The 71,817-nt window shown below is 42.9% G+C and overlaps 10 protein-coding genes across 10 annotated transcripts; 1 reads left to right on the forward strand and 9 right to left on the reverse strand.

Annotated features, from left to right (window-relative positions):
• Window positions 1-10,207: 10,207 nt before the first annotated feature.
• On the forward strand, window positions 10,208-11,197 carry LOC310938385 (olfactory receptor 11A1-like; the record flags this gene model as incomplete). Its single annotated transcript, XM_083902878.1, has 1 exon — window positions 10,208-11,197. One exon carries the CDS (start codon window positions 10,208-10,210, stop codon window positions 11,195-11,197), a length of 990 nt encoding a protein of 329 aa, XP_083759004.1.
• Window positions 11,198-13,377: 2,180 nt separating this feature from the next.
• On the reverse strand, window positions 13,378-15,287 carry LOC310938386 (trace amine-associated receptor 13c-like; the record flags this gene model as incomplete). The annotated part of the gene is made up of 2 exons (XM_083902879.1): window positions 13,378-14,197; window positions 15,115-15,287. 2 exons carry the CDS (start codon window positions 15,285-15,287, stop codon window positions 13,378-13,380), a joined length of 993 nt encoding a protein of 330 aa, XP_083759005.1.
• Window positions 15,288-16,783: 1,496 nt separating this feature from the next.
• On the reverse strand, window positions 16,784-17,921 carry LOC310938387 (trace amine-associated receptor 13c-like; the record flags this gene model as incomplete). Its single annotated transcript, XM_083902880.1, has 2 exons — window positions 16,784-17,603; window positions 17,749-17,921. 2 exons carry the CDS (start codon window positions 17,919-17,921, stop codon window positions 16,784-16,786), a joined length of 993 nt encoding a protein of 330 aa, XP_083759006.1.
• A 6,794-nt stretch (window positions 17,922-24,715) lies between these two features.
• LOC310938388 (trace amine-associated receptor 13c-like) lies at window positions 24,716-25,812 on the reverse strand (the record flags this gene model as incomplete). The annotated part of the gene is made up of 2 exons (XM_083902881.1): window positions 24,716-25,532; window positions 25,640-25,812. The coding sequence occupies 2 exons, from the start codon at window positions 25,810-25,812 to the stop codon at window positions 24,716-24,718; spliced, it is 990 nt and encodes a 329-aa protein (XP_083759007.1).
• Window positions 25,813-27,698: 1,886 nt separating this feature from the next.
• LOC310938389 (trace amine-associated receptor 13c-like) lies at window positions 27,699-29,308 on the reverse strand (the record flags this gene model as incomplete). The annotated part of the gene is made up of 3 exons (XM_083902882.1): window positions 27,699-27,722; window positions 28,507-29,038; window positions 29,136-29,308. 3 exons carry the CDS (start codon window positions 29,306-29,308, stop codon window positions 27,699-27,701), a joined length of 729 nt encoding a protein of 242 aa, XP_083759008.1.
• Window positions 29,309-32,673: 3,365 nt separating this feature from the next.
• On the reverse strand, window positions 32,674-33,830 carry LOC310938391 (trace amine-associated receptor 13c-like; the record flags this gene model as incomplete). The annotated part of the gene is made up of 2 exons (XM_083902884.1): window positions 32,674-33,481; window positions 33,658-33,830. 2 exons carry the CDS (start codon window positions 33,828-33,830, stop codon window positions 32,674-32,676), a joined length of 981 nt encoding a protein of 326 aa, XP_083759010.1.
• A 2,509-nt stretch (window positions 33,831-36,339) lies between these two features.
• Window positions 36,340-44,439, reverse strand: LOC310938392 (uncharacterized protein; the record flags this gene model as incomplete). Its single annotated transcript, XM_083902885.1, has 9 exons — window positions 36,340-37,159; window positions 37,325-37,434; window positions 38,913-39,020; window positions 39,234-39,504; window positions 39,604-39,717; window positions 41,207-41,261; window positions 41,428-41,524; window positions 41,738-42,005; window positions 44,240-44,439. The coding sequence occupies 9 exons, from the start codon at window positions 44,437-44,439 to the stop codon at window positions 36,340-36,342; spliced, it is 2,043 nt and encodes a 680-aa protein (XP_083759011.1).
• A 2,236-nt stretch (window positions 44,440-46,675) lies between these two features.
• On the reverse strand, window positions 46,676-49,648 carry LOC310938393 (trace amine-associated receptor 13c-like; the record flags this gene model as incomplete). The annotated part of the gene is made up of 5 exons (XM_083902886.1): window positions 46,676-46,689; window positions 46,778-46,992; window positions 47,165-47,334; window positions 48,466-49,270; window positions 49,419-49,648. The coding sequence occupies 5 exons, from the start codon at window positions 49,646-49,648 to the stop codon at window positions 46,676-46,678; spliced, it is 1,434 nt and encodes a 477-aa protein (XP_083759012.1).
• An 11,445-nt stretch (window positions 49,649-61,093) lies between these two features.
• On the reverse strand, window positions 61,094-62,267 carry LOC310938394 (trace amine-associated receptor 8a-like; the record flags this gene model as incomplete). The annotated part of the gene is made up of 3 exons (XM_083902887.1): window positions 61,094-61,116; window positions 61,257-61,897; window positions 62,098-62,267. The coding sequence occupies 3 exons, from the start codon at window positions 62,265-62,267 to the stop codon at window positions 61,094-61,096; spliced, it is 834 nt and encodes a 277-aa protein (XP_083759013.1).
• Window positions 62,268-63,875: 1,608 nt separating this feature from the next.
• On the reverse strand, window positions 63,876-65,049 carry LOC310938395 (trace amine-associated receptor 13c-like; the record flags this gene model as incomplete). The annotated part of the gene is made up of 3 exons (XM_083902888.1): window positions 63,876-63,898; window positions 64,039-64,679; window positions 64,880-65,049. The coding sequence occupies 3 exons, from the start codon at window positions 65,047-65,049 to the stop codon at window positions 63,876-63,878; spliced, it is 834 nt and encodes a 277-aa protein (XP_083759014.1).
• Between the last annotated feature and the right edge of the window lie 6,768 nt (window positions 65,050-71,817).

Raw genomic sequence — 71,817 nt, forward strand, 5'->3', positions numbered from 1 at the left:
CTGATGGCTACTACATGGATTTCAGAGGTGGAAAAAAAGTACTAAAATATTGTACCCAATACTTTGATGAAATATTACTCAAGTAGAAGTAAAAAGTAGTTCATTTGAAATGTACTTTTAAGGCACACTGTGTAGTATTTATGGGTTTATATGACCCAAAATCCACTCTTTTATACATATTATGTGCTCCTGCATTGTCTAGTCGCTGTATAATATTCTTTGTTTCGTTTTCGTAGTGTTTCAAAAAGTCATGTAAAATAATAACACGGTCGCGGGCCCGCTACTGCGTTGCCACGACGCCATGTTCCTACGGGAGCCTGTAAGGACAAACGCGAGAAGACAAATCAAGCGTCGCTTTACTTGTAGCGGAAGCCCCGCCTCCACTCTCTCGCCTCACGAACCTCATCTGCTGACACGGAGAAAGACGACGAGGACGACGTTTGACCGGCCGAGGATACCGTGGCGCTCGGGGAAGGGAGGGGTTGAGCAGAGGAGCAGGTCTTTGTTGTAAATTTCAGCCTCTCCTCTAGATGGCACTATAAACTACTTACTTCACCTTTAAGTGAAAGTTACTTGGCTACTTTGCGTGGGGTGTGAGGGTAGTAGAAATATGACACGGGGTCAGAAATCCAAAACTATTGGCCTGCAATGGACTAAAAACCTGTCAAGAGTGAACTCTGTCGGCTGGGATTGGCTCCAGCAACCCTCATGTGAAGGTTGCTTCATGCCTCGTCTCATTTCTCCCCCGGTCATGCTCATTTTTCGTGCCTCACCGTCGGCGTCGTGACTCAGCTTCCCTTTCTTCTTCCTCCTCTTCCTCCCGTCAGACACGGTCTTCTGCCTCGCGGTTCCTCCTCCTCCTCCTCCTCTAACTTCTCTCTCCTCGTTCATCTTCTCTTCTTCTTCTTCTGTGTCTCTTGTTTCTTTTTCCTAAAAAAAAGTAGAGTGATTGCATATTTACATTTCACAGCTTTGGTTTAAAACGGCGAGAAAATCATGCGATCGGTCAGTTCTCACCGCAGAGGGTGGAGGAGCAGATTGGTCCCGAGCGCCTGCTGCCTCCCTATCGGTCCTCGCTCCTGGTTTGCGGCTCCCGATTGGTCGGGAGTTCTCGCCGCCTCCTTCTTTGCTCTCCTTCGGTTTCTTCTGTGCCTCGGACTCGGACGTTTTCGCCGGTTTCGGATCCCGTTTCCTAAGTAAAACGAGGAGCCTTTTTTTAATCTCGCACAAGACGCAAATTCGCACTTACTTAATTACAACGCCAAAAAAACAGCCAGATCGCTCATTTACCCAGAAGTCACTGCAGCTTCATCGGCGTCTTTCTTCTTCGTCTTCTTCTTCCTCCTCCTTCTGTCCACTGCGTCGTCACTTGTTGCCACACCTGTGCTGACGCGTCCGTATCCGCCATCTTTATTCTTCTTTCTGGGTAGACTAGTCAGGAAAACAAAAGAATCTTTATTTTGTGCATTTCTGGCTAATTCACACAGTTAACGGATAACAAACTAAAAGACCCTAACCCCATGTGCGGCTCTTCGTCTTCCTCTGCCTCGGTGTCTCCTTCTCCCGGCTCCTTGCTCCCTACCCGCTCCCTCGGCGGAGGCGTCCTGGCGCCGCTTCTCGCTTCCTTCTTTGTCTTCTTCGCCTGTGTTTCCGTCGCCGCCTCGCCAATCTTTGGAGTCACTGAAGTGACGAAGACACACGTAAATATTTAATTAAATGTGCACGTATAAGTAAGCCAAACTAAAAAATATGATTAAAAATAAGCGGTTTTTATTTACCAGCGTCTGAGCGGCTGTTGGGTGACCGTGCGTCACTCTCTGGAGAGATATGGAAATCTAAATGCTGGTTTGGAGAACAGAAATCACACAAAAACCTTTAACATCTGCATCACAATGCACAGTGAATAAATTAAAGACTATACATTATTAATGTGAAATTAGAGGTTAAACAGAACAATAGTGACGTTGAAACTCACCCGCTCGGTGCCGCCGCTCTGCTCCCCCGATGCAAACTGACCGACAGTCGCGTGGCTTCCTGTTCTCTAGCAGTGTCAAATAAACAAGGGACGTGAAAACATTTATGTTCATTCAGACCTTGACGGAGCTCTACGCCTATAAACGCACCTCGTGCAGTGGCTGACGACGCCGGATTTTCTCCTCAACGTCATCCGCGTCGAGCTCCGCATCCTCGTCTGCAAACACGAGCAAGGAAATGCGTTAGAAACTGTCTGTTATTGTTATTTATACACAATAATATGGTAACACTTTTGATAAGGGAACATATATTCACTATTAACTAGGTGCTTGCTATAATATAGCATACTAACCCTTTATTAGTAGTCATTAAGCACGTATTAACACCTTATTCTACTGTACCTCTAGTATGATATGAATTAAGATTTTTGCCGACATAAGTTGTTAATACGTGCTTAAAGGTGCATTATGTAATAAATCTAAAGCAACTGGGCGTAAAAAATCCTCCTAATATGTCACAGAGACTCAGGAATAATGTTCATATAACAAACTGAACTCACCAACAACAACAGTGCAGACAAAATATTTGCATTAAAAAATTTTTTTTTGCAGACTGCAAATCATCGTTTATGTTTTGAAATCGTGTTTTGGCATGTGGCGCCGCCTACCGCCGTCTACCAATCATTGCAGTCAGTAGAGTCTCAGCTGCCGAGCGACCAACTGGGTTGCCAGTTACGTCAGAAAACGAAACCTAAAAGACCGCGGTATTTTGAATTTGAATGTAGTAACCGTTTTTGGCCACATTCTTACATATGGCACCTTTAATATTATACTTATATGCATGTTAGTAAGCACCTAGTCAATGGTGAACATGTGTTTCCTAATTTTATTGAAAGAAATACATAAATACATAGTACACATAGAGTCCAATGCAAAGAGATGTTGATTGTTCAAGTGCTAAAATCCAAGATTTCCATACAATAATACATTAATACAATAATAATAATGATCTTAAAATAAAAGTACTAGTAAAATAGATTGTAAATAAGTGAACATAGAAAAACTTAGCAAATAGCAAATGACTTAGAAATTAGACCAGAAATTACAAATGAACAGCAACAAAAAGCTTCAACCTGGAACCTGTAATTACCATCAATTGTCTTGCTGTGTGTGTGTGTGTGTGTGTGTGTGTGTGTGTGTGTGTGTGTGTGTGTGTGTGCAGACCTGTATGTGAATTCTCAGACTGCAGCACAATGACCCACGGCAACTTCTCTCCCTCCGAAGACAAAACCTGTAGAGCTGAGAGACAAAAAAAATAAAAAAAACCCACGTACCATGCGATACTCATACAACGACAATCTCTTCTAGAAATCGGTCGATCCATCGATCCATCGTACCTCTCCGCTGCTGTGCGCCATCATCGCCCCGAGATGGCTCTCGATCGTTGTCGTACAGCGACAGCTGCATGATTTCCCCGTCGGGACCCAGGATCAGGCAGCCGACAGATTTGTCGTCCTGCAAATCTGACGGTTGAACAACGCGATGGATTTAGGTATGCATGGGATCATCTCTGAAGGCTCTTGAAGATGGTCCACAGCAGGTGGGTCAGGGTATGTTGCAATGTTTTTTTTTTGCTCCAGTTACCTCTCAGCTCCAGCGGCAGAACCCCCTTAACCGCACTTCTGTTGGCATCGCTGGGATCCTGGAGGTGAAGCAGTCGGTTCTGGAAACAGGCCAGCGAGCTCTGTTTGCTCGGGCCTTTCCGTCCTGGGACACAGCCCAGCGCGCCTGCCGGAGGAAGTGGATGAGGAGGAGGATGATGCATCACAATCTCGGTAGCTTCAGTGATAGTGGTGTGTAAGGACAAAGAAAGTTGTTGGACGTTTCATATATCTATATCTATCTGCATTGTGTGTGCTGTACCGTCTTCAGGCTCCAGCAGAATGGTAGAACCCTTCACAGAGGTCAACCTTCCTCCTCCTTCTTGACCTGTGGTCTGTTTTTTAAAGCACTGCCTCTTCCCACTTGTCTCCTCTGAAAACCAGCGTGAGATAATTAGTCACTGTAACACAGCATCTGTACATTGGAAATAAGTTGAAAAACAACATCGTCTAAAAGACATAACATGGAGAACGTACTTATCTGACATGACACAGATTGGTACGCCTTTAAATACCTTTGTCACTATCTAAAATAAAGGTATTTTAAAGTACTACGTGGGCAGTTCCCATTGTCTTTGTCTTGCATTTCTTACCCAAACGACACCAAAGTTTCAATTGAACTTATAGATATTATAGGTTCCTTCTTTTTACCCAACATACCATAGAGGCTAACAAAATGAACCCCGCATTTCAACCGATTCCAAGAATACGATCTCTACGCTACGGGAGTCTTTGTTTACCGTCCTTCTCAGGGAACAGCGGCGGTAGAGTCAAAGGCTGCTCGTGGAGTCTCTGCGGATTCTCTCCGGGATTCATCCCATGTCTTTCTGAGCGGAGTTGCCTGCACCCATCTTGGATCCGTCTCGCTGAGGCAACAACAGTGCAGTTCTCTGCTATCGGAGGCAGGTGCTCAGCGCTGTCGGGACTCTCCCATCTCACCTGCAACAGTTCAACAGAAAAGTCGAAATCGATCGGTCTTTAGCCAATGAGTCCTTTTGACTTTCACATTAGCAACTCTTGCCATGGAGTTGGCCATGACAGACAATGCTGCTATCTTCTGATAGCTGCCCTTCAGAACCAAAAGTCAGACTGTCTCACCCTGTCTGTCTTCTCACATGTCTTCTTATAGCAGGTTGACTGTCCCATTTTCAATGGAGGAAGGGACACTCCTGTGTATGGGCAGGCAATGAGAACATTGTGGGTAATCACGAGAGGATTAACTACAAAACTGCCATCTAACTACAATACCTGGAGTAGAGGTTTCATATGCTGTGTTTGACTGTTGATCTGCTCCACGCGGTCTTACTAAAGAGCGGGACGAGATTCAGGAAACAGCTCGAGTGCAGAAGTTGAATTGTGAACGTATCCATTCGTTACACATTCGCTTACACTTCTTTTACCTTTCGTCCCGTATCTTTTCCCGCTCAACGAGCCATGGTCTCCATCATCAACCACATCAGTATAAAGTGAATTCTCTCTCTGTGGTGAACGTATGTCAAAGTCGCCCTGCAATGGTCAGAAAAGACCAATCGTTTACATGTGAATATGTGAATTTGTACCCATTCATTCATTCATAGGTTAGGGTTCAGGGCTATGTGTGGGTCAGTCAAGATCTTCCACACAAGTCAAACCATGTCATTATAGTACTTCTTGGAATAGAAAAGGAAACCATACCTGGAAACCATGTCTTGGTATGGTGAAGGGTTTAGATTGTCCTTCATTGGTGATCGGGGGCCGAGAGCCAAAAAGGCCTAACAAGTACCTTTGTCCATATAGTGTATCTTGAAACAATTGTCTTAAACAAGTCACCTGAGTGTCCTCTGATTCTTCAGGTGTTGTTCCCACATAGTGCACCCAAGACTGGGATTCACTTTGTGGGGTTGGAGTCCTGGAAGTTCTCTGGAGGAACACATCCAACCTGATTATCTTCCTGGTATCCAGTTCATCTTCTTTTTCTGCAGACAAGGTTCATTTGGGATAATTCACCAAAGAACATCCTTCCACAACTTCTTCATCATCTACCGCTTCTACCTGGTTGACTCTCCGGTTGTTGAGTGTCGTCCTCTGCGAGAGGCCACTGTGCGTTCACAAACTCCGGACGAGGCTGTGCTCCTGTGGGGTGAACGGAGAGAGGACCTGGACCATGGAGGTCTTGGACAGGCGGGAGGCGAAGGGAAGGAAAAAGGGATTGAGCAGGTTGGGGAAAAGAACTCTGAAGAGAAGATTCACGTTAAAAACCTGATTTTTGCAGACCTCAAAAACAACGTACTAAACTTCAAGGATTTATTTTTCCATCTACAGTACCTGAGTGTTGCTGTAGTTCAGAATGGCTGCCGTCAGCTCCACTTGCTGAGTGCATCGCCGCACAAGCCGCTTCTTCCTCTGCCCGGCCTCTAACTCACCATTGGTTTTTGTGGTTACTAGGTCCTGGGAATATAGTATAAGTGGGCCACGACGAGTGCTGTAAGTCTTCGGAAGGGCCGGCTCGGAGGCTGCAAGCAGGCGGCCGCTGTTGGTCAAGCGTAGGACAGACTCCTGGGACTTCCAAATGTAGTAATCCTTTTTTGTAGAGACATTGAATACCAGTGGTAATGATTATGTAATGAATGAAATAACATTTAACTGCTGAAGTTCAAACCATCACTGAAAGACCATTTCTCAGACGTGAAGTAGATGGAGTACAGGTTCCACTCCCCTGCAACAATTTTTACAACCATTAATCTGGATTATTATGATACAGCCTTTGCGGTTGTACCTGTGGGGTAAAGCAAACATCCAGGCGTCCAACGTCGGTGTTTCCCTCTGATGACACCAACTGACCGCACCCCCGACTCAGCAAGGAGAGAGACAACTCCTTCATGATGTAATTCTGAATCAAAGAGATTGAGGATAGTGTATCAGGGGAAATGGATCATTTCATGATTTTCAAAAATTCATAAAAATTCTTCCTTACGAGATATGCAAATATTTTCAACGGATCCTTCTTCAGGGCGACACTGACTATTATTGTGTATAATTTCAAGTAATTCCGGGATACTTTTTGTTTTTGAGAATAAACTCAGCTCACTGTCAAAGTGTATCAGGACAAATGGATCATTTCATGATTTTCAAGAATTCATTAAAATTATTCCTTAAGAGTTATGCGAATATTTTCAACGGATCCTTGTTCAGGGCGACACTGACTATTACTGTGTATAATTTCAAGTAATTCCGGGATACTTTTTGTTTTTGAGATTAAACTCAGCTCACTGTCAAAGTGTATCAGGGCAAATGGATCATTTCATGATTTTCAAAAATTCATAAAAAATATTCCTTACGAGATATGCAAATATTTTCAACGGATCCTTGTTCAGGGCGACACCGACTATTACTGTGTACAATTTCAAGTAATTCTGGGATACTTTTTGTTTTTGAGATTAAACTCAGCTCACTGTCAAAGTGTATCAGGGCAAATGGATCATTTCATGATTTTCAAGAATTCATTAAAATTATTCCTTAAGAGTTATGTGAATATTTTCAACGGATCCTTGTTCAGGGCGACACTGACTATTACTGTGTATAATTTCAAGTAATTCCGGGATACTTTTTGTTTTTGAGATTAAACTCAGCTCACTGTCAAAGTGTATCAGGGAAAATGGATCATTTCATGATTTTCAAAAATTCATAAAAATTATTCCTTACGAGATATGCAAATATTTTCAACGGATCCTTGTTCAGGGCGACACTGACTATTACTGTGTATAATTTCAAGTAATTCCGGGATACTTTTTGTTTTTGAGATTAAACTCAGCTCACTGTCAAAGTGTATCAGGGCAAATGGATCATTTCATGATTTTCAAAAATTCATAAAAATTATTCCTTACGAGATATGCAAATATTTTCAATGGATCCTTGTTCAGGGCGACACCGACTATTACTATGTACAATTTCAAGTCATTCCGGGATACTTTTGTTTTTGAGATTAAACTCAGCTCACTGTCAAAGTGTATCAGGGCAAATGGATCATTTCATGATTTTCAAAAATTCATAAAAAATATTACTTACGAGATATGCAAATATTTTCAACGGATCCTTGTTCAGGGCGAAACCGACTATTACTGTGCATAATTTCAAGTCATTCCGGGATACTTTTTGTTTTTGAGATTAAACTCAGCTCACTGTCAAAGTATATCAGGGAAAATGGATCATTTCATGATTTTTCAAAAATTCATAAAAAATATTCCTTACGAGATATGCAAATATTTTCAACGGATCCTTGTTCAGGGCGACACTGACTATTACTGTGTATAATTTCAAGTAATTCCGGGATACTTTTTGTTTTTGAGATTAAACTCAGCTCACTGTCAAAGTGTATCAGGGCAAATGGATCATTTCATGATTTTCAAAAATTCATAAAAATTATTCCTTACGAGATATGCAAATATTTTCAACGGATCCTTCTTCAGGGCGACACCGACTATTACTGTGTATAATTTCAAGTGATTCCGGGATACTTTTAGTTTTTGAGATTAAACTCAGCTCACTGTCAAAGTGTATCAGGGAAAATGGATCATTTCATGATTTTCAAAAATTCATAAAAATTATTCCTTACGAGATATGCAAATATTTTCAACGGATCCTTCTTCAGGGCGACACCGACTATTACTGTGTATAATTTCAAGTGATTCCGGGATACTTTTAGTTTTTGAGATTAAACTCAGCTCACTGTCAAAGTGTATCAGGGAAAATGGATCATTTCATGATTTTCAAAAATTCTTTAAAATGATTCCTTAAGAGGTTTGCGGATATTTTCAACAGATCCTTGTTCAGGGCGACGCTGACTATTACTGTGTCATTTCAAGTCATTCCGAGATAGTTTTTTTTTGCTGATGAGCCACTGCCTGCCTGGTGCAGCATGATAAATCAGTGAAAATTAAAATTCCTCCAAAAAAAATTGAAAATCAAGGATGCACACCATCGGGTCATGCTCAACCCATATCCAAAGTCTTTGGGCAATCTGACTAACGGTCAGCAAGATATGCCTGTCACAGACAGACAGACACACAGACGCAACTTGCTTTATAGATAGATAGCATTAAAATAGTAATGGCTGGACATACCTGCGGTTTCCCCCTGCCCTCGTCCTCTCCCTCTCTCGTGTGTGTGTGTGTGTGTGTGTGTATGAGTGTCTATGTGTGTGTGTGTTTGGAAAATTTCTGTGGCCTTTTGTTCAGGCCCAGTTGCTAGGTTTTCCAGAGTTGTTCGTCTGTGTCTCTGTTTCTGTGGCTACATGGCATGGCATGTGACATATTTGGCACACACACACACACACACACACACACACGCACACACACGCACACACACGCACACACACACACAGACACACACACACACACACACACACACGCACACGCACGCACACCCACAGTGTCTTAAGACTCTGCATTGACTTCTCTTAATTTGAATTTCATTCAATACAGGATCATTTGGCAAGATGATCTCAAATTGAAATGATGAGATAAAAAGTCATAATTATGAGATAAAAAATCGAAATTATGAGTTAAAAAGTCATAATTATGAGATAAAAAGTTGAAATTATGAGACGAAAAGTCAATATTATTAGTTAAAAAGTCATAATTATGAGATAAAATGTTGAAATTATGAGAAAAAGTTATAATTATGAGAGAAAAAGTCATAATTATGAGATAAAAAGTTGAAAATATGAGATTAAAAATTTAAAATATGAGATAAAAAGTCACAATTATGAGATAAAAAGTTGAAATTGTGAGAAAAAGTCATAATTATGAGATACAAAGTTGAAAATATGAGATAAAAAGTCGAAATTATGAGATATAAAGTCGAATTTATGAGACAAAAAAAATGATCGAAATTTTGAGTTAAAAATCATAATTTCGATAAAAAGTCAAGATTATGTGATAAAACGGCAAAATTATGAGATACAAAGTTATAGTTATGAGATCAAAATGTCTACATTATGAGATAAAAAGTAATAATCATGAGATTTAAAGTGGATGCATAAATCTGAAAGAAAAAAACATATCGAAATAAAAAAACACATACTATATATATACTATTAAACACTGGCACAATACTAGGTATAGACCACAAGATGCTTGCCACGAAAACACATTATTATTATATTTTTAATATCTGGTGAAGTTCATCACGTCCCCTCGGACCTCAAACTGTTGACTTTCTTCATCTTGGCGTGGCTTTAGGAGGCGGCGTTACATTGTGCCCGTCACGCTTTTCTCTTCTCATGTGAGGATAAAAAAGCTGAGCAGCTGCAGCAGGTTGTCTCAGCGGGGGGGAGAGAGAGGGAGGTCACCGAGGTCTCCAGTCGTCCACTGCTTTGTGTCTCGCTGGTGAAGTTTTCATGCAATTATCACACACTGTATATCTTGCAAATGCCTATAGTGTCTTTTCAAGTGTTGTTTAATGTGCGTCGCTTTAATGAGATATTGACACACCGTGTTCTCTAAATGACAATGTTGATGCTTTTCCTACGTTTGCCTTCATCTGCCATAACCTCAACAATCTGAAATACTTCTTCCGTCTTTGACTGCTGCTCCGATGGAGAACGCAACAACGGAGACGTTCGTGTTGGCCATGTACGAAGAACTGGGCCACTTGAAGTACATGTATTTCACCCTGGCGCTGCTGTTTTACGTGTGCGTCGTGGTCGCAAACATGTCGCTCATCGCCATCATCTCGGCGGACAGCAGCCTGCACGAGCCCATGTACGTGTTCCTGTGCAGTTTGTTCGCCAACGAGATCTACGGCAGCACGTCCCTGTTGCCCTGCTTCCTGGTCCACATCCTGTCCGAGACGCACGAGATTTCCGCCGCTTTCTGCTTCCTCCAAATATTCAACATCCACACGTACGGCACCGTCGAGTTCGGGACGTTGACGGTCATGGCGTACGACCGGTACGTGTGCATATGTAAGCCTCTGCACTACAATATCATAATAACAAAGAGAAAGGTGCAAATCGTCATTCTCGTCATCTGGACGATTTGCTTTGTGGAGATCGGGGTTCTGCTGTCTTTTACGATTCATACCAAACGCTGCGGGACCGTGATCAACAAAGTGTTCTGCGCGCACCAGCTCGTCGTCGCGCTCTCTTGCTCGCCGGACAGAACCGCGTCGATCGTTCACGACCTGGTCGTGGGCCTCGTGTTCACGGTCGCCGCTCCCGTCAGTTTCATCTCCTACACGTACGCGAAGATCCTGGCCGTGTGCTTGAAAGGCTCCAAAGAAACCAAGATGAAGGCGCTGGAGACGTGCACGCCGCACGCCGTGTCGCTCGTCACCTTCGTCTTCGCCTGCTTTTACAGCCTGATATCGCAGAGGTACGACATGTCCTCGGTGCCCTATCCGCTGTGCGTGGTGTTGTCGGCCTACGCCATGGTCATTCAGCCTTTTCAGAGTCCGATCATCTACGGCCTAAAGCTGTCCAAAATCAGACACGCCTGTAAGAACATGCTGACATTAAAGACATCACAACTCTACATTTGTCACGGCGAGTTTTATGAATTCAGACCTGAAATGAACATTGAATGATTAATGTTTCCGAACGTGAACATCTATGTATTAACGTTTATTGTCATTGTTGCTTATGCGGTTATCATAACCCTAACCCTAACCCTAACCCTAACCCTAACCCTAACCCTAACCCTAACCTTGTACAACAAATAACTTCGCTTATAACACAATGAGTGCTTAAATTGTCACCTTTAAACATTATTATTAACGTTTAATGCCATTGTTGCTTATGCGTATATCATAACCCTAACCCTAACCCTAACCCTAACCTTGTGCAACAAATAACTTCGCTTATAACACAATGAGTGCTTAAATTGTCACTTTTAAACATTATTATTAACGTTTAATGTCATAATGTCATTGTTGCTTATGCGGATATCATAACCCTAACCCTAACCCTAACCCTAACCCTTACCCTAACCCTAACCTTGTACAACAAATAACTTCACTTATAACGCAATGAGTGCTTAAATTGCCACCTTTAAACATTGTTTGCAGAGTATATAATGTACATAGGGTGTAAATAAAGACAACAAAGTACCACGTACCATAAATAACCACTCTAATATTTAAGACGAGTTGCTTTTACCCATTTGGTCAAGAATATTTAAGTTTGCACCTTTGCATTTTACCCCTTAAGGGTGATTAATTAATGCCTTAAATTTGCAGACGCGTGTATTATACTACTTAAAACAAGATTAGGTGTTCATATCAACATTAACAGTGTAAGAGGTAGGATTTATAGGAGTGTTTGAGTGCAAATGCCTTTGCTCTCAGTTCCTTTTAACAAAAGCTTGTACGTACAATATTTCATGCACTATTAAATATTCTAAATCCACTTCAATCTTCAAACCATCAATAAGTATATTCGATCCGAGCATAAAATGGTCAACTTTGACGGTCAATGCTGATGGCATTATTTGCCACCCGAGTCGTTTGGAGGCCTTCAAACTGTAGCCACTGAAACAGTCCGTGTCAGTGGTCTGACACTAATGACGACAGTTTCGCTGTTGTCCCTGAAGGCCTCATTCGCGAGGAAACAATAAAATCTTATCCTGCCTGTAAATGCACGCCATTGTGTCAAGAAAATATCTTCATACACACTAAAACTCCCCGAAGCTCCAGTGTGTAACTTCTTTCGCCACCCCTGAGGAATTCCCGTATGATTACCCAACAACTCCCCTTGCCTTTAGATGACATATCGCAGGAATTTTGGTATAATTGCCTGACATGACTATAGTAAATGAGAAGTTTAAGATACTATTTGTGTCTTCCTCTCTCCACTTTTGTCTTATTTTGTTGTCAGACAGCCTCTTCTAGAGGTGGGAACAGAGAACCCAGACCAGATTCAGTCCAACTCTGGCCTGAATTTAGGCAAATCTGGTGCGTTTAATCCAGAATTTGAGAAATTAATTCATCATCCTTACAAAATAACATGCATACAATGAAGTAACACACGTCTCAGAAATTGATGGTTTAATGATGGTTTCACATAAATGCCAACAAAATTAAAAAAGAAAAGTAGTTATGAATTTGATATTGGGGACAAATGTGCACATTTTTCATGATGTGCAATATATAGCGATTTAAAACTTTGCATGATTATTATAGAAAACCACACGATAGATTGTGAAGCTCGTGGTAAATGTGAGTGAACGAGGAAACAAACAACTCCCCGGAGCCCCGAACCACTGAGTGAGTGCTGACAACACAGCACGTCCTCTCCACACTTTTGATAAAGGAAAGCGGTGACATCTGCTGGTTGATCACTGGTACTGCACATGACGTGTGTAATGTGTTGGTTAGACCTGAAGATGGCGGTCTAGACTCAGCGATCGTCACTGATTGGGAGGACGAGGGGGATGAACTCTCATCGAAGTGGTGCAGATGTTGTCACATATTGGTCACAAGATATTTAACCTTTATTTAACCAGGAAAATCCAATTGAGACTAAGAACTTCTTTTTCTACGGCATCCTGGCCAAGATAGGCAGCAGCAGATACCAAAAAACACGACAGTTACACTAAATTTACAAGCACATTATGCCAAACAAATGCATATATTGGAGTCAGCCTCAAGAATTCTCACTATACTACCTTAAACTTTACTTTTGTTCTGTTCAAGAAGGCCCAACTTTGTATCTGCTGCCAATAACGTCTTTAGACCATGCTCAACCATACAATGACGCTTCAGCATTTCTACATTATGTGTGCATCACAGGAGTGGGGCTGCAGTGTCTGAAGTGTCACAATGAGTTTAATCGATCTCCTAAACCAGGGATAGAAAGAAGCGTAGATGATGGGATTGATGCAGGAGTTACAATAAAGAAGCCAGACCCCTACAATAAAAAAGGTCAGACTTGGTGACGAGTCCTGGCCCGCGAGAGCGGGATAAAAATAAGGGCAGAAACATATGAGAAAGACAAACACAACAATGCCAAGAATCCTGGCTGCTTTTCTCTCGGATTTCTTAGCCGTGACAGTAACTGAGCCCCGGACTGTGACGGCAGGGATTTGAGACCTCATGGCTCGAGCCTGAGACACAGCCACCACAAACACCTTCGCATACAGAACTACGATGAGGGTAATCGGGCAAACAAAGGTCACAACGACATCAACAGCTCCAGTTGTGAAGTCGATCACAACTATGCACTCTCCGTAGCAGGAGTTATATGTGTCTGGATTCTTCAGGAACACGCGTAGTATCACGCCGTTATAGAACAGAGAACAGGCCCAACACAGACCAACACTTATTTGAACTCGTCTGTGCGTGACTATGGTGGAGTAAGACAACGGGTCGCAAATGGCCACGTATCTGTCGACCGATATGAGCACCATGGTTCCCACCGACGCAGACGTCAGGATAAAAGAGGCGTAGTAGTACAGACCACAAATCCCACTGCCCAAAATCCAGCAGCCGCTCAGGAGGACGACTCCAACCGGCATCAGCAGGAGGCCGACGAGGAGGTCTGCCACAGCCAGAGAGAGGAGGAGGAGGTTGGTGGAGGTGTGGAGCTGCCTGCACACAAAGAGGATCATCTCTGAAACACATTTTGTATGTTGCTGTAGGGCAAGTTTTCTCACTCCTGGTCCTGGGCAGCCACTGTCCTGCATGTTTTAGATGTTTCCCTGCGCCAACACACCTGATTCAGATAAATGGGTCATTCAGGCTTCAGCAGAGCTTAGTGACGAGCTGATCATTTGAATCAGGTGTGTTTGAGCAGAGAAACTCATCTTAAACATGCAGGACAATGGCTCGCCAGGACCAAGAGTGAGACATCGTATTAGAGAACTTATTATGCAACAGTATAAAAGGTCATGCAACCAAATACAAACATAATTAGGATTTGCTTGTTTGCAGCAGCTGTTGAAAACCCTAACACATACATTTCCGTGCAGACGTCTTAGGTCACTTCATTTGTCCCTAACCCTTACACTTGAACAATATTTGTCTCTTTTAAACCTGGGGTCTGAGCCTAATTAGACACATCATTCATCCATCCCATTCATTCATTTTCGCCTCCACAATGTTGCTGTAGCAAATCCCAGCTGTCATAGGATAAGAGGCGATGCACACCACCCTGGACAAATCGCCAGTCCACCGCAGGGCCCAACATATGGAGACAAAGAACCAATAGAGTGTCGACTTATCGACGTAACGTTTCTGAAAAGTTGTTGGACTGTTTAGGGGGTGGAGAAGCCAGAGTACTCGGAGAGAACCCAAGCACACATGGGAAGAACATGTCAACTCTACATAGGGCCCTCGGTCTGGTCGAGCTGGGATCCATACCGGTGACCTCCTTGCAGCAATGCTAGCCACACCACCATCAGTCCAGCACAAATGCCCTGAGACGATTACATAATACCGTACCTGCACACAAACAAACAATAACAAAAGATAAAGATAAGATGCCGTTTATGAGTTTATCTTCATGCCTGAAGTGGGAGATGGAGATGATGACGAGCAGATTGAGGGTCACAGTGAGCAAAGAGATGCAGGACAGGATGACGTACAGGAAGCCAGTCGGACCGCGATGCTGCAGTGCCCTTTTGCACGAGGTGTTCAGGAGCTGTGGGAAGCAGAGTTCATCTCCTTCCAGACTCTCCATACTCAGGGAGAGGAGAAGAGAAGAGAAGGTGCAGTGCAGCAGTAGCATCTATCTGCTCCATGATCTCCATAATAAAGTGGATTCATCGCGCTCCTCCTTCTGTTCCCATGACAGCAGCCACATCTGTCGAGTGATGTAATACATTCACCAGACCATTGCTTTGAATCAAAATAAGGATGTCAATCAAATATTCATATTAGAATTGACTAGAATGAGTTATTTTTGCACACACACTGTGTTAAAAACTGATTTGGGGATGTGTGTTTCGGTGTTGATGGCAGACTTTTCAGGATATAAAATTTAAAAAAAGAAATATTACAACCAAACATGTACTGTATTGCTAAGCGCAGTGTTGGGCAGGCTCTATATTATGTATTTATGTGTATATTACATACATATAGATATTATATATGTATACACACATATATATATATGTATATGTATATGTGCTTATTAGTGCACTGCTTTTATGGAATTATTAAAAATAAAAGGTCTGACAGTTGCAATAACATCCTAATTATGATAAGGAAAGTCTGTGTGAGATTATCATAGTAGGATTGATAATTAGAGATGCATCATCCCTGTTCTATTAAAAAAAAAACAACAACAACAACAAAGCAGCAACTTCAAAAAAATCCATTTATTTATTTATATTGATGTAATTTGTTCCCCACTTCAAAATACATACAAAGGTTTTTTTTTTGACGATGTTCACATTCATGAAGGTTTAAGAAACTATTCTATTCTACAAACATAAGACGTTTGTACAGTGTGTGTGTGAATCACAGGAGTCAGGAGGAGGTTGGTGAAGCTGCCCATACAGAAATAAATATCATCACAGACCATGGGGAAGCCACTGTCCTGCATGTTTGAGGTGTGTTTTCGCTGCTCCAACACACCTGATCATTTGAATCAGGTGTGTTGGAGCAGGGAAACGCACCTAAAACATGCAGGACAGTGGCTCCTCAGGACCAGGAATGAGAAACCCTGTCACAGACCTGAACTATTGGATATTCCAGAACTTTAGTATTGTTACTCTCAGCGACAGAAATGTATGAAAAGTCACATAACGAATAGAAAAATGAGGTAAAAATAACCAGGATTTGAGATTTCTGAGAGTTGACATTATACATGTAAATATACACGTTTCAACAGCATGTATTTGATTATTTATACACTTGAAAATAGCCACAGCTGCCAACAGTGCTTCTATAAAATACTGAATTACTGGGGATTTGAAGGATTTGACTTCATAGTTGTGCTGAAATTCTTATTTCTATGTGTTATATAGCCATTATATGTACAGTGTGCATTAACACAGGCTCTCAATACTTGAGTTATCTTTCCTGGTTTGATCTTTTTCCAGACAAACATGAATGTGAAGCCAGAAAAAAATCCAACATGAGTTTTGATTCAGTAGAACCAGGTAAAGGGATAATATTGTTTATATATTTCTTTACATTTTTCACCGCCTGAGTGTAAATAATGGATATGTGTTAACATTTCTGTAGTATGTGTGTATCACAGGAGTCAGGCTGCAATATCTTTAGCGTCACAATGAGTTTGATAGATCTCCTGAACCAGGGATAGAAAAAAGCATAGATGATCGGATTGATGCAGGAGTTACAGTACAGGATCAACACCCCGAAAAATGAAACATAAAACGTGATCGAGTTGCTCAGGAAGGGAGAAAAGTATGGACAGAAACACATCACAAACACGACCACAACGACGCCAAGAATCCTGGCTGCTTTTCGCTCAGATTTCTTAGCCGTGACAGTGACTGAGCCCTGGACTGTGACGGCAGCGATGTGAGACCTCATGGCTCGAGCCTGAGACACAGCCACCACAAACACCTTCATATACAGAACTACGATGACGGCAATCGGGCCAACAAAGGTCACGACGGTATCAACAACTCCTGTTATTTGGCCCATTAGAAATACACAGTCTCCATAGCAGGAGTTATGTACGTCCGGATCACCCAGGAAGACGTTCATTATCACACCGTTATAGAACAGAGAACAGGCCCAACACAGAGAGACGCTTATTTTGACTCGTTTCTCCGTGACTTTGGTGGGGTAAGACAAGGGGTCACAAATGGCCACATAGCGGTCAACTGATATGAGGACCACGGTTCCCACCGAGGCCGACGTCAGACTGAACCAGGCGAAGTAGAACGCGCCGCAAATGAAGGACCCCAAAAACCAGCAGCCGCTTATTATGACCATCTGACCCGGCACCAGCAGGAGGCCAACAAATAAGTCTGACACAGCCAGGGAGAGGAGGAGGAGGTTGGTGGAGGTGTGGAGCTGCCTGCACAGAAAGAACAGAGAAAATGATCACATGCTGGTTCTAAATAAATAGACATGCACATAAAATACATGCTACTGAACACATTTCGACAGTATTTCTGAGGTTCAAATGACAATAAGAGATAGATATGAGTTCATCTTCTTGCCTGAAGTGGGAGATGGAGATGATGACGAGCAGGTTGAGGATCACGGTGAGCGAAGCCATGCAGGACAGCGCGATGTACATGAATACAGTTGGACCGCTGTGGTTCAGCGTCCTTTTGCACGAGATGTTCGGGAGCTGTGGAAAGCAGAGTTCTTCTCCTACCAGCGTTTCCATTCTCGGAGAGAAGCTGTGAAGCAGCTCTGAGATCTTTCCGCTCCATGACCTCCATCATAAAACACATTCGTCTTGCTCCTCCCTTGGATACCATCATAATTAACAACAGCTGTGTGACATAATGATCAGACAGATTCACCCGACCATTAGAGATTTTTGAAACCAAAAATAGGAACAATATCGGAGTACAATAGTAATTCATTCATTCTTTAACATACCTCAATTTACAATTTGGTCACAAATCTGTATTTCACAAGGTTTTTCCTGTTGTTTGCGAATATTAAACTTGACCATTACGCCAATATGGCTTGATTTAAATTGCACATCTTCCCATGAAGTAATGTTTTCGGGTGTTATGTTTCTGTTTGTAAGCAGGGTTACTCAAAAAGATGCTGTACCGGCATTCAGTACATGCCATGAATGGGTATGACCCAAAAAAGAAGAAATTGAAAAAACTTTTACTACTATTTACGGCTAGCTGATAGTGAAGCTAGCTGCAGTTACGTTAGCATTTCATAAAGGTGCAGTACTAGCTAATCCTCTGTTCTATGTTCCCCAGGTCCTATGTTCCCCACTTTGTGGAAGCCTGGGTGTGGAGCTCCAGGATAAAGGGTTAGGGTTAGGGTAGGGTTAGGTTTAGGGCGGTGTTGGATTGAGTCCTAGGACAAGATCAGAAGGCACAGTCCATCATCCCTCCTCAGAGACACACTCACCAATCCCCAGAATCACACAACACTGGATAATCATTTTTTGCAGCAACAGACTTTGTGTAGATAAGGTAGGTCAAACTTATGGGGGTCCGCTGAGGGTAGGTTTAGGGCCAGATATCAATTTTGGGTAGGATTAGGATTAAGTTAAGGTCAGGGTTAGTGTGATCAATGGAATAAATTAAGTTTAGGGGTCCACTAAGGGTAGGTTCAGGGCCAGATGTTAATTATGGGTAGGATTAGAGGATAAAGATCAGGTCAGGGTTAGTGTAATAGATGGGATAAATTAGGCTTAGGGATCCACTGAGGGTAGGTTTAGGGCCGGATATCAATTTAGGGTAGGATTAGAATTAAGGTAAGGGTTAGGGTTAGTGTAATAGATGGGATAAATTAAGCTTAGGGATCCACTGAGGGTAGGTTTAGGGCCAGGTATACGTTTGAAGGTAGGGTTAGAATTAAGCTAAGGTCAGGGTTAGTGCAATAAATGGGATAATTAGGCTTAGGAGTCCACAAAGGGTTAGGGTTAGGGCCCGAAAGCAAGAATAAGGGGTCCCAAATAAAAGAAAATACAGCAAAAGAAAAAACAGAAAACTTAGGATCAACCAGCGATACAACAAGTGCAGTTTTAGGACTGGAATCCAACTGTGACCTAAAATGGCAGATAATAAGAAGAAACCCCGAGGACCATAGCAAAGGTATAAGTATAGACATGACATTTTGAACTTGTATTACATTTTTCATTTCTCATTCAGTCCCATTCAGACAGAAATGGGCTTAGTTTGTTTGAATGATTTGTATGCCTTCCTGAGGAAAGAGCGACAGTACCCTCTTGTGGACAAAGTTGTGAACAGCAGTTTTGTAGCACTTCTGAAATCCTCCTCTCTCGTGCACACTCGATGGATTCTAAGGAGTTTGGATTTAACAGTGCCAGAATACGTGTGTTTGGGATGATGACTGGTTTTAAATAAAAGAGCATGTGTGTCTGTTTTTTTGAAGAATATTTTAATGTCCAATTTACGTGTTTGCATGAAGTCCGGGGCCTTTATAGGTGGTCGTGTCCAGGAATTATTGCTTTTAGATTTATGGACGGGTTATGAGCATTGAGGACATTTAGGAAGGTGTTAAAATCCTCCAGACTGTACGTCCAGACGCCCCATATATCATCCAGAAATCTATAATAGTGTAAAGGTTTTTTCGGGGCGGTTTGTAATGCCGATTGTTCCCATTCTGCCATAAAAATGTTTGCATAGGCTGCCGCAATCAGACACTATCGGTCTGCCTGCCGGAATTGAATTGCTGAACTCGCTTCTTGGAAGCACAGGGATGAAGTTTGGCTGGTTCTTATAAACCGATTGAGGTCATGTAGATTGCGCTGCTCCTGATGCGGGAGAGCTCTGGAGAAGTTGATTAGTGGGGGATTATCTGGCATTTTGGCCAGGATAGTGCAAATATGCCTAAATGAAGCCCCTGGGAAGCTGTCGACCTGAAGGTCGCTGATGTTGAACGGCAGTAGACGTGAGGCATTAGAGTCTCCTATAACGACCCACTTGCGTTTGACTATGAGACTCCAGGGGAGTTAGGGTTAGGGTAAGGGTTGGGGTTGGGGTTAGGGTAAGGGTAAGGGTAAGGGTAAGGGTTTGGGTAAGGGTTAGGGTTAGGGTTAGGGTAAGGGGTAGGGTTAGGGTAAGGGGTAGGATCCTATGTTCCCCGGGTCCTTTTGGGTGAAAGCAGGGAACATAGGACCCTTTTTCTAAAAAAGGGTCCTATGTTCCCTGGACACATAGGACCCTTTTTCCCCGGTCACATATGACCCTTTTTCTAAAAAAGGGTCCTATGTTCCCCGGTCACATACAAAGCGGGGAACATAGGACCCGGGGAACATAGATACGGTCCCCAACACGGTCCCGCTGCGGGGAGGACGTGGACGTCGTACGTGTTCATTTACGGCTCACGTATTTAAAAAAAAAAATGTTTGTGTTTAAATCGGGCTTGGGCTCGTAATTACAGTTAATGTGTTGGGCTCGGTTCGGGTCAGGCTTTTTTTGGGCCCGATCTAAGCTCTGTTCTGAATAGCATAAGCATATGGTGCGACTATCATCCATCCTCTGAAAGGTTTGAAACCGATCGCACCCGCGACACCTAGACAGTTCGGTTACGATACTGAGCGGCAAGAGAGGTGTCCGAAACGTCAATGTTTTTATGGCCAGTTGTTTTAGATTTATTACATAATGCACCATTAAGGGTTGCTCTTTTGTCATTTGCCATATACATTCACACTTAAATTATTGTATCTCAACACATGGCTGCTGCTGGATTGCCATAAGGAAAAAAAAAACCCATACATTTATGTATGTATTGATTTTATTATGTATTAGTTGACCACCTCAAAATACATGAACAGGTCTTCACAATGTTAAGAAAACAGATGTGAAACGCATTTCTACAGTATGTGGGAATCACAGGAGTCAGGCCGCAATATCTGAAGTGTAACAATGAGTTTAATCGATTTCCTAAACCAGGGATAGAAAGAAGCATAAATCACTGGATTGATGCAGGAGTTACAATATAGAAGCCAGAGTCCAAAATTTGAAAAAGCGAAACTTGGCGACGTGTCTGTGAGAGAGGGATAAAAATATGGACAGAAACACATCACAAAGACGACCACAACAATACCAAGAATCCTGGCTGCTTTTCTCAAAGATTTGTTAGCCGTTACAGTCACTGAGCCCTGGACTGTGATAGCTGTGATACGAGACCTCATGACTCGAGCCTGAGACACAGCCACCACAAACACTTTGATGTATAGAACTACGATGACAGCAATCGGGCCAACAAAGGTCACGACTGTATCAACAGCACCTGTTATGAAGCCAAGTACAACGAAACACTCTCCATGGCAGGAGTTATGTACGTCTGGATTTTGCAGGAAGACGTGTAGTATCACACCGTTATAGAACAGAGAATAGGCCCAACACAGACCAACGCTTATTTGAACTCGTTGGATAGTGACTTTAGTGGAGTAAGACAACGGGTCACAAATGGCCACGTATCTGTCAACCGATATGAGCACCATGGTTCCCACTGATGCAGACGTCAGAATAAAAGCTAAATAGTTAAACAGACCACAAATCACACTCCCCAAAAACCAGCAGCCAGTCATGAGGATGATTTGACCAGGCATCAGCAGGAGGCCGACGAGCAAGTCTGCCACAGCCAGAGAGAGGAGGAGGAGGTTGGTGGAGGTGTGGAGCTGCCTGCAAAGAAAGAATCACCGCATCACTTCCATTCATCATTCCATTTTAAGATATGGATAAGATTATGAATTAGTCTTCATGCCTGAAGTAGGAGATGGAGATGATGACGAGCAGATTCAGCATCACAGTGAGCAAAGCGATGCAGGACAGTATGATGTAAACGAAGAGAGTTGGACCACGATCCTGCAATTGCCTTTTGCACGAGGTGTTCGGTAGATGTGAAAAGCAGAGTTCAGCTTCCTCCAGTGGCTCCATACTCAGAAGAGAAGAGAAGCTGCACAGGAATGCCTTCTCTCTGCTCCATGATCTCCATGATAAAGTGAATTCATCTCGCTCCTCCCTCTGTTTCCAACAGCTTTTGCTTGGGTTGTGTGATGTAATAATGATCAAATACATTGACCGCAACATAAGTTACTTCGGACCAAAAAAATAAGGGATTCAATCACATGTTCAAGAGACTTGGAAAGCACCAGGCAAAAAGGATCTCGGAGGCCCCTACATTGAAAATAACCTAGTACTGGTTGTCAATCCCTCTGTTTCTGCTTTAAGCTCATTTAGAAATACACTCTGTTAGGGTGCTTTCACAACTACAGCATTTGGTGCGTACCAAACTTGTTTGGTCCCTTGGTCAGTTCGTTTGCATGCGGTGGGAATGTAATCTCAGTACTTTGGTGCGCACCAAATCAACCAGTCCGAGACCTGCCTGAAGGGGTGGTCTTATCTGCCGCCTTATCTGCCCTACTTTTGTACGGTTCCTCAGGTGTGAAAGCAACCAAATTCCACTGGACATGTCAACGCCGCGGTTTTGCGCCGTCCTCTGCCCAGCGTCAATCCCCACAGAGCAGGTTACGGCAGCACGGGGCTGCCATGAACGCTGCCTTGCGAGCCGGGGGTTACCCGTAACGGGCCCGGTGAGGATTGGCACTGGGCAGAGGACGTCGCAAAGTCTGGTTTGCCTGGTTCCCGTGCCAATGGTCTTCGCGGTCTTTTTGCTTAATTTAGAACTATGCATATGACGTAATGAGCAAGACACAAGAATCAGGCCAAAGTGGAGTCGGGTGTGCAGGGTTCATTTCAGCAGCTGCAAACCATATTCATCGAGTTCAGTTTCAAATACCTGGATCGACACATGACTGCTCCCTCTCTAGGGTTTGCCGCAGCGGATGATCTGCACATTTGATTTGGCAGAAATATTTACGTTGGTTGCCCTTCCTGACCTACCGTCTATACGGGCTTGGGATCAGCACAAGGGGTACTCTTGATGTGGTCCCTCTGTGGTCAGTTTAGGGCAGGGTTTCTCAGTCCTGGTCCTGGGCAGCCACTGTCCTGCATGTTGTAGGAGTTTTCCCTGTTCCAACACACCTGATGGGTTGTTATCAGGCTTCAGCAGAGCTTACTGATGAGCTGACCATTTGAATCAGGTGTGTTGGAGCAGGGAAACATATAAAACATGCAGGACAGTGGCTCCCCAGGACCAGGAGTGAGAAACCCTGGTTTAGAAGGTCCAATTTGCAAGGTACCCTGGTTTAGGGGTGATCCGAGCCAGCAACCCTTTTGTTCACAAGCCAAGTTCAAAGAATCCTCAATTTTCCCCTTTTGACTTTTTGTTTTTGCCTTATATTGAATGATTTTTCCCTGGTCCTCCAGTTTTCCAGTCTGTCATCAAACCAGCTGACACTTGTGTGAAGAACACACAGTACTAAGAAGGCCTTGTGTATTTGCTGTCTCTGTGGAACCACAAGAATCAGACCTCACTGCTGAATCTACTGACTGTTTGAAGGGTTTAATAAAAACACTTATGTGTACCAACAGTATCAAGGGTACGTTTATTTACTGCGGTTGATTTTCTACTGATACTTAACCCATTGACGCCGGGAAAGCATTGCCACATTTCTACCATAGACGCCGGGAAAACGGATACGTCAATTTTCGGGGGGGTATAAGGGTTCCTCGCGACATTGTTTTGAAATTACTGTGCGCGAACATGGAGGACTTTGACAGCGGAGAGATTTCTGAAGGCAGTGATTTTGAGGAGTCTCTCGTCTTCCATGAACTTCGAACGCGCTGAACAAATCGACCGGGATTTACGGTTAAGGCATAATTATGTTTGAAGACGACGAGGTCGGCGATAACGACGATAAATAGCACCGTAATCGACGGAGTGTTTACAACCGCGCAGCAGGGGTGACAATGGATATACCTGCAGATGCCACAGCGCTGTAAGCTCTATCACCGTCACATGAGAAGCAGACTGTGATATTCTTGTTCTTCACACTCCATCAGGACTAAATCAAGGCACTGGCACAAGTTGATATTACTTTATTTTCTTACTGTTTTTTAATTGAAAATAGCTATTCACTTTAATTTTACATTTTTGTATCTAAATAAACTAAATTTCACAGGTGTAAGCTCTCAAATACTTTTTGAATTGTGTTCCTACATCTGCTACAGAGGCTGAGAAATCAGTCATTTAGTAGGCATTGAAGCTCAGGTTTTAGAGGCATTTTGTTCCAGGCGCTTCAGGCCTTAATGGGTTGATAAAGTTCATTGACAATAAACCCAAAACTGATGCATTTAAGGCAGTTATTATCACAAACAAACTTCATTATAATACATAATCTCTGATGTCTTTTTCTGTCTTTAAGAAAAAAAAACCCCAGACATTTATTTATGTATTAATTTTACCATGTCTTAGTTGACCACCACAAAACACATAAATAGGTCTTGAGAATGTGAAGAAAAAGATGTCAAGCCAACATTTATTTCTATTTTCCGTCTAGGTTTATTCACCACCTGATGAGAAAATACAGTACATGCTTACATATATGATGGTTCAGCATTTATTCAGTATGTGTGAATCACGGGAGTGGGGCTTAAGTGTCTGAAGTGTCACAATGAGTACGATAGCTCTCCTAAACCAGGGATAGAAAGAAGCATAGATCACTGGATTGATGCAGGAGTTACAATAAAGAAGCCAGAGTGCAAAATTTGAAAAAGCAAAACCTGGCGACGTGTCTGCGACAGCGGGATAAAAATAAGGACAGAAACACATCACAAAGACGACCACAACAATACCAAGAATCCTGGCTGCTTTTCTCTCAGATTTCTTCGCCGTTACAGCACCTGAGCCCTGGAGTGTGACGGCCGTGACACGAGACCTCATGGCTCGAGCCTGAGACGCAGCCACCACAAACACTTTCAGATACAGAATTATGATGATGGCAATCGGGCCAACAAAGGTCAAAACGGTATCGACAGCACCCGTTATGAAGTCGAGTACAACGAAACACTCTCCGTAGCAGGAGCTATATTCGTCTGGATTCTTCAGGTGTAGAATCACACCGTTATAGAACAGAGAATAGGCCCAACACAGACAAACGCTTATTTGAACGCGTTGGTGAGTGACTTTGGTGGAGTAAGACAACGGGTCACAAATGGCCACGTATCTGTCAACCGATATGAGCACCATGGTTCCCACTGACGCAGACGTCAGGATATAAGCTAAATAGGTAAACATACGACAAACCACACTGCCCAAAAACCAGCAGCCACTTGTGAGCATGATTTGACCCGGCATCAGCAGGAGGCCGACGAGCAAGTCTGCCACAGCCAGAGAGAGGAGGAGGAGGTTGGTGGAGGTGTGGAGCTGCCTGGACAGAAAGAATCACCGCATCACTTCCATTCATCATTCCATTTTCCACTGTGTGAATGAAAGAAAAGTAAGATATAAGATATGGTTATGAGTTAGTCTTCATGCCTGAAGTGGGAGATGGAGATGATGACGAGCAGATTCAGCATCACAGTGAGCAAAGCGATGCAGGACAGTACGATGTAAACGAAGAGGGTTGGACCGCGATCCTGCAGTTGCCTTTTGCACGAGGTGTTCGGGAGATGTGGAAAGCAGAGTTCAGCTTCCTCCAGTGGCTCCATACTCTGAAGAGAAGAGAAGCTGCGCGGGAATGCCCTCTCTCTGCTCCGTGATCTCCATAATAAAGTGAATTCATCTCGCTCCTCCCTCTGTTTCCAACAGCGTTTGCTTGTGTTGTGTGACGTAATAATGATCAAATACATTGACCGCAACATCAATTACTTCGAAACCAAAAAATATAATGTTCTATAAGAGACTTGGAAAGGCCCAGGCAAAAAGGATCTCGGAGGCCCCTACATTGAACATAAGCTAGTACTGGTTGTAAATCCCTCTGTTTCTGCTTTTAGCTCAGTTAGCACTCTGTCAGTCTGTATAATCTGTTGGACAGTCTGCCAAGGCCACAATTTGTGTGTTTTTGCCTCTTTGTTTTCACCTTGTATTGATGACTGAAACACCATCGCCCCATCTCATCTGCTGGTTCTGCTTTGAAACTCAGCTAATCCCTACTTTTCCTGTTGTTTCCCCTCATGAAACCACGATATATATGAGGTTCCCACCGACTCGACTCGACTCAACTCGCCTCGGCACGGTTATTTTGCGTTTTCCACTTTTTGCGATAGTACCTGGTGCGGTCATAGAGGAAGTATTGAACTATTTTTTTTTACAATTAACTAGGGCTGTCAAAATTAACGCGTTAACGAATTTTCTCACTTTCGTCGCGCTACGGGTAGACGTGCGGTTTGTGAACAGGCAAGGCAGGCAACTGCTTGGGTCTCCGAGCCGAAAGGGGGGCACCCGACACTCGGAGCCTGAGGGCTGTTCCCTAAATGCATCAGTGACCAGCCGCATCCCCGTCCCCACAATTATTGATTTGCAATGACATCTCAGTAGGAAACACCCCCCCCCCCCCCCTAACGGGGCCCCACGTCACCTCACGTTAACCCGTGTGAAGTTATCGTTCTGCAAGTTGTAAACGAAGCTGAAGGAAAACGAAGAGGACTTATCAATCAGGTAGTTAGAAGATGTGATATGATAGATGATATAATCATAACATTAACAGTCGTTGTATAACTAACGGGGACACAGACAGCAGCTAACATTAGCGTCATAATGCTAGCTGTAGAAGCAGTGCTGATGAGGAATTTCCTGCTGTGGGTTTAGTACCCCCAAGAAAACTATTTTACTTCTATACTTTATATTTTGTTTATAATGTGAGTTATTTACAGAGCAATGTATAGTTTTTTTTAAAGTTTTTTTTAAAAGTTATTTACAGTATTTTATTTTTTCTATTTATTTATATTGTCTTATAATGTGGGTCCTTTACAATGTTGTAAATGTGTTTACTAAGTTTGTATAGGTTTTTACAAGTTATTTACAGTATTTTATTGTTCTTTTACATATATATTTTCACATACTTTATTTATCGCTCCGAGAAAATTTGAATTTTTCTGCCATATTTACGAATGGTAATTAATCGTGATTAATCCACAGCTACCCTGTGATTAATCTGAATAAAAATGTTAATCTTTTGACAGCCCTACAATTAACTGATTCTATTGATTCAGTTACACTGAAAACAACTGCTTCACACATCACTCGTCACTCGTTTGTGTTTTGCGCCACGTGTGAAACAGGAGTTTCACAGGAGTTTCATGGAGTGACGACCCAGCACATGTTAGGTCGGAACTATTTTGTAGTGGAAAACCAACCTAAATTGTGCCGTACGGAGGCGAGCTGGGACCATAGGTGGAAAAGGGGCTTTGGTTGTGACATCAGCTACTGGAGCTCTATAGCAGGCAGGTGTGTCTTTCTCCCACTCCCCCCCCACCCCCCATATGTGTGTTTTTTGTGCTTAATTACAGGTCTGCAGGGTTCATTTCAGCAGCTGCAAACCATGTTCAAAAATCTCAGTTTCAAATACCTGGATCAACACATGGCTGCTCCCTCTCTAGGGGTCACGGCAGCGGATGATCTGCACATTTGATGTGGCAGAAATGTTTATGCTGGTTGCCCTTCCTGTTTAATTAAAAATACTAATGTGTACCAACAGTATCGAGGGTATATATATATATATATATATATATATATATAGTTTTTTTACTGCGGTTAATTTTCTACTGATACTCAACAAAGTTCAGTGACAATAAACCACTTAAAAAAACTAATACTGATGCATTTAAGGCAGTTATTATCACAAACAAACTTCATTATAATACATAATACCTGATGTATTTTTCTGTCCATAAGAAAAAAAAAACAGACATTTATTTATGTATTCATTTTAATATGTATTACTTGACCACCTCAATATACATAAACAGGTCTTGACAATGTGCAGAAAAAGATGTCAAAGGCATTTCTACAGTATGTGTGAATCACACAAACAGTATTCAAATACAAATAAAATGGCAACTTGAAACAAAACCACCACCTAAGAGTAAATACATGTGTACACATATGATGGTTCAGCATTTGTTCATTATGTGTGAATCACGGGAGTGAGGCCGCAGTGTCTGAAGTGTAACAATGAGTATGATAGCTCTCCTAAACCAGGGATAGAAAGAAGCATAGATCACTGGATTGATGCAGGAGTTCCAATAAAGAAGCCACAGTGCAAAATTTGTAAAAGCTAAAGTTGGCGACGTGTTTGCGACAACGGTATAAAAACATGGACAGAAACACAGCACAAAGACGACCACAACAATACCAAGAATCCTGGCTGCTTTTCTCAAAGATTTGTTAGCCGTGACAGTAACTGAGCCCTTGACTGTGACAGCCGTGATACGAGACCTCATGGCTCGAGACTGAGACGCAGCCACCACAAACACTTTGATGTATAGAACTACGATGACGGCAATCGGGCCAACAAAGGTCAAAACAGTATCAACAGCACCTGTTATGAAGCCAAGTACAACGAAACACTCTCCATGGCAGGAGTTATGTACGTCTGGATTTCGCAGGAAGACGTGTAGTATCACACCGTTATAGAACAGAGAATAGGCCCAACACAGACAAACGCTTATTTGAACTCGTTGGATAGTGACTTTGGTGGAGTAAGACAAAGGGTCACAAATGGCCACGTATCGGTCAACCGATATGAGCACCATGGTTCCCACTGACGCAGACGTCAGAAGAAAAGCGACATAGTTAAACAGACCACAAATGAAGCTCCCCAAAAACCAGCAGCCAGTCATGAGCATGATTTGACCAGGCATCATTAGGAGGCCGACGAGCAAGTCTGCCACAGCCAGAGAGAGGAGGAGGAGGTTGGTGGAGGTGTGGAGCTGCCTGCACAGAAAGAATCACCACATCACTTCCATGCATTTTCCACTGTGTGAATGAAAGACAAGTAAGATAAGATATGGTTATGAGTGAGTCTCCATGCCTGAAGTGGGAGATGGAGATGATGACGAGCAGATTCAGCATCACAGTGAGCAAAGCGATGCAGGACAGTATGATGTTAACAAAGAGAGCTGGACCGCGATCCTGCAATTGCCTTTTGCACGAGGTGTTCGGGAGATGTGGAAAGCAGAGTTCAGCTTCCTCCAGTGGTTCCATACTCTGAGAGAAGCTGCACCAGAATGGCCTCTCTCTGCTCCGTGATCCCCATTATAAAGTGAATATCACCTCACTCCACCCTCTGTTTCCATGAGCAACATTTGCTTGTGTTGTGTTGTGTGATGTAATAATGATCACATACATTCACCACACCATTAGTTTGTTGAGACAAAAAAATAAGGGATTTAATGACATGTTCAAGAGATTTTGAATCACAATTCTCCTTCCCCTCGAAGTCTAACTGTTGAAGGATCTCAGAGGCCCCATCATTGAACATCACCAAAAGTACTGGTTGTCAATCCTTCTGCTTCTTTTTTTTAGCTCAGTTAGAAACACACTCTAGTAGTCTTTATAATCTGTTTGACAGTCAGTGTGCTTCTGCCTCTTCGTTTTCTCCTTGTATTGAATTCACCTTGAATTTCTTCCACAGTTACACCAATATTTCTTAACTTAAACATATGGTGCCAGCCATGGCAACACCGGGAACAAATAGGCCGAGGGACATTTTGAGCAACTTATTTTGAGTTGCAGGTCATTTTGAGTTTTCATTAACGTTGTTAATCTACGTTCATTCGAAGTCACATACAGGGATTAAAACATGTTTTGTCTTTTAATAACCCACTGTACGTTTCAGAGCGTTATGTGGCTTCATTGTTATTAACTAGCTCCAGGGCCGGCCCAAACATTTATCGGGCCCGAAGCTGAATTGGATTTGTACCTTGATAAACTGCATCAACTATATTTTCGCTGTGTTATTTACTTTATTTTTTTTGCATTACAGGGGAGTAAAATAACATGGCCTATTTTTAATTTGCACTTTCATACTCAAATGTGAAACACTATGTGTGGTGATACTGGACTTGAATTAAAAAAAAAAAAAAAAGATTAAAAATATATGATTAACACTATTCAGATATACCGTAAATCCTCTAATATAGGCCAGGGCCTGTATTTTACTCGAGCTCATCGCGGCCCTGGCCTTTATTGGAAGGAGGCCAGAATTAGAGGCAGGCCTCTATTTCTATTTGAGCAAAACGGACTACCAGTAGAATGAATAAAAAAGACATTTTGTGTCTATTTGAACCTATAAAATACTAAGTTCATTTTAATAAGTTCATTTATTGAAAAAGTACAGTTACCATAACATATGGTATGCATACAGAACACCAACAACAAATACCGTTAATTCAGGCTAAATTAACAAAAAAGTAGCAAACATACCGGTAGTGCATTGTAAACACTTTGAAGTTAAAAACCATAAAAATCCTCCTCCTCTTCATCTCTCCCTGTAATCTCCTCATCACTCGCGCCAGCCTCTACAACAAGTGCATCGTTATACAGTTCCTCTTCGTCCTCCTCATGTTTCGCTGCGCGTCCGTTCTCTTCCTCGCGCAGGCGGGCATCAGTCAAGGGGGCAAACATTGCCCCCCTGTGGTACTTGCATGTTACTATCACAAGCATAATGTTGAGGCCTGCCCAGAGCAAGTTTGTTGACGCTGATAATGGACTCGCGTTAGTTGTGGATTATAATTGTTCAGATGAGGAGCATTCCAGCTGTCATTTAAGTATTTCACCATAACACGGTAAGCAACTGTAGCATACTTTTAGCAGAGATTATTTAATGTTATAGCAAAGAAATCTGATGGTCTTTGCTTTTAGATTTTTGATTAGGCTACCATTGATGTAATGTTAAAAGCGGTATTAGCTGTACAAAGGTGTGCAGGATAATGTATGGCTACAAGAATGACTGGAGGAGTGCAGGTCTCTTGCATTTTGATTCGTAACGTCATAGCAACATTTTAAGTGCTCTGGTGGCTTTCTAATGAGCTCAACAGTCTCATCTGTATATTTGTGCGTTCAATTAGACATTTAAAAACGTTGGTTCTAATAATAGCCCCGGCCTCTATTAGAGACCGGCCTTTATTTACCCCCGCCGACAGCAAGACCGGCCAATGTTAGAGACCCGGCCGCTAATGGAATACAGGCCACTATTAGAGGATTTACGGTATGAATGTATCTATGATGATACAATATAAAAGAAAGAAAAAGAAAAAAAAAGATAAAATATTGGTCCTCCCACACCCGATCACCAGGGGGCCCCCCAACCAGCTGCTTTGTTTGCTTATGCCTCGGGCAGGTCTGGGTAGCTCAGTATTGTTGTTTTAAAATGCTGATGTGCTTGAATCATGTGTGAATGACACAGCTTCGTGTATGAAGTATTGACTGTGAGGCCAATGATTTAGCAACTAGCTGAGAGATACCACAACAGACTGATCCATCCACACTACACCACATAGCAACTTAAAAGTATTTCATTTGATTTGATATGAGAAATATGTATCTGTTTTTATGTAGTATATTTTGTTTTTCATTTATATGAAACAAAAACAGATGATGGAAATCATCTACATGAGTGTAAGGACAAGAAATGATAACAGAATAAGCCATTTTTATGTATTATTTATGTATTATGTAAATGTATTGTTCTGTGTAGCAGTGTAGCTCACAACAATAGTATCTGTGCTCATACAGAGAGGTGTGGTTTCTCTGACAGCTTAGACCAGGAGGGGGTTGTTCTATGTAAATGTGATAATCAGCCAAAACATCCCCACCTAATGTGGTATATTTACACATATCTGATGTAAAATAAACATACCTAGAATACATTTTATGTTAAAACAAAGTATGTATAAGAGTAAATGTGATGTGTCTCATACTGAGAGAAAAACATGGACAAGTTACATGTTATTAACCTGAAATATGATTCATGATTTACGATTTGAACGGATATGGTTTGTTCAGGAATAAAACATTAGTTCTACAACAATAGTTTGACAACAATATGTAAGTGGACTCTATTATTATTGATCATTCACAGAAGATAATTTTGGACATGAAATATTAGGTTTGACTGGGTCGAATAAGCCGGGTTAGGCTTCTCAAAAACTTTGAAATTATGCATTTTGACAACATCCGGACTACGAGAATGAGACACGGCTCATAACTATAAGCCACTGAGAGGAAGTGGAGTCAAGAGTGCAGGATTCAGGTCAGCAGCTGCAAACCAGAAGCATCAAGCTCATGATTTTAACCGAACCAGTTTAACATTTTTCACCCAAAATAAGCCATATGTCAAGCCATGAACTGACTGCACTGTTGAAGGGTTCGTTATGATCACTAACGTCTCTGTGAGTTTATAATGTTAGAGCCATAAAATATAATCCCTGTTCTGTTCCCCCATCCTTTCTTTAACCCAACTGACAACAAAGAGGACAACAGCGTGAAGAAAAATCATTCGTTTTCATAAAATTACATGAACAGGTTTTTGTCATACAAGCTATAAGCGAAAGACGATGTCGACATTTCTACAGTATCTGCGTGTCACGGGAGTCGGGCCGCAATATCTGAAGTGTAACGATGAGCTTGATAGATCTCCTAAACCAGGGATAGAAAGAAGCATAGATGATAGGATTGATGCAGGAGTTACCGTAAAGAAACCAGACTGCGAAAAACTTAAAGGCGATGCCTGGCGACGTGTCCGCGAGAGCGGGATAAAAATAAGGACAGAAACATATCACAAAGACGACCACAACGATACCTAGGATCCTGGCTGCTTTTCTCACAGATTTGTTTGCAGTCGCAGCACCTGAGACCGCGACAGCTGTAATATGAGACCTCATGGCTCGAGCCTGAGACACAGCCACCACAAACACTTTCATATACAGGACTACGATGACGGCAATCGGGCCAACGAAGGTCACGACGATATCGACAGCTCCTGTTATGAAGTCGATCACAACGAAACACTCTCCGTAGCAGGAGTTGTGCGCGTCTGGATGCTCCAGGAACGCGCGTAGTATCACGCCGTTATAGAACAGAGAACAGGCCCAACACAGACCAACGCTTATTTGAACTCGTTGGTTGGTGACTTTGGTGGAGTAAGACAACGGGTCACAAATGGCCACGTATCTGTCGACCGATATGAGCACCATGGTTCCCACCGACGTAGACGTCAGAAAGAACGAAGCGTAGAAGAACAGACCACAAATCACACTCCCTAAAAACCAGCAGCCGCTCATGAGGATGATTCTCCCCGGCATCAGCAGGAGGCCGACGAGGAAGTCTGACACGGCCAGAGAGAGGAGGAGGAGGTTGGTGGAGGTGTGGAGCTGCCTGCACACAAAGAATCACCACATCACTTCCATGCATCAATTTTCAATGTCATCAATGTTATTCATATAGTGAGGCTACAATATACATGTATACAGATACGTGTGTGGCACTCAACGCCGACTGCATTTGACGATCAGAAAAAGTAAGATATGCAAAACGTTAGTTTCTCTTCATGCCTGAAGTGGGAGATAGAGATGATGACGAGCAGATTGAGCGTCACAGTGAGCAAAGAGAGGCAGGACAGGATGACGTACACGGAGAGCGTCGGGCCGCTGTGGTCCAACGTCCGTTTGCACGAGGTGTTCAGGAGAAGTGGGAAGCAGAGTTCAGCGTCCTCCGGTGTCTCCATACTCAGAGAGAAGACAGGCGGCACATCAGCTGCCCTCTCTCGCTGCTCCGTGACGCTCCATTATAAAGTGAAATTCATCCTGCTCCTCCCTCTGTTGCCATGAACAACATTGATGATGATGATGACATAATGATCAAATACATTTGGATCTGTGCTGGAGCTTTTTCATCTGTTTTTGCTTCTTGTTTATCCATTCATGTTGTGTTTTTTTTTTGCATTTTTCCGTTGTGTCCTTTCATTTGCATTGCGACTTTTGTGACTATTTACCAACAGGCCAACATATTTAGCTTCAACATGTGTTCTTTGAGGAGGCGAATTAATCTAAATAAATAAAAGAAATGAAGTTGCCTCTTCTCGTAAAGGTGAAGTAAGTAGTTTATAGTGCCATCTAGAGGAGAGGCTGAAATTTACAACAAAGATCTGCTGCTCTGCTCACCCCCTCCCTTCCCTGAGCGCTACGGTTATCCGCAGCTGGTCAAATGTCGTCCTCGTCGTCTTTCTCCGTGTCAGCAGATGAGGTTCGTGAGGCGAGGGAGAGGCGAGCTACTGCGACTGTAGCAGACGAAGCGGAGAGAGAGGAGGCGGGACTTCCGCTACAAGTAAAGAGACGCTTGATTTGTTCTCTCGCATTTGTCCTTACAGGCTCCGGTAGAAACATGGCGTCTCGCTGCTAACAGTGGCTATGCGACCGCGGCCCGCGACCATGTTATTTTAAATGACTTTTTGAAACACTACGAAAATGAAACAAAGAATATTATACAGCGACTAAACAATGCAGGAGCACATAATATGTATACAAAAGTGGATTTTGGGTAATATTAACCCATAAATACTACATATTGTCCCTTTAAACATGTCAGATGGTTAAAAGAAGGGATGACAAACAGAACAGGGATTATGATTTGTGAACATTATAAACGCACACAGACTTTAGTGATCATAATAAACATGACGCTTCGACGGTGCTGCAAATGCACCAGTATCACTCTTGTATGTGGTTTGGGTTTATAGTCAGTTATTTGGCTTGATTTGTTTGAAAAATCTTAAAACAGGGTTTGGTTGATGAACATGGTTTGCAGCTGCTGACCTGCATCCTGCACACCTGACGCCACCTCTGTAATGAAGCACACACAGGAGCACCCACACATACAGGAGAGGGGGGTGGAAGAAAGAGAATGAACCCTTAGGACACACATTTTAAAACATACAGTATCTTCAGGGGCTATAAGAAACAGAAATAGAGTGTCTTATATCCTTTTTTCCCCCCAAACACCTGAGTGAAAAGTACTCATAATGTTTACAATTGGATTGAAGTTGTTCAAAGTTCTCTTTGGGTCGTTTTTATGAAGAAAAATAACAGAGGAACATGGTCTATTTTGTGACTTCTCCACAACCATTGCTCCTTTATGTCACGATAATGATATAAAACAAATCGAAAACCTCAACAACACATAAGAAGACGTAAAAAAAACAAACAATGTTTTAAAAGCCTGAATTTTTGACTTATATACACACACACACACCCAGATCTGTGTCGTCCCTCTTGCCTGGGTCTTGCAAAGTCTCTTAAACTGCCCCTTAACCTCACTGAAAGACATATATATATGTATATATATATATACATATATATACCAATAAGGTGCTGATACATGATAGAAAACAATTTCCATGACTATATTCCTTGAAACCTTGACTGCTTGGCTGCTTTAAATTCCTTTCACAGCATTGTATTAAAAATCACACAAGTGTTAAAGGTTTCAAGGAACCTGTTTGTAGAAATGAAATACATTTGTTGGTGCAGTGCTCATGTGCATATGTTATGTGTCTCTTGGAATTGTCAAAAATTCGTTGACGACGGCTGTGATTTCATGTTAAATGTAGGACTTTTAAAAACCAGGTGGACGCTCTGGACACTCTGCTTCCTCCAGTGCTTCTTCCACGCCCCCCCCCCCCCCTGTGGTGTTCCTGTGTGTGCTTGATTGCAGAAGTGGAGTCAGGCGTTCAGGGTTCAGGTTCATCAGCTGCAGTTAGAAACACCCTCTGCCAGGCGGCATGCTCTGTTTGACAGTCTGTTGTGCTGTTGACTTCTGCAAAAGCACAGCAAACATCTAGATCTTTCTCTTTTTTTGTCATTATGGGATTCTGACTGTAGGGTTTGTGGGTATAAGTTGACATGGAAGGTGCAACATTATCTTCTCTAATCAGTTGAAATACATTACACGTGATAGTACGGAGGCCGAGCCATGTGTCGGGTTCAGGGTTGCTGTTTCTGTGGAACCAAAGGCGACCAAAGATAATGGTTTTCTTTACTGGTGGGATTAACACGTTTGACCCAAATGAAGCCAGACAGTGAAAATAAACCCAAGCCCCTTGCAAGAGTGACACTGTTTCATTTACATGTTTAATAAAAACCCAGCAACTTCAGCATTAACTGAATCATTTATTGTACTTTAACCACATCAAAAACACATAAATACACAATGTTAAGCGTGCTTTGCTGAGGAAATGTCTACAGTATGTGTGCGTCACAGGAGTCATGCTGCAGTATCTGAAGTGTCACGATGAGTTTGATCGATCGCCTAAACCAGGGATAGAAAGAAGCGTAGATGATGGGATTGATGCAGGAGTTACAATAAAGAAGCCAGATGCCAAACAAAGAAAAGGCCAGACTTGTTGGCATGTCCTGGCCCGCAAGAGCGGGATAATAATAAGGACAGAAACATATGAGAAAGACAACCACGACGGTACCAAGAATCCTGGCTGCTTTTCTCTCCGACTTTTCAGCCGCGACGGTAACTGAGCCCTGGACTGTGACGGCAGTGATGTGAGACCTCATGGCTCGAGCCTGAGTCACAGCCACCACAAACACCTTCATATACAGGACTACGATGACGGCAATCGGGCCAACAAAGGTCACGACGACATCGACAGCTCCTGTTATGACGCCGATCACAACTATGCACTCTCCGTAGCAGGAGTTATATGCGTCTGGGTTTGTCAGGAAGAAGTGCAGTATCACACCGTTATAGAACAGAGAACAGGCCCAACACAGACAAACACTTATTTTAACTCGTCGGTGAGTGACTTTGGTGGAGTAAGACAACGGGTCACAAATGGCCACGTATCTGTCGACCGATATAAACACCATGGTTCCCACCGACACGGATGTCACGCTAAAAGAGACGTGGATATACAACCTGCACATCATCCTACCCAAAACCCAGCAGCCACTTAGCATGAGCATTTGACCCGGCATCAGCAGGAGGCCGACGAGGAAGTCTGACACAGCCAGAGAGAGGAGGAGGAGGTTGGTGGAGGTGTGGAGCTGCCTGGACAGAAAAAAATGAATCACTGAACACATTATTGCAGCAATGTGAAATGAATTACCGTACACGTGCTACTGCTTCAAAGCAAACACTTGTGAATAAAGGACATTCATGTTGTGTTTGACAATACCAGACAAGTAAGATGAGACTACGGGTTTATCTTCGTACCTGAAGTGAGCGATAGAGATGATAACAAGCAGGTTCAGTGTCACCGTGAGCAAAGAGATGCAGGACATTGTTAAGAAAACGAGTACGGTCTGAATACCATACTGCACTGGCTTTTTGCACGAGGAGTTTAGTAGCTGCGGAAAGCAGAGTTCAGCCTCCTCCGCCAGTGTTTCCATCTTTGAGAGAAGAATCCGCAATGCTCCTCCAGCTCTCCGCTGCCCATCATAAAGCTAAACCATCTTCCTCCTCCCCCTCGCTCCCCACGACAACAACGAATGCATCTTGATTCGTGACGTAATAATGAAATGCTCGCATGAGAGGTGAAACATCTTCTACTCAACTGGACCAAGCCCAATTGCCTTTAGCTAACCCCTGAAGATTTCTCTACTTTTAACAAGGTTCTACTGTTAACAAGGTGAGTAGCAAAATGTCTGTGAAGGTTCTCGCTCATCCAGGTTGTTGTGTCTTCCGAAATCAGCGAGCTACCACCAGTGGTACGTTAGCGTTCGAGTCGTGTTGAGAGTGAAACAGGAAGACACTTTGAAATCCTATCTGGGCGACTGAGACATTACCAAAGGAAGGAGTCTACACACTTAGAAATAAAAGTGCTAAGTAGAGCCATATAAGGTTGTTCGGCTTGTCCTCATAAAAGAACCCTTTTTGGTAGGTAGAACCTTATATAAAGGTTCCACCTGGAACCCTTTTAAACCCCTTTATTCCGGAAGGGTTTGAAAGGGTTCTCTGGATCAACATTGTTCTTACTGGAACCATTAGTGTTGCCAAGAACCCTTGAAAAAACCTTTCTTCGGGAAAGGGTTTTTCAGAAGCAAATGGTTCCAGGTAGAACCTTAGCCCTTGTAGAAGAACTCTTTAGGAACCCTTATTTCTAAGAGTGTATTTTTTATGATTTACGACAAAAATGACCATATGATGATTAATATATAGACCTTAGAACGAGCCCATTTTGGATCCTAATGAGTGTACTGCAATCCACGCACATGCACACACATTATTATTTTCCCACTTGACTTTCCAGTGTCTGCAGTACATACATTCATAAATGACAAAATTCAACAATACAATTACAACTATACACAAATGATACATCACTGGTGCACATCTGCAAAATCAATATACTCATATCAAAGTCAGTTAATGAAGAAAGATTGCCCATTGTAGTCAAATTTTCGAACCAAAGCTATTTCTAAGATAGATTTCACCAATAAACATTTTCAATGGACAATATTACAGACATTTCAGAAATGGAAATGAAAAACCTGAGCTACTATATGCAATTCTCTCAAATTTGGACTATTTTGCCAAGACCCGCCACCACAACTTGAATGTCTCTTTCTACTTTCTACAGCACACTGGTGTCACAGGAGCCAGGTTGCAGTATTTTGAGTGTGACAATGTGTTTGATGGTTTTTCTGAACCACACATAGCAAAAGGCATAGATCACGGGGTTTAGACTGGAGTTAAATAACACGAACCAAAGCTCAATGCCTGCTGATGAGGCCCCAACCAAGCTAGTCTCAGCTGCAACAACAAAACAATAATATGGACTTGAGCAGAGAAGAAACACAACCACCACAATGCCGAGAGTCCTGGCTGCTTTAATCTCAGATTTCTTAGCTTTCACAGTCTGCGAACGCTCCATTGTGACGACTTTGACGTGAGAGCGCATGGCCCGAGCCTGAGACACAGCCACACCGAACACTCTCAAATACAGAATGATAATGATCAAAAAGGGGCCTAAAAAGGTCACAACAAGATCGACTACTCCTTCAGCAACACTGAGAGCAACAACACAATCTCCATAGCAGGAGTTATACATGCCGGGCTGTTTTAAGGCATCCCTCAATATCCAAGTGCTGTGTACAATTGAAAACATCCAACACAGACAAACACAGAGTTTAACTCTGCTCAGAGTGACTCTGGTGGTGTAAAACATGGGATCACAAATTGCGACGTAGCGGTCGACCGATATCAGCACCATGCTTCCCACTGAAACGCTGACGAGGAGGAACCCTAAAAAGTTATGCACGACACACATGACGTCGCCCAAGAACCAGCAGCCTTCGTTGTGATGGAGAAGAAGTGGCATGGTAAGGAAGCCCACGATGAAGTCAGCGGCAGCCAGAGAGAGGAGGAGGAGGTTGGTGGTGGTGTGGAGCTGCCTGAAATCAGAGAATATTAAAACTGACATGTAATATACAAAACAGCATGTACTATAATGCTGCCAATGAAACCAAAAGACAGTGACATTGTGGCTCTACCTGAAGTGGGAGATGGAGATGATGACCAGCAGGTTGAGAATCACAGTGAGCACAATGATGCAGGACAACACACTGTTAATGAGCGCGGTCTCCATGTGAGGACGCCTTATAAACCTGCAGGAGGTGTTGATGTGGGGAAAACAGAGTTCAACTTCCTCCAGAGTCTCCATGTTCAGAGAGAGAGGAGACGCTGCCGTGCTCTGACAGCTCTCTGACCAAAGGTCTTCTTCATACAACTAATTTATGTCTTTCCATGAGACAAGACAACCCCCCCCCCCACCCCCCCCAAAAAAACTCCACTGGTTCTCATGAAAAGATGGCCAATGTTGTCCTTTCACCTCTTCTTCTTTTGGGATCTCCCTTTAGAGGTCGCCACAGCAGATAATCTCCCTCCATCTTGTCCTTTCCCTTGTGTCCTCTTCTGTTACACCGACTGTCCGCATGTCCTCCTTCAAAACATCAATGAACCTTCTCTGTGGTCTTCTTTTTCTCCAGCCTGGCATCTTCACCATCCTTTGTCCGATGTGATCACTGTCCCTCCTCTGCACGCCACCAAACCATTTCACTCTGGACTTTCTGATTCAATTTCTAAACCGTTTCACCTGAGCCGTCCCTCGAATATGCTCTTCATATTCATGGCGTCCTTTAACCAAATCTTAAAATTTCTGTGGCAACTGAAACTATTTGCGAAGGCCATATTGTGTCAACTCTGACTCATCTTTTTCTTTCACTTACTTTTCGATTGCACTTTTGAGGGCCTTACCATGGATGAAAAGTTTTCAAAATCGGTGTGACCATCGGGACCTGTGAAAATTACGATTCCACCAAGTTTTAGAATGTTGTGATGGATTTTGCAGGAATTGCAGTTGAAAACGGGTTTTCACTTTCTGTGTTCCCACTAGCCATGCAGCGGGGGCTCCGCTCACACAGACTCCAATCTGTATGCGGGTTACCACGACAACAACCCTGATAATGGCCAAAGTATGTTTGCATGAATAGCACGCAGCAGGCTTCAGCTCCGTTCATATGCTTTTTCACATTCTTTTTAGGGTCAATTGGTCCACAATGGTAACCTGCAAGTCATTTAATATCACCACCTACTGGCAACAGGAAGCACACCTTCAGGAACAGACATTGTTTAATGTACGTGAAGTGTTCAGGGTGTGGTGTACAGTTACTATACTGGGACATTAGAAATCGTTGGGGGCCTGTTCAGTGCTGCCCTTGTTGCAGATGTATTTTATTGTGTATACAACAAGCAATTTACACATTGAGGGACTTTGAGGGCCTACAATAAAAAGTGTAACATAATTAAACTAAATTAAGTTCATCTATTGCTTTTTGGTGTTTAAAAAAAAACCAAACAATTTATTGTTATTTTTGATTTAAGCAATTCCATGTGTGACTCTGCTGAAACTGGAATAAAACACATATCAGTATTCTGAACTCCTGGGGGCTTTATTGACAGTGACGATAGAATTTTAGGCAGAAAATATACTTGCAATTAACACTGGTGACTGGTTAGACCATTTTTATTTTTATGGTTTAGACATCGTGACCATCTGAACCATAGAGGGTTTTCAGTGCCCTACATCACACTCACTTCACGGGAGCCAGGCTGCAGAATCTGAAGAGTAAATATGTGCTTGATGGATTTTCTGAACCACGGGTAGAAAAAGACATAAATCACAGGGTTAAAGGTAGAATTTAAGTAGAGAAGCCAAAGTTCAATGACTGCAACTGACGGTTCTAAGTGACTTTCAGCTCCAAGGGCAAAACAATAATACGGACATGAACAGATAAGAAACACGACTATCACAATACCGAGAGTCCTGGCTGCTTTCATCTCAGATTTCCTTGCTTTCACAGTCTGCGAACGCTCCATTGTGACGACTGTGACGTGAGAGCGCATGGCCCGAGCCTGAGACACAGCCACCACAAACACTCGTAAATACAGAATTGCAATGATTAAAATGGGGCCTATTAAGGTCACAACAAGATCGACGATTCCCTCAGCAACATTGAAAGGAACCTCACAATTTCCATAGCAGGGGTAATATATTTGAGGTTGTATTAAGAAATCCCTCAATATCCAACTGGTGTGCACAAAAGAAAATATCCAACACAGACAAACACAGAGTTTAACTTTGCTCAGAGTGACTCTGGTGGTGTAAAACATGGGGTTACAAATCGCTATGTAGCGGTCAATTGATATGAGCACCATGCTTCCCACTGAAACACTGATAAGGATGAAAGATAGGAAGCAATACACGGCACACATCGGATCGCCCAGGAGCCAGCAGCCTCGGTTGTGGAGATGACCGGGCATCTCCAGGAGACCCACGAGGAAGTCGGCGACAGCCAGAGAGAGGAGGAGGAGGTTGGTGGTGGTGTGGAGCTGCCTGAAATCAGAGAAGATCAACACTGAAAGCATTCACGACACAAATGTTACAAGCAGTTATAACTCGAGAGTTGTGACTCTACCTAAAGTGGGAGATAGAGATGATGACCAGCAGGTTAAGAATCACAGTGAGCACAATGATGCAGGACAGCACACAGTTAGTGAGTACGATCTCCATGTGAGGACGCCTCGTACTCCTGCAGGAGGTGTTGATGTGGGGGAAACAGAGTTCAACTTCCTCCAGAGCCTCCATGTTCAGAGACAGAGAGAAGAGAAGTTGTCATGCTCTGACAGCTTTCTGTCTGAGCTCAGGTCTTCTTCACACAACTGATTTATTTTATTTCATGAGATGAGAAAACCCTACCCCCAGAATCATTTTTTAGCCCTTGGGTCCTTAATGTTGCGCTTCGGTGTCAATACCGTGCCAATTTCCTTGCTAACGGGGCCAAAAAAGGCAAAAATGGGTTTAGTGGAATCTGTTTTTTATTATATCAACACATTTTTTTGCAGGAATTGTAGTTGAAAACAGATTTTCACATTTTGCGTTCCCACTAGCCATGCAGCGGAACGGACTCCGCCTTTCACCATGCACGTTCTCGGGCACTGCACAGTCGGCCGTATTCAACATAATGACCATGTATCAGTAACTCATAGAACCACACTTCATAAAACCTGTAAATAAGTTGGTGCATCGTCGCCATAGACGGTAATATTCAACGCACAATGCGCTATCACCAAAAAGCTTCATTTTCAGTTTTCATAGAATATAGAGACGGTCATTTCCACTGCAGTGTCATAGATTACCATGGATAGATGTTAAAATACTTCACATTTATGCAAATCCATCATTTCCATCCTCCCTGAAGCCAATATGATGTTAGTAAAACACTCGTTTCCAGTTTGCATTTAATTGAGTGAAAAAAAAAAAAAAAGCAATGCACAAATATGTGTTTTCTTTGCAGTGTATGTTGATAAACTGACTAACTAAAAGAATACTATACAAGAGTGATAACGAACAGGTAATAACATTATTTAATAACAGTGGAAAAACCAATGAGAACAAACTAATTAACGTAATTTGCAAGTTCATGTGTGACTGTGCTTGAACTAGAATAAAACATGACAGAGCTGAACTACTGGTTGATTTATTGCCAGTGACTTCAATTTTAGAGAGAAGATATTAATGTAATTAACACTCGTGACTGAAAACAACATTATTTTATGGTTTGGAAATTGTGATTTACAAAAAGAAAAACCATCAGGTTATATCAAATGAACAGAGATACTTGACACAGTCAGGCTTTCCAACATTTGAATTTAATATTTTCAGGGTCAGTTCTACATCACACTCACTCCACGGGAGCCAGGCTGCAGAATCTGAAGAGTAAATATGTGTTTGATGGATTTTCTGAACCACGGGTAGAAAAAGACATAAATAACAGGGTTAAAAGTAGAATTTAAGTAGATAAACCAAAGTTCAACGACTGCAGTTGACGCGTCTAAGTGACTTTCAGCTCCAACGGCAAAACAATAATACGGACATGAACAGATAAGAAACACGACTATCACAATACCGAGAGTCCTGGCTGCTTTCATCTCAGATTTCCTTGCTTTTACAGTCTGCGAACGCTCCATTGTGACGACTGTGACGTGAGAGCGCATGGCCCGAGCCTGAGACACAGCCACCACAAACACTCGTAAATACAGAATTGCAATGATTAAAATGGGGCCTATTAAGGTCACAACAAGATCGACGACTCCTTCAGCAACATTGACAGCGACGACACAATTTCCATAGCAGGGGTAATATATTTGAGGTTGAATTAAGAAATCCCTCAATATCCAACTGCTGTGCACAATAGAAAATATCCAACACAGACAAACACAGAGTTTAACTCTGCTCAGAGTGACTCTGGTGGTGTAAAACATGGGGTTACAAATTGCTATGTAGCGATCAATTGATATGAGCACCATGCTTCCCACTGAAACACTGACAACGAGGAAACTTATAAAGGAATACACGGCACACATCGGATCGCCCAGGAGCCAGCAGCCTTGATTGTGGAGATGACACGGCATCTCCAGGAGACCCACGAGGAAGTCAGCAAGAGCCAGAGAGAGGAGGAGGAGGTTGGTGGTGGTGTGGAGCTGCCTGAAATCAGAGAAGATCAACACTGAAAGCATTCATAATACATGCAGAAATCACATAACAACCATTCAACATTGTGTTTCTACCTGAAGTGGGAGATAGAGATGATGACCAGCAGGTTAAGAATCACCGTGAGCACAATGACGCAGGACAACACGCAGTAAATGAGCGTGGTCTCCACGTGAGGACGCCTCGTACTCCTGCAGGAGGTGTTGATGTGAGGAAAACAGAGTTCAGCTTCCTCCAGAGTCCCCACGTTCAGAGGGAGAGGAGATGATTCTGCCATGCTCTGACAGCTTTCTGGCCTAAGGTCTTCATCACACAACGGATTTATATCTTTTCTTCGTCATCATCTCACATATGCAAATGCCATTTCGTGAGAAAAGACTACCACTCCCCTCCCAAAAAAACAACAACCTCCCCAGATTGTCATGTAAAGACAGTTTATGAGGAAAGACAGCACATGGTGTCCTTTCAACAAATCTATTAAGGGCCAGAGCTACAACTAGGATGAAGGCCCTATTGTGTCCGCTTTCATTCTCTTCTCCTTTTATTTTGCTAATTTGTTGAGTGCACGTCTGAGGGCCATGTCAGGCACAAGAAACTCACCAAACTTGGTGAACACGTGAGGATGTGTGAAGCTTGATCAGGTTTTAGGGCAATCCCATGAATTTTGCAGGAAATCTACTTCAAAAACACATTTTGTGTTCCCACTATCCACACAGAAGACTTCCACCCAGACAGTCGCTGCCCTCGCCTTCCCTTGATCTGTATGCAGTTTACCTTGGCAAACATGGTAGTAGTATGTTTGCAGAGACAAGAAAACAGTTTGATGGAGAACGCTGATCTGCGATAGAGAATTCTGTAATGAGTTTAAGAGATAACTTGCACAGCCAGTAATTGCACCACCTACTGGCAACAGGAAGTACGCCTTGAGGCTAGTGTTGTGTTGGTCATGAAGGATTCGTTGTGTTGGTCATGAAGGAATCTTCGGTGAATGATGTCGTGAATTTTCGGCAAATGACGCCGCCACTGTGTGGGCAGGGAGGGAGGTGGAGTTTCTCAGAGCACGAGAGTTTGTGCAGTCACTCACCCGGGGACGTACTGACACACTGAAATGCGAGACTGAGGACGTGAATCTTGCTAACGTACTGAATCACTGAACTGCGAGACTGAGGACATAAATCTTGTGAACGTACTGAATCACTGAACTGCGAGACTGAGGACGTGAATCTTGCAAACGTACTGAATCACTGAACTGTGAGACTGAGGACGTGAATCTCGCGAACGTACTGACGCACTGAACTGCGAGACAGAGGATGTGAATCTCGCGGACGTACTGACACTGAACTGTGAGACTGAGGACGTGAATCTCGCGAACGTACTGAATCACTGAACTGCGAGACTGAGGATGTGAATCTTGCAAACGTTCTGACACACTGAACTGCGAGACTGAGGATGTGAATCTCGCAAACGTTCTGACACACTGAACTGTGAGACTGAGGACGTGAATCTCGCGGACGTACTGAATCACTAAACTGTATACTCTATGTATATATATGTATATGTATATATGTGTATATGTATGTTTATATATGTGTATATGTATGTATATATTATGTGTATATATATGTATATATCTATATCTATCTATATATATGTATATATGTATATATCTATCTATATATATATGATTTTTTTCGTTATTGTTATAAGTAAATAAAATAATAATAAAAAAAAATTAACTTAATTAAACTTAAAGGGTTAAAGACACTTAAACATTTTTGATGATTATAAATTCACTTAGGGCTGCTGTGGTTTTTGGGTGGTGGTCTAAAACATTTGTTAAGTTAATATCTAATGAACAGAAATATTGACACAATCAGGGTCTCCAACATTTGATATTTAATATTTTCACAACAGCGTTAATAATAATAATGATAATAATAATAAAGCATTATATTTGGAGGTGCCTTTCACGACACTCAAAGTCACCTTTGGTCCATCACAGTCTCTCTTTTCTTTCTACATCACACTCACTCCACGGGAGCCAGGCTGCAGAATCTGAAGAGTAAAAATGTGTTTGATGGATTTTCTGAACCACGGGTAGAAAAAGACATAAATCACAGGGTTAAACATCGAGTTTAAGTACAAGAACCACAGTTCAACGACTGCCGTTGACGCGTCGAATTTGCTCTCAGCTGTAACAGCGAAACAATAATATGGACACGAGCAGATTAGGAACACGATCATTACAATACCGAGAGTCCTGGCTGCTTTAATCTCAGATTTCATTGCTTTTACATTCTGGGAACGCTCCATTCTTACGACTGTAACGCGGGATCGCATGGCCCGAGCCTGAGACACAGCCACCACGAACACTCGTAAATACAGAATTGCAATGATTAAAATGGGGCCTAAAAAGGTGGCGACGAGATCAACTGCTCCCTCAGCAACATCAACAGCAACTACACAGTTTCCATAGCAGGGGTAATATATTTCAGGTTGATTTACGAAATCCCTCAATATCCAAATGCTGTGCACAAAAGAAAATATCCAACACAGACAAACACAGAGTTTAACTCTGCTCAGAGTGACTCTGGTGGTGTAAAACATGGGGCTACAGATTGCTATGTAGCGGTCAATTGATATGAGCACCATGCTTCCCACTGAAACGCTGACAACGAGGAAAGACACAAAGCAATACGCGGCACACATCGGATCGCCCAGGAGCCAGCAGCCTTGGTTGTGGAGATGACCGGGCATCTCCAGGAGACCCACGAGGAAGTCGGCGACAGACAGTGAGAGGAGGAGGAGGTTGGTGGTGGTGTGGAGCTGCCTGAAATCAGAGAAGATCAACACCGAAACCGTACGTGACACATGTAGGAATCATGTTACAAGCAGTTATCATAGAAGTAGAACTAGAATAGCAGGGAAGGGCATTTACACCAGCAGTCAAAGACATTTTCATTCCTGTTTCTTTATGCCACGTGGAGAAATTATGACTCTACCTGAAATGGGAGATGGAGATGATGACCAGCAGGTTAAGAATCACCGTGAGCACAATGACGCAGGACAGCCCACAGTAAATGAGCGTGGTCTCGATGTGAGGACGCCTCGTACTCCTGCAGGAGTTGTTGATGTGGGGAAAACAGACTTCAACTTCCTCCAGAGTCTCCATCTTCAGAGAGAGAGGAGACGCTGCCGTGCTCTGACGAAACACTCTTAATTTATCTTCTTCATTCCCCCATATGCAAATCTCATGATGAGGCCAAAGCGAAAAAAAAAATAAAAAATACTCCTGTACTCCTGAATGTACAACCTCAATTCCGAAAATGACTGGATGATATTTAGATTAGTTAATCACAACAGAATTAACCATGGCAGTTCCACAGGGGAACAGTCTCACTTTAACCTTGAGTGATACGGGAGATTTATGAACAAATGGATTGAGAACTGCCATCAAAATGTATTCCAAATGCAATTAGCTTTCTCAAGGTCATGCTAAAATTTGAAACAGCTTTGAACAAATTTGGAAACAATCACGGTGTCTTTTAGTAGTTGTTTCAGTTGTTGACCCATGAGAAATGCGTTCAATACGTCATTTTGTTGAAATACTGCATAATCATTGAAATCCATATTTTTCTCACCATGAACCACACGTGTTACTACAAAAAAAAACAACTGGTTTCCTGTCAACCTTGAACTGTTATGGACATTTAAAGTATCAGGGCTCCACGCCCATTTTTGCTGTACTTGGGTTAGGGTTAATTCTGTAGTCAGTGGCATTTGGATTGGAATGATATGCCTGAAGGTTTGTCTCATCTATTGATGAGTTAAAGTCATGCATCATGCGTATGCCAAGGATCAAATAAACTTGACGTAACAGACATTTTTCCGAGAGAACTGGGGTCGTGTTTTTGTTCAATTATAAGGGCAGGTCACACTAAATCTCCTTTATTATTTACACATACATATTTCCTGTATTTTCTGGATGTGATTGAGACATATTTATACTCTATGGTGATTGAAGCAATGCCAAAACAACAAATAATGATGGCCTAAGGCTTTTGCACAGTAGGGTAGTGTATATGAGCAAAATGGGTTCAAATTCTAAAAGCAATGCACAGAAATGTGTTCAGATTTCTTAATATATAGGCATACACATATGTTAATTCTATGTAATGTATAATATGTTAGAATAAAAAAAAAAAGTCACAGGATTAAAACAGTAATGTATGACACAATTGACAGAAGAAATTTTATTTAATATTTTCTTCACAGTCTCTCTCTCCTTCTAAATCACACTCACTTCACGGGAGCCAGGCTGCAGAATCTGAAGAGTAAAAATGTGTTTAATGGTTTTTCTAAACCACGGGTAGAAAAAGACATAAATCACAGGGTTAAAGGTTGAGTTTGAATACATTAACCAAAGCTCAATGCCCGACGATGACGCCCCAACCATGTTAGTCTCAGCTGCAACAGTAAAACAATAATATGGACATGAACTGAGAAGAAAAACTATCATTACAATACCGAGAGTCCTGGCTGCTTTAATCTCAGATTTCCATGCTTTTACATTCTGGGAACGCTCAATTGTGACGACTGCGACGTGAGAGCGCATGGCCCGAGCCTGAGACACAGCCACCACGAACACTCTCGAATACAGAACTGCTATGATTACAATGGGGCCTAAAAACGTGGCAATAATATCAACAAGTGCTTCAGCGAAACCGACCACAACTACACAATTTCCATAGCAGGTGTTATACATGCCAGGCTGTTTTAAGACATCCCTCAATATCCAACTACCATGTACACCTGAAAATATCCAACACAGACAAACAGAGAGTTTAACTCTGCTCAAAGTGACTCTGGTGGTGTAAAACATGGGGTTACAAATTGCGATATAGCGGTCGACTGATATGAGCACCATGCATCCAACTGAAACGCTGATAACGAGGAAAGCGAAAAAGTAATGCACGACACACATGACGTCGCCCAAGAACCAGCAGCCTTCGTTGTGATGGAGAAGAAGTGGCATGGTTAGGAAGCCCACGAGGAAGTCAGCGACAGCCAGAGAGAGGAGGAGGAGGTTGGTGGTGGTGTGGAGCTGCCTGAAATCAGAGAAAAATCAACACTGACAACACAGATGTGCTATGTATAACCAACAATATAATACCAGGACAATTTTTCAAACATGGATGCATGAGAGACCTAAATTTAATCATATGCTGGAACTATGTGAAGAAATTGTGACTCTACTTGAAGTGTGAGATAGAGATGATGACCAGCAGGTTTAGGATCACGGTCAGTATCGTGATGCAGGACAGCACAGTGTAGGCGATCATGGTCTCCACATAAGGACCTGTCATCTTCCTGCAGGAGGTGTTGATGTGGGGAAAGCAGAGTTCAGCTTCCTCCAGAGCCTCCATGTTCAGAGAGAGAGAGAGGAGATGCTGCTGGAGAGCTCTGACAGCTTTCTGATCCAACATCTTCATCATACAGTTCATTTATCTATTTCCTTCCTCATCTTACATGTGCAAATTCCACCTCATCATAAGGCCATAGGAAAAAAAAAACAGTCCCCTGGTACGCCTGAATGTGCAAACTCAAAAGACAGACATTTGGAAGGGCAGGGACAAAGGTGAAAAGGGCACCTAGTGCGCACCGTTGGGGCAGGCGTTACTACTACGCTTAAGGCAGAAATGTCCAAAATGCAACCCGGTGCCAAAAAGAGTCCATCACTGGGGACTGAATTGAAATTGAAGCTCAATCATGATTATTACTATATCGCTTAAAAGCCTCACCCTGATTATAACAAATTAATCAATGCATTGTCAAAAAAAAATGAAATGTCACTCAGCTGTGGAAAGGACAGGCCTGTAAAAACACCATCCAATCATATTGAATGGCCCGAACAAATTAATTGAATTCGGACACATTAATCAAACTGCACACTTTAACCTTACCATACCTCAAAGAACCTTTAGTATCCCTTTTATTAAATTGTCCAAGTCCAGTGTTCTGTCATTAAATGGTCAGTCCCAGCAGACCGAAACCTATTGTGAATGTCTGGCAGAGTCCCCTGTCAGAAAGAGTTTCAACTCCCATCTGCAGCACAACCTTGACCATGTGTCAAGGGAAGCAGGAGACATTGAGTCCATATGGGCTATGTTTTGTGCCTCCATTTTTGAGGCGGCTGACCGGAGCTGTGGCCGTAAAGTGGTTGGTTCCTGTCGTGGGGTTAACCCCCGAACCCAGTGGTGGACTCCAGTGGTAAGGGATGCCATCAAACTCAAGAAGGAGTCCAATCGGGCCTTTTTGGTCTGTGGGACTCCAAAGGCAGCTAATGGTACCGGCAGACAAAGCGGAATGCAGCTTTGGCAGTCCCTAAGGCAAAAACTTGGGGGGAAAATTTGATGAGACAATGGAAAATGATTTCCGGTCGGCTTCGAGAAGGTTGTGTTCTACGATCCAGTGATTCAGGAGGGGGAAGCAGTGCACCATCAACGCTGTAAAGTGGAGATGGGGTGCTGCTGATCTCGACTCAGGATATTGTGGATCAGTGCCAGGAATATTTCGAAGACCTCCTCAATCCCACTGACACGCCTTCCATTGAAGAAGCAGGGACTCAGGGGTGGGATCCTATCTCTGGGGCTGAGGTTACAGAGGTGGTTGTAAAGCTACCCGGTGGACGAGATCCGTCCAGAGTTTTTTAAGGCTCTGGATATTGTAGGACTGTCTTGACATGCCTCTGCAACGTCACATGGACATTGGGGACAGTGCCTCTGGATTGGTAGACCAGAGTGGAGGTCTCCCTCTTTAAGAACGGGGACCGGAGGGTATGTTCCAACTACAGGGGTATCACACTCCTCAGCCTCCCGGGTAAGATCTATTTGGGGGTCCTGGCGAGGAGGGTCCATTGGAAAAACGAACCTCGGATTCAGGAGAAGCAGTATGGTTTTCGTCCTGGTTGCGGAACTGTGGACCAGCTCTACACTCTCGGCAGGTTCCTGGCGGGTGCATGGGAGTTCGCTCAGCCAGTCTACATGTGCTTTGTGGACATGGAGAAGGTGTTTGATCGTGTCCCTTGGGGAGTCCTGTGGGGAGTACTCTGGGAGTATGGGGTACCAGAAACCTTGATAAGGGCCATTCCATCCCTGTGCAACCGGTGTCAGAGCTTGGTCCGCATTGTCGGCAGTATGTCGGATCCGTTTCCAGTGGGGGTTGGACTCTGCCAAGGTTGACCTTTGTCCCCGGTTCTGTTCATAGCTTTTATGGACAGAATTTCTAGATGCAGCCAGGGCTTTGAGGCTGTCCGGTTTGGTGGGCTCAGGATTGGGTCTCTCTGCTTCATCGGACCATGATCTTCAACTCTAACTGGAGCAGTTTGCAGCCGGGTGTGAAGCGGCTGGGATGACATTCAGCACCTCGAGATCTGAGACCATGGTCCTAAACCGGAAAAACGGTGGAGTGCCCTCTTCAGGTTGAGGGTGAGATGCTGCCCCAAGTAGAAGAGTTCAAGTATCTCAGGGTCTTGTTTACGTGTGAGGGAAAAATGGAGTGGGAGATTGACGGTGGATGGATCAGTGCGGCATCAGCAGTAATGTGGGCTCAAGGTTGACTGATCTACACCCTTTTCAGTCTGTTATAGATGAATAACATATTCATGCATATATTTCCTTGCTGTTACGCAGCCTTTTCTGTATGTGTAAAAAAATACTGCATAATCATTTAAATCCGTACATTTTCTCACCATGAAACAAACTTGTTACTAAAAAAGAAAACTGGTGAACTGTTATGGACATTTAAAGTCTCAGGACTCCATGCCGATTTTTGTTGTACTAAATTCTGTATGTCTTTTTTTATTGTATTCTCTATGGACCGCTATTGTGTCTGGAATAAAGATTGATTGATTGATTGTAGTCAGTGGCATTTGGATTAAAATGATGTGACTGAAAGTTGGTCTCATGTATTAATGATCATAGAATTATACATCATGTGTATGTAAAGCAAAAGCATGTATGGAATATACCTAATAACAGACCTTATTCACAGGAGATATAGAGAATGAGGTCCGTGTAATTGTTCAGATTTAAGGGCAGGTCACACTAAATACTTGACATTTTCTGGATATCTGGATGTGTTCCAATAACGTTATTGAGACATAATGATACTGTATTGTCATTAAAGCATGCTAAAACAACAAATAACGGTGGCCTAAGGCTTTTGCACAGAGCAAAATGGGTTCGAATTCAAAAAGCAATGCAAAGAAATGTATACATTCAGATTTCTTAATATATATCCATACACATGTATAAATACTATAATATAACTGCGTAATATGTTAGAAACAAGGACAGTTAACAATATATATAACAGTTTTATTTTTATTTTATGTTACTCCTGTGCTTTCAGACTTCTTTGCTGGTGGCTCTAATGCAATAATTTCATTCAGTGTTTAGGCTGCTAATGTATGTCCATACACATCCGCAATAAAACATTTAATAATCATTTTAATTTGTTATTTAATATTTGTGTTATTGCTCATCACTCATGTAATTTCTAGACTCCAGTTTGATTTTAGAAAGAAATGATCAAACATTTGGTGGTCATTTTGTAAATCTGAACATCCAGTAAACAGAAATACTTGACACTTGACAAAAAAAAAGGCTTTCACACATTGGCATTTAATATTTCCTTCACAGTCTCTTTCTCCTTCTACATCACACTCACTTCACGGGAGCCAGGCTGCAGAATCTGAAGAGTAAAAATGTATTTAATGGTTTTTCTGACCCACGGGTAGAAAAAGACATAAATCACAGGGTTGAAGGTCGAGTTTAAGTAGATTAACCAATTCACAATGCCCATAGATGATGCCCCAAGCATGGTAGTCTCAGCTGCAAGAGTAATACAATAAAATGGACATGACCAGAGAAGAAAAACTATCAATACAATACCCAGAGTCCTGGCTGCTTTAATCTCAGATTTCATTGCTTTTACATTCTGGGAAAGCTCCACTTTGACGACTGTGACGTGAGAGCGCATGGCCCGAGCCTGCGACACAGCCACCACAAACACTCTCATATACAGAACTGCTATGATTACAATGGGGCCTAAAAACATGACAAAAAGACTGACAACTGTTTCCGCGAAACCGACCACAACTACACATTTTCCATAACAGGTGTTATACATGTCAGGCTGTTTTAAAACGTTCCTGAATATCCAACTGCCTTGTACACCGGAAAATATCCAACACAGACAAACACAGAGTTTAACTCTGCTCAGAGTGACTCTGGTGGTGTAAAACATGGGGTTACAAATTGCTATATAGCGGTCGACTGATATGAGCACCATGCTTCCAACTGAAACACCGACAACAAGGCCAGCGAAGAAATAATGCACAACACACATGACGTTGCCCAAGAACCAGCAGCCTTGGCTCTGGAGGAGAAGAAGTGGCATCTGCAGGAGACCCACGAGGAAGTCAGCGACAGCCAGAGAGAGGAGGAGGAGGTTGGTGGTGGTGTGGAGCTGCCTGAAATCAGAGAAAATCAACACTGATGACACAGACGTTCTATGTATGACCAACAATGTATAATACTAGGAGAAATACAAGAGCAGATAAGTGCATTTACAGCTGCAGTAGCAAATTGCAAAGGATTTCGCAAAAATTGTTGCATGAAAGACCTAAATTTAATCGTATGCTGGAACCATGTGGAGAAATTGTGACTCTACTTGAAGTGTGAGATAGAGATGATGACCAGCAGGTTTAGGATCACGGTCAGTATCGTGATGCAGGACAGCACAGTGTAAGTGATCATGGTCTCCACATAAGGACCTGTCATCTTCCTGCAGGAGGTGTTGATGTGGGGAAAGCAGAGTTCAGCTTCCTCCAGAGCCTCCATGTTCAGAGAGAGCGAGAGGAGATGCTGCAGAGAGCTCTGACAGCGTTCTGATACAGTCTTCATCATACAGTTCATTTATCTCTTTCCTTCCTCATCTTACATATGGAAATTCTATGTCACCATGAAGCCAGAATAAAAAAAAAACAGTCCCCTGGTACGCCTGATTGGGCAACCTCTATTCTAAAACAACGGTTGGGGCAAGCATTACTAGTACACTTAAGGCAGATATGTCCAAAATGCAACCTGGGGCCAAAGGCAGCCCGACACTGGGGACTGAATTGAAATTGAACATCAACATATATGTCCAGATTTTTACCGGCTGCTTCTTCCAGCTCAATAAACTACCCTCTGGAAAGGGCGACCAGAACAAGTATGGCGGACAACTCAAGTGTCTTTGAGGGGTTTTATTCTAAACACAACTTAATACACTACTTCATAGGTTGTAAACCGGCAAAGCACCACCTACATCAACGCACTACACATTTCACACGACGTGCATAATTTAAGGTTTGTCCCATAAACAACATACATTGATTACATGTTAATTAGTGTCCTCATGGTATCCTTTACCGAAACACTCCACCAACTGGTGGAGGGGGGGTCTTGATCCATATCCGAAACACTCCACCAACTGGTGGGGGATCTTGATCCATAACCGAAACACTCCACGTGATGATGGGGATTTAATCTAGGAACACCATGTGGTGGGGACTGTTTATTTCTGCTCCTCCACTGGTAGTAGGACTACCAGCCGCCTGACATCCCTGTGGAGGATGGCGAAGGGACAGCTTTCCACCCCCTGGCCTCTCTTGCAATGCCCGCCTGAGACTGGACAACTTTGGCAGGTTCTCACTTTCGCATCACGTACCACGCCTTTCGCATCGGGCATACTTTTACGACTCAGCCAACCACACCAAGTCTCCAACTGCAATATTTCTAGTAAGTGTGTGCCACTTCTGCCAGACGAAAAGGCTCGGGCCCGCCAGCTGGCTCCACCGTTTCCAGAACTCATTGACTTCAATTTGAATCGCTCTCAGTCTTACGACAGGGTAGGTTGGATATTCAAATCCTTGAGTGTCCCCGCTAGGCCCAAGCACGACCTAGCAGGAGCGTGTTGGGAGTGATAACTCCTACCAACTCATCTCGTACCTGGGCCCTGGCACTGATAGGCCTTTTGTTAGACGGATGGCTGCTATGTAGAGAAGGGTTTGGAACTCCAGCGCTGTCAGGTTGCCCTCCTCACCAACATTACTCAGTACCTCACGGTGCAGGTGAAGCAGCAGTCCGTGTACTCAAAAGGTACACGGACTGCTGCTTCACCTGCACCGTTCCGGTGTGGAGAGTCTGCTGGGTGAAACATCCAAGTCCCAATCAGTCCCTGTGGCTGCTGCCTTTGCCTAGATCTGGTCCTTATCAATATTATTTAGAAACCTATAAAGTTCCTTTAGCACTGGCCTGGCACCTACAAAATTAGTCCCTTGATCTGACCAAAGCTTCCTTGGGTTGCCCCTGAGAACCGTGAAGTGCTGGTACGTCTTCAAGAACCCTTCTGTTGACAAGTCTTCTACGATGTCAGCGTGTATTGCTCTTGATGCCATACAGCTGAACACTACACCCCACACTTTCATCTTCATTCTCCGCCTAACAGTCTCTCTGATAGTGTTGGGGCCGAAGAGGTCAAGTGCTGTTAACTCAAATGGCGAGGCTGGTTCGGTTCGTTCAGGGGGGTCACTCATTACCTGTTCGCATGTCCTTGCTTTGGTTTTACGTTAATGCACGCAAGAGTCAATGATCTTTCTGACAACCCTAGGCCCCTGCACCACCCCTGCCCTGGACCTCAGCCGGAGCAGTGTTCCGGCAACGCCCTCATGGTTAATTTTGTGGGCTTCCTGCGCAAGGAGGGTGCTGAGCCAGGCGTTGTAGGGGACTAAGGGCACTCCGGTTGTTGATGTTGATGTTGCTCTCCCTGGCTGAAACTCTGGACTCTGCCGTAGCACAACGAGCCTGTTAAGCATTGTTACAGGGAACGTGACTCCCTGTTGAGGGGCCAGGCACAGGTCTAGGAATGCAACTTTGAGTTCTTTCACTGTCAGCATTGCCTCCCACTTTGCTGGAATAGGGGCTCTCACTGTACTAGCCAACCACTTCTCCGCTGGTGGGGTCCATCTGGAAACACCACATGGTGGATGATTCTAACCCTGTACCACCTGCCCCAGGGTCAGTTGTAGTTTCGCACGCTGGTTGAGTCTCAGCCTCGGCCTGAGCAAGGCTGTCCTCACTCGGTGCAGGCTCAGGTTCTGCATGAGCATCTGTGTCAGTTACATCCTTTTCTGACTCGTGCCCTTCCACCGATGTTGTTGTTGCTGCTGCTTCTGTTACTGTCTTAGCTGTTGTTGTTTGGACTTCCTCACTGCCCTTTTCTCTCGTCTTCCCTATGGAGTGCTCTTCGACTTTGATAGCCACCGCCCTCACCGCCCTGCTCGTCGTCATGGGATGTGTGTTCTTGTGGTTATCGCCACTTTTTGTAAGGGGTGTGATTTGCCAAGGGGACCGTCCCGCTGTACTGGGGTTCCAGTCCATGACATGCCGAAACAATGTGGTGCACCAATTCTTTGTCCTATGCTGGAGTCGACAGGGGCAGTGCTGGGTCTTGGTGGTCCGAGTGTACTGGAGAAGGTTGGAGGTGGGGGTAATGAATTGTGTTCATTCGCACACGCTGAACAAATGCTAGAAAGTTCTACAATATTACTGCTCTAACGTCAGAGCTTATGCTCGCTTACTACATCCAAAGAGAGAGTTGTAGCAGCATTTTGGCAGAAAAGTTGCCAACATCAGGCGTTTGTTGCAAACAAACATTTTCTGGGAAAACTACTGCCAAGAAAAAGGCTGATGCAAAGCGATTCAAGACCAGAGTGAACATCAGTGCTGTATTTGAACAGTGGGGTGGTCATTGCGTGTTCCTGTGTTCTGGAGGCAACTCTAAAGAAGGAGGCTCGGACTTTTGAATTCAAAATGTAGCCTGCTTGAACAGTTGTTCCAGTATCCCCAACCCTATCATTAAGCAAGTTCAAGTTGTGTTTTGCCAAAGTTTGTCACCTTTGAAAGTGGTGTGTGTCTTTGAAGATATGCAAGCGAGTGTTGGTATGTTGTTGAAGTATACCGGGACATAAATGATTTCAGCCCTCATTTCCTCTAAGGACACCTCTTGGGACACCAATCCATAATTTTCTCACCATGAAACAATAGTCTTACAAAAAAAAACTAGTTTCCCGTCAATGATCAACTTTTAAGGACATTTAAAATCTCAGGGCTCCATGCCCATTTTTGTTGAACTTGTCAAATTCTGTAGTCAGTGGCATTTGGAATTTAAATGATGTGACTGAAAGTTGGTTTCCTGTATTCATGATCATAGAGATGTACAACATGTGTATGTAAAGCACAAGGATGTCTTGAATAAACCTGATGTAAAAGACCTTTTTCACAGCAGATACAGAGAATCAGGGTCCTGTTATTGTTCAAATGTAAGGGCAGTTCACACTAAATACTAGACATTTTAATCCTTTTTCTGACAACTATGGGATTTTTAAACTACATACATGTTTCATGTATTTTCTTGATGTCTGAATGTGTTCCAATAATGTGATTGAAACATAATTATACTGCATTTGTCAACAAATAAAGGTGGCCTAAGGCTTTTGCACAGTACTGTATACTGAGCAAAATGGGTTTGAATTCAAAAAGCAATACAAAGATATGTGTTAAGGCTTCTTAATAAATATCCATACACATATATAAATAGTGCAATAAGTTGGAATCAAGGACAGATGACTATATATACCGGTTTTTTTTGTATTGTATGTTAATCCTGAGCTTTCATTCTTCTTTAATTGTCGCTCGGATGCAATTTATTTGTTTTATTCTTGCAGTGTTTAGGCTGCTAATGTATGTCCAAACACATCCCCTATAAAGCTTTTAAATAATAATTTTAATTCATAATAATCGGTTATTGCTTATCACTCATGTATTTTGTGTAATTACTACTCCACTGAACTACTGGTGACATCAGTGCCAGTGGCTTTGATTTTAGGTAGAATTTACTTACATTTTGTGGTCATTTTCTTTTATCTGAAATTCACAGGATTGAAACACAAACATCATTGCATCCATTAAACAGAAATGCTTGACACAATCAACAAAAAGCTTTCACACATTTTAATGTAATATTTTCTTCACAGTCTCTCTCTCCTTTTACATCACACTCACTTCACGGGAGCCAGGCTGCAGAATCTGAAGAGTAAAAATGTGTTTAATGGTTTTTCTGACCCACGGGTAGAAAAAGACATAAATCACAGGGTTAAAGGTCGAGTTTAAGTAGATTAACCAACTCACAATGCCCATAGATGACGACCCGATCATGGTAGTCTCACCTGCAGAAGCAATACAATAAAATGGACATGACCAGAGAAGAAAAACTATCAATACAATACCGAGAGTCCTGGCTGCTTTAATCTCAGATTTCATTGCTTTTACATTCTGGGAACGCTCTACTTTGACGACCGTGACGTGAGAGCGCATGGCCCGAGCCTGAGACACAGCCACCACAAACACTCTCATATACAGAATTGCTATGATTACAATGGGGCCTAAAAACGTGGCAATAAGACTAATAAGTCCTTCAGCGAAACCAACTACAATTACACAACTTCCATAGCAGGTGTTATACATGTCAGGCTGTTTTAAGACATTCCTCAACAACCAACTGCTATGTACACCAGAAAATATCCAACATAGACAAACACAGAGTTTAACTCTGCTCAGAGTGACTCTGGTGGTGTAAAACATGGGGTTACAAATCGCTATATAACGGTCGATTGATATTAGCACCATGCTTCCCACTGAAACGCAGATAACAATGATAGCAAAGAAATAATGCAGGGCACACATGACGTCGCCCAAGAACCAGCAGCCTTGGCTCTGGAGGAGAAGAAGTGGCATCTGCAGGAAACCCACAAGGAAGTCAGCAACAGCCAGAGAGAGAAGAAGGAGGTTGGTGGTGGTGTGGAGCTGCCTGAAATCAGAGAAAATCAACACTGACAACACAGATGTTCTATGTATAACCAACAATGCAGAGCAGATAAGTGCATTTACAGCTACAGTAGCAAATCTTTAAGGATTTCTCAAACATGATTGCACGAGTGACCTAACTGTTTTCATATGCTGGAACCATGTGGAGAAATTGTGACTCTACTTGAAGTGTGAGATAGAGATGATGACCAGCAGGTTTAGGATCACAGTCAGTATCGTGACGCAGGACAGCACAGTGTAAGTGATCATGGTCTCCACGTAAGGACCCGTCATCCTCCTGCAGGAGGTGTTGATGTGGGGAAAGCAGAGTTCAGCTTCCTCAGGAGCCTCCATGTTCAGAGAGAGGAGATGCTGCCGAGAGCTCTGACAGCTTTCTGATCCAATGTCTTCATCATACACTTTTATTTATCTCTTTCCTTCCTCATCTTACATGTGCAAATTTAACGTCATCATAAGGCCAGAATAAAAAAAACATTCCCCTGGTACGCCTGGATGTGCAACCTCAACAGACATACATTTGAAAGGCCAGGGCCAAAAATTAAAAGGGCACATAATGCGCACTGTTGGGGCAAGCGTTAGTAGTATGCTTAAGGATTGCATGTCCCAAATGCAACCTGGGGCCAAAGGCAGTCGGACACTGGTGACTGAATTGAAAGCGAACATGAACAAATTATTAAGCAAGTTCAAGTTGCGTTTTTGTCGCAATATTTGTCACCTTTTAAAGTGATGTGTCTTTAAACATATGCTAGAAAGCCTTGGTATGTTATTGAGGTATATAGAGGCATCATTTACATCCCCCATTTCATCTAAGGACACCTTTTGTGACACCCTCATATCATAACCCCCCAACCCGTTGGTGGACTCCCGTGGTAAGGGATGCCGTCAAGCTGTAAAAGGAGTCTTATTGGGCCTTTTTGTCACTGTGGGACTCCAAAGGCAGCTAATGGTACCGGCAGGTCAAGTGGAATGGAGCTTCTGCGGTCGCTAAGGCAAAAAACTCAGGGGAGGAGTTTGGTGAGACCATGGAAACTTATTTCCGGACGGCTTTGCGAAGGTCCTGGTCAACGATCCGGTGACTCGAGAGGGGGAAGCAGTGCACCATCAACATTGTAAAGTGGAGATGGGGTGCTGCTGACCTCCTCAATCCCACTGACGTGCCTTCCAATGAGGAAGCAGGGCCTGGGGATTCAGGGGTGCGATCTTCTATCTCCGTTATGTACATTTAAAGTCTCAGGGCTCCATGCCCAATTTTGTTGGCGTTATGAAATTCTGTAGTCAGTGGTATTTCGATTGGAATGACGTGACTGAAAGTTGGTCCCATGTATTAAGGATCACAGAATCATACAATGTGTGTATGTAAAGCACAAGCATGTCTTGAATAAACCTGATGTAACAGACCATTTTCACAGCAGATATAGAGAATCAGGGCCGTGTTATTGTTCAAATGTAAGGACAGGTCACATTAAAAACTCTTATTTCTGATAATTGTGTTATTTTTAAACTAGATACAGGTTACCTGTATTTTCTGGATGTGTTGAGACATAATTATACTGTATGTGGATTAAAGCAATGCTCAATCAACAAATACAATTTGGCTGAAGTCTTGTGCACAGTACAATATGAGCAAAATGGGTTCAAATTCAAAAAGCAATGCACAGAAATGTGTTCAGATTTCTTAATATATATACATACACATATAAATACTGTAATATAACTGTGTAATATGTTAGAATTGGGGACAGTTAATATATAACAGTTTTATTTTCATTGAACGTCAGTGGCTTTTTTTTTTTTTTTTTTTTTTAATTCACAGGATTAAACACAAAGGTAAGATCAGTACATCCAGTAAACAGAAATGCTTGACACAATTAACAAAAGGCTTTCACACATTTTAATTACATTTTTTATTCAGTCTCTCTCTCCTTCTACATCACACTCACTTCACGGGAGCCAGGCTGCAGAATCTGAAGAGTAAAAATGTGTTTAATGGTTTTTCTGAACCACGGGTAGAAAAATACATAAATCACAGGGTTAAAGGTAGAGTTTATGTACATTAACCAAAGCTGAATAACCACAGATGACGCCCCGACCAAGGTAGTCTCACCTGCAAGAGCAATACAATAATATGGACATGTTGAGAGAAGAAAAACTATCAATACAATACCGAGAGTCCTGGCTGCTTTAACCTCAGATTTCCATGCTTTTACATTCTGGGAAAGCTCCACTTTGACGACTGTGACGTGAGAGTGCATGGCCCGAGCCTGAGACACAGCCACCACGAACACTCTCAAATACAGAACTGTTATGATTAAAATAGGGCCTAAGAACATGGAAATAAGACTAACAAGTCCTTCGGCGACACCGGCCACAATTACACAATTTCCATAGCAGGTGTTATACATGCCAGGCTGTTTTAAGGCTTCCCTGAATGTCCAACTGCCTTGAACACCAGAAAATATCCAACACAGACAAACACAGAGTTTAACTCTGCTCAGAGTGACTCTGGTGGTGTAAAACATGGGGTTACAAATTGCTATATAGCGGTCGACTGATATGAGCACCATGCTTCCCACTGAAACGCCGACAACAAGGCCAGCGAAGAAATAATGCACGACACACATGACGTCGCCCAAGAACCAGCAGCCTTGGCTATAGAGGAGAAGAAGTGGCATCTGCAGGAGACCCACAAGGAAGTCAGCGACAGCCAGAGAGAGGAGGAGGAGGTTGGTGGTGGTGTGGAGCTGCCTGAAATCAGAGAAAATCAACACTGACAACACAGATGTTCTATGTATAACCAACAATATATAATACTGGGAGAAATACAAGAGCAGATAAGTGCATTTTCAGTTGCAGTGACAAAACTTTAAAGATTTTTCAAACATGGATGCATGAGAGACCTAAATTCAATCATATGCTGGAACCATGTGGAGAAATAGTGACTCTACTTGAAGTGTGAGATAGAGATGATGACCAGCAGGTTAAGGATCACGGTCAGTATCGTGATGCAGGACAGCACAGTGTAAGTTATCATGGTCTCAACGTAAGGACCCGTTGTCCTCCTGCAGGAGGTGTTGATGTGGGGAAAGCAGAGTTCAGCTTCCTCCAGAGCCTCCATGTTCAGAGAGAGAGAGCAGATGCTGCAGAGAGCTCTGACAGCTTTCTGATCCAATGTCTTCATCATACAATTTTATTTATCTCTTTCCTTCCTCATCTTACATGTGCAAATTACACGTCATCATAAGGCCAGAGTTTAAAAAAAAAAAAAAAACAGTCCCCTGGTACGCCTGAATGTGCAACCTCAACAGACAGACATTTGAAAGGCCAGGGACAAAAAGTAAAAGGGCACCTAATGCGCACTGTTTGGCCAGGCATTACTAGTACGCTTAAGACAGGCATGTCCTAAAATGCAAACCGGGGCCAAAGAGAGCCTGATATTGGGGACTGAATTGAAAGTGAACATCAACGCATTATTAAGCAAGTTCAAGTTGCGTTTTTGTTGCAATATTTGTCACCTTTTAAAGTGCCGTGTCTTTAAATATATGCTAGAAAGCCTTAGTATGTTATTGATGTATATAGGGGCATCATTTACAGCCCTCATTTCATCTAAGGACACCTTTTGGGACACTCTCATATCGTAACCCCCCAACCCGTTGGTGGACTCCCGTGGTAAGGGATGCCGTCAAGCTGAAGAAGGAGTCCTATTGGGCCTTTGGGACTCCAAAGGCAGCTAATGGTACCGGCAGGTCAAGTGGAATGGAGCTTCTGCGGTCGCTAAGGCAAAAAACTCAGGGGAGGAGTTTGGTGAGACCATGGAAACTTATTTCCGGACGGCTTTGCGAAGGTCCTGGTCAAAGATCCGGTGACTCGAGAGGGGGAAGCAGTGCACCATCAACATTGTAAAGTGGAGATGGGGTGCTGCTGACCTCCTCAATCCCACTGACGTGCCTTCCAATGAGGAAGCAGGGCCTGGGGATTCAGGGGTGGGATCTTCTATCTCTGTTATGTACATTTAAAGTCTCAGGGCTCCATGCCCAATTTTGTTGGCGTTATGAAATTCTGTAGTCAGTGGTATTTCGATTGGAATGACGTGACTGAAAGTTGGTCTCATGTATTAAGGATCACAGAATCATACAATGTGTGTATGTAAAGCACAAGCATGTCTTGAATAAACCTGATGTAACAGACCATTTTCACAGCAGATATAGAGAATCAGAGCCGTGTTATTGTTAAAATGTAAGGACAGGTCACATTAAAAACTCTTATTTCTGATAATTGTGTTATTTTTAAACTAGATACAGGTTACCTGTATTTTCTGGATGTGTTGAGACATAATTATACTGTATGTGGATTAAAGCAATGCTCAATCAACAAATACAATTTGGCTGAAGTCTTGTGCACAGTACAATATGAGCAAAATGGGTTCAAATTCAAAAAGCAACGCACAGAAATGTGTTCAGATTTCTTAATATATATACATACACATATATAAATACTGTAATATAACTGTGTAATATGTTAGAATTGGGAACAGTTAATATATAATAGTTTTATTTTTATTGTACGTTAGTGGCCTTTTTTTTTTTTATTATTTCACAGGATTAAAAACAAAGATAAGATCATTACATCTTGTAAACAGAAATGCTTGACACAATTAACAGAAGGCTTTCACACATTTGAATTACATTTTTATTCAGTCTCTCTCTCCTTCTACATCACACACACTTCACGGGAGCCAGGCTGCAGAATCTGAAGAGTAAAAATGTGTTTAATGGTTTTTCTGAACCACGGGTAGAAAAAGACATAAATCACAGGGTTAAAAGTCGAGTTTATGTACATTAACCAAAGCTCAATAACCACAGATGACGCCCCGACCAAGGTAGTATCACCTGCAAGAGCAATACAATAATATGGACAGGTTGAGAGAAGAAAAACTATCAATACAATTCCAAGAGTCCTGGCTGCTTTAACCTCAGATTTCCATGCCTTTACATTCTGGGAAAGCTCCACTTTGACGACTGTGACGTGAGAGCGCATGGCCCGAGCCTGAGACACAGCCACCACGAACACTCTCAAATACAGAACTGCTATGATTACAATGGGGCCTAAAAACATGGAAATAACACCAACAAGTCCTTCAGCAAAACCGACCACGATTACACAACTTCCATAGCAGGTGTGATACATGCCAGGCTGTTTTAAGACATCCCTGTATATCCAACTGCACTGTACACCCGAAAATATCCAACACAGACAAACAGAGAGTTTAACTCTGCTCAGAGTGACTCTGGTGGTGTAAAACATGGGGTTACAAATTGCTATATAGCGGTCGACTGATATGAGCACCATGCTTCCAACTGAAACACTGACAACAAGGCCAGCGAAGAAATAATGCACGACACACATGACATCACCCAAGAACCAGCAGCCTTGGCTGTAGAGGAGAAGAAGTGGCATCTGCAGGAGACCCACGAGGAAGTCAGCGACAGCCAGAGAGAGGAGGAGGAGGTTGGTGGTGGTGTGGAGCTGCCTGAAATTAGAGAAAATCAACATTGACAACATTGATGTTCTATGTTTAACCAACAAAATATAATACTAGGAGAAATACAAGAGCAGATAAGTGCATTTACAGTTGCAGTGACAAAACTTTAAAGATTTTTCAAACATGGATGCACGAGAGACCTAAAATCAATCATATTTTGGAACCATGTGGAGAAATTGTGACTCTACTTGAAGTGTGAGATAGAGATGATGACCAGCAGGTTTAGCATCACAGTGAGTATCGTGATGCAGGACAGCACAGTGTAAGTGATCATGGTCTCCACGTAAGGACCCGTCATCCTCCTGCAGGAGGTGTTGATGTGGGGAAAGCAGAGTTCAGCTTCATCCAGAGCCTCCATGTTTGGAGAAAGAGAGAAAGAGGAGATGCTGCAGAGAGCTCTGACAGCTTTCTGATCCAACGTCTTCATCATATGGTTCATTTATCTCTTTCCTTCCTTATCTTACATATGCAAATGCCACCTCGTCATAAGGCCAGAGTAAAAAAAAACAGTCCATTGGTACGCCTGAATGTGCAACCTCAACAGAAAGACATTTGGAAGGGCAGGGGCAAAAATTAAAACGGCACCTAGTGCACACCGTTGGGGCAGGCGTTACTAGCACCCTTAAGGCAGGCATGTCCAAAATGCAACCCAGGGCCAAAGAGAGCCCGACACTGGGAGCTGAATTGAAATTGAACATGAATCATCATTTTTACTGTATTGTTTAAAATCCTCTTCACACCATGATTCTAACCAATTAATGAATGCATTGTCACAAAAATGAAAACTGTCAGTCAGCTGTGGAACGGACAGGCCTGTAAAAACACCATCCAATTATATTGAACGGCCCGACCAACCAATTGGATTCGGATGCATCAATCAAACTGCATACTTTAACCTTCAGTGATTATTGTGTCAAAACCTCGTATGACAATACCTCAAAAAACCTTTAGTATCCCTTTTATTAAGTTGTCCAAGTCCAGTGTTCTGCCATTCAATGCTTGTCAGACTGATCAGGAAAACTTTAAGCAGCAGATAATTATTTTGTAAATCTCTGGTATCAAATGCCGGTCGAGGACTAGCAGACCTAAACGTATTGTGAGTGTCCCCTGTCAGAAAGAGTTTCAACTCCGGCAGAACTTCGACCACATCCTGAGGGAGGCGGGAGACATTGAGTCTGATTGTCCATGAGCAGAGCTGTGGCCGTAAGGTGGGCGGTGGCAGTTGTGGCAGTAACCCCCAAACCCGTTGGTGGACTCCAGTGGTTGGGGATGCCGTCACACTGAAGGAGGAGTCCTATTGAGCCTTTTTGGCCTGTGGAACTCGTAAGGCAGCTGATGATACCGACAGACAAAGCGCAATGCAGCTTGCAAGCTCGGGGGGAGGATTTGGTGAGACAATGGAAAATGATTTCCGGATGGCTTAGACAGGGTTCTAGACAACGATCCGACAACTCAGGATGGGGAAGCAGAGCACTATCAACATTGGGTAAAGTGGAGATGGGGTGCTGCTGAACTCGACTCAGGACGTTGTGGGTCGGTGGTGGAAATATTTGATGACCTCCTCAATTCCATTGACACGCCTTCCAATATGGAAGCAGGGTCTGGGGACTCAGAGGTGGGATCTCCTATCTCTAGGGCTGAGGTTACCGAGGTGGTTAAAAGGATCCCTGGTGGATGAGATCTATCTGGAGTTTGTTAAGGCTCTGGATGTTGTAGGACTGTCTTGGACTGTCTTGACACACCTCTGCAGCATAACGTGGACATTGCGGACAGTGCCTCTGGATTGGCAGACCTGGTTGGTGGTCCCCCTATTTAAGAACGGGGACCGGGAGGGTATGTTCCAACTACAGGGGAACACCACAAACACTCTCATATACAGAACTGATATGATAACAACGGGGCCTAAAAACATGGAAATAAGAACAACAAGTCCTTCAGTGTAACCAACCATAGCTACACAATTTCCATAGCAGGAGTGATACATGCCAGGCTGTTTTAAGACATCCCTCAATATCCAACTGACTTGGACACCGGAAAATATCCAACACAGACAAACAGAGAGTTTAACCCTACTCAGAGTGACTCTGGTGGTGTAAAACATGGGGTTACAAATTGCTATATAACGGTCAACTGATATGAGCACCATGCTTCCCACTGAAACCCCAACAACGATGCCAGATAAGAAATAATGGACAGCACACATGAAGTCGCCCAAGAACCAGCAGCCTTGGCTGTAGAGGAGAAGAAGTGGCATCTGCAGGAGACCCACGAGGAAGTCAGCGACAGCCAGAGAGAGGAGGAGGAGGTTGGTGGTGGTGTGGAGCTGCCTGAAATCAGAGAAAATCAACACTGACAACACAGATGTTCTATGTATAACCAACAATATATAATACTGGGAGAAATACAAGAGCAGATAAGTGCATTTACAGCTGCAGTAGCAAATCTTTAAGGATTTAATCGATAAATTTAATCGATTACTGGAACCATGTGGAGAAATTGTGACTCTACTTGAAGTGTGAGATAGAGATGATGACCAGCAGGTTTAGGATCACAGTCAGTATTGTGATGCAGGACAGCACAGTGTAAGTGATCATGGTCTCCACATAAAGACCCGTCAGCTTCCTGCAGGAGGTGTTGATGAGGGGAAAGCAGAGTTCAACTTCCTCCAGAGCCTCCATGTTCAGAGAAAGAGAGAGAGGAGTCGCTGCAGAGAGCTCTGAGAGCTTTCTCATCCAATGTCTTCATCATACAGTTCATTTATGTCTTTACTTGCTACAGTTTACATATGCAAATTCCAACTCATGATAAGGCCAGAGGAAAAAAAACAGTCCCCTGGTACACCTGAATGTGCAACCTCAACAGACAGACATTTGGAAGGGCAGGGGCAAAAATGAAAGGGGCAACTAGTGCGCACCGTTGGGGCAGGCGTTATTAGCATGCTTAAGGCAGACGTGTCCAAAATGCAACCTGGGGCCAAAGAGAGTCCGACACTGGCGAACGGTGGACCAGGTCTACACTCTCGGCAGGGTCCTGGAGGGTGCAGGTCAGTTCGCTCAGCCAGTCTACATGTGCTTTGTGGACATGGAGAAGGTGGTTGATCTTGTCCCTTGGGGAATCCTGTGGGGAGTACTCTGGGAGTATGGGGTACCAGAAACCTTGAACCATCAACCTTTATGGACATTTAAAGTATCAGGGCTTCATGCCCATTTGTGTTGTACTTGTTTTATCGTAGTTGTGTGACTGAAAGTTGGTCTCATGTATTAAAGATTATAGAGTTATACATCACGTGTATGTAAAGCACATGCATGTCTTGAATAAACCTGATGTAACAGACCTTCAATTCACAGCAGATATAGAGAACAAGGGTTGTGTTATTGTTCAAATGTAAGTGCAGGTCACGCTAAATACTTCACATTTTAATCCTTTTTTTCTGAAAAAATGTGTTACTATTAAACTACATACATGTCTGGATGTGTTCTAATAATGTGATTGAGACAGTTGTAGTGTGTGATCATTAAATCATTGCTCAAACAACTAATAAAGTTTGGCCTTATGCTTTTGCACAGTACAGCATGAGCAACATGGGTTCAAATTCAAAAAGAAATGCACAGAAGTGTGTTCAGATTTCTTAATATATATCCATACACATATGAACACTGTAATATAACTGGGTAATATCTTAGAATAGGGGATAGTTAATATCTAACACTTTAATTTTAATTTTATGTGATTCCTGTGCTTTCAGACTACTTGTGTGCTTGTGGCTCTAAAACAATTCATAATTTCTTTGGCAAGGCTAGGCTGTATTATATGTGTTAATGCTCAACACTCATGTACTTTGTGTAATTACTACACTCCAGTGGCTTTGATTGTAGAAAGAAATTACCAAACATTTTGTGATCATTTTGTAAATCTTTGCATCCAGTAAACAGAAATGCTTGACACAATCAACAGAAGGCTTTCACACATTGGAGTTTAATATTTTCTTCACAGTCTCTCTCTCCTTCTACATCACACTCACTTCACGGGAGCCAGGCTGCAGAATCTGAAGAGTAAAAATGTGCGTAATGGTTTTTCTGACCCACGGGTAGAAAAAGACATAAATCACAGGGTTAAAGGTCGAGTTTAAGTAGAATAACCAAATTACAATGCCCAAGGCAGTCTCACCTGCAAGAGCAATACAATAAAATGGACATGTCGAGAGAAGAAAAACTATCAATACAATACCCAGAGTCCTGGCTGCTTTAATCTCAGATTTCCATGCTTTTGCATTCTGGGAAAGCTCCACTTTGACGACTGTGACGTGAGAGCGCATGGCCCGAGCCTGAGACACAGCCACCACGAACACTCTCATATACAGAACTGCTATGATTACAATGGGGCCTAAAAATGTGGCAAAAAGATCAACAAGTCCTCCAGCGAAACCGACCACAGCTACACAATTGCCATAGCAGGTGTTATACATGCCAGGCTGTTGTAAGACATCCCTGAATAGCCAACTGCCATGTACACTAGAAAATATCCAACACAGACAAACACAGAGTTTAACTCTGCTCAGAGTGACTCTGGTGGTGTAAAACATGGGGTTACAAATTGCTATATAGCGGTCGACTGATATGAGCACCATGCTTCCCACTGAAACCCCAACAACTACGGTTGCGAAGAAATGATGCAAGACACACATGATGTCGCCCAAGAACCAGCAGCCTTGGCTCTGGAGGAGAAGAAGTGGCATCTGCAGGAGACCCACGATGAAGTCAGCGACAGCCAGAGAGAGGAGGAGGAGGTTGGTGGTGGTGTGGAGCTGCCTGAAATCAGAGAAAATCAATACTGACAACACAGATGTTCTATGTTTAACCAACAATATATAATACTGGGAGAAATACAATAATATTTATATCTTTTATATCAGTGCATTTAGAACTACAGTAGCAAATCTTTTAAGATTTTTCAAAAATGGTTGCATGAACAACATAAATTTAATCGTATGCCGGAACCACGTGGAGAAATTGTGACTCTACTTGAAGTGTGAGATAGAGATGATGACCAGCAGGTTTAGGATCACGGTCAGTATCGTGATGCAGGACAGCACAGTGTAAGTGATCATGGTCTCCACGTAAGGACCCGTCATCTTCCTGCAGGAGGTGTTGATGTGGGGAAAGCAGAGTTCAGCTTCCTCCAGAGCCTCCATGTTCAGAGAGAGAGAGGAGATGCTGCCAAGAGTTCTGACAGATTTTTGATCCAACGCCTTCATCTTACAATTCTTTTTATATCTTTCCTTCCTCATCTTACATATGCAAATTCCACCTCATCATAAGGCCAGAGTAAAAAGAACAGTCCCCTGGTACGCCTCGACTCAAGACATTGTGGGTCGGTGGCCGGAATATTTCGAAGACCTCCTCAATCCCGTTGTCACGCCTACCAATGAGGAAGTCGGGTCTGGGGACTCAGGGGTGGGATCTCCTATCTGTGGGGCTCAAGTTAGAAAGTTGTTCTGTGGCAGTACCCCCCGGGAATGGATGAAATCCAAGTGGAGTTTTTTAAGGGTCTGGATGTTGTAGGACTGTCTTGGACTGTCTTGATACGCCTCTGCAACATCGAGTGGACAGTTCCACTGGATTGGCAGACAGGGGTGGTGGTCCCCCTCTTTTTACCCCTCCCAGGTAAGATTTATTTGGGGTTCCATCGAACCTCGGATTCAGGACGAGCAATGGGGTTTTCGTCTTGGTCGCGAAACGGTGGACCAGCTCGACACTCTTGGCAGGGTCCGGGAGGGTGCATGGGAGTTTGATAAACCAGTCTTCATGTGCTTTGTGGACCTGGAGAAGGCGTTCGATTGTGTCTCTCGGGGAGTCCTGTGGGGAGTGCTCCGGTAGTCTGGGGTACCAGAAACCTTGATAAGGGCCATTTGGTCCCTGTACGACCGGTGTCAGAGCTTGGTCTGGTCAGAATTACCAGCAGTAAGTCAGATCCATTTTCAGTGGGGGTTGTACTGCACCAGGGCTGCTCTTTGTCACCGGTTCTGTTCATAACCTTTATGGAGAGTTTCTAGATGCAGCCAGAGCTTTGAGGGAGTCCTGTTTGGTTCATCAGACCATGATTTTCAACTCTCACTGGAGCGGTTCGCAGCCGGATGTAAAGCAGCTCGGATGATAATCGGCACCTCCAAGTCCGAGACCATGGTCCTAAACGGGAAAACAGTGGAGTGACCTCTTCGGGTTGGGGGTGAGATCCTGCCCCTAGTAGAAGAGTTCAAGTATCTTGGGGTTTAGTTTACGGGTGAGCGGAAAAAATGGACCGGGAGATTGACGCACGGATCAGTGCGGCATCTGCAGTCATGTGGGTTCTTAAGGTTTACTTATCGACACCCTCTTCATTCTGTGATATATGTCCACACATTTATTTTCTTGCTGTTACACAGCCTTTTCTGTATGTACTTTGGTCAGGTGTCTTAAAAAATACTACATACTCATTTAAATCCATAACGTTTATTTATTTATTTTTTTTACCATGAAAGGTTACTAAAGAAAAAGGTTTCCCATCAATCATGAACTGTTATGTACATTTAAAGTCTAGGGGCTAAATGCCCATTTATGTTGTAGTCATCAAATTCTGTAGTCAGAGGTATTTCAAATGGAATGATGTGACTGAAAGTTGGTCTCATGTATTAATGATCATAGAATCACACAACACGCATAAACCTGACCTTTTTCACAGAGAATCGGGTTGTGTTATTGTTCATATATAAGTGCAGGTCACGCTAAAAACTATTTTAATAAACATCACTTCTGATAATAGTGTTATTTTAAACTACATACATATATCCTGTATTTTCTGGATGTGTTGAGACATAATTATACTGTATGGTGATACATAAAGAAATGCTAAAACAACAAATTGGCCTAAGGCTTTTGCACTGTACTTTATATGACTAAAATGGGTTCAAATTGCAAGAGCAATGCACATAAATGTGTTCAGATTTCTTAATATATATACATACACATATATAAGTACTGTAATATAACTGTTTAATATGTTAGAATTGGGGATGGTTAATATATAACAGTTTTATTTTAATTGTATGTTAGTGGCCTTTTTTTTTCAACACAAGAAAGCTTTCAACAAT

Source organism: Microchirus variegatus (assembly GCF_963457635.1).
Source record: "Microchirus variegatus genome assembly, chromosome: 16".
Lineage (NCBI taxonomy): Eukaryota > Metazoa > Chordata > Actinopteri > Pleuronectiformes > Soleidae > Microchirus > Microchirus variegatus.